Below are 71903 nucleotides of genomic sequence, written 5' to 3' on the forward strand. Positions count from 1 at the left end.
GGCCGTGGTGAGCAAGGGTGAATGACTTTCTCCCCACAGACCCCCAGGAACCAGGGGACCCCCTGCCCTCAGTGCCTGATGGCAGACGCAGCTCCTGCCCAGCCACCGGCCCCGGGGACCACCCCTCACGTGCTCCCCGCCTCACCTCTTGTCACTTCTTAAAGACGTATCTTTAAAGTGGGCATCCTTAATCCCACCCAAGATGCAAGAGTAAAGAAAACTGTGCATACGTAGCAGATGGCTGCTAAAATGCCCCCAGGGACTCGCCTCCCACCCTCATCCAGCGTTCACACCCTTGGGTGTGGCTCTCACCTCTGACTGGTTTCCAACCAGTACAATTTGGCAGAAAGGATGGGGTGTGACCCCCCTGGTTGTGTCACCTGACCTTGTACAGCCAGTAGAATGTGGCTGGGCGTCACTCCTCCGATTCTGTTACGTAGAACCGTAATGTCTGCCATGCTGAGACGTTCTCTTCTTTGCTGGTTTTGAGGAAGAAGCCACGACGGGGAGGCCCGCGGGGAAAGTTGCTGAAGGCAGCCTCTGGCCAAAACCAGCAAGAGTCTGGGCCCTCCAGGATCTGAGTTCTGCCCAAAGCTCCACGAGCTGCCAGGCGAGAGCCAGCCCTGGCGACCCTGGACACAGCCTGCGGGTGGCCCAGCCGAGCCGTGAGCAGCTGCCTGGGCAGTGACCCCGGGAGATCGGGCCGTGGCCCCGGGAAGCCCTCGGCAGACAGCAACACCCACGCACGATGGGCCGCCTGCAGGCCACGTGCTCACTCCAGAAACACTGTCTTCTCCCTTGGGTCGGCCTGGGCCGCCGCACATTCCTTAACTCACCCTCCCAGCCCCTGGCACCTAGTTCATTCTTCTTAACACCTTCAGGGACTGAGAACCAGAGTCACTGCTCTGTGAACGGACACCTGGGCCCTGGCGGGGTGAGAGGGTCCCTGCTTCCACGGCGGGTAACACAAGACAGGCTGCTCCTGGATGGGCCCTTGCAACGTGGAGACCAGGACCCGAGAACCAAATCTGACCTCAGGTACTGAAGAGGGAGCTTCTGAAGCCCCCGTGGCAGGGAGAGCCTTGCCGACTCTTCTGAATGTCTGACATTTCGCTCAGCTCCTGGGCACCTTGCTGCACAGAGAAGGGAGGTTCAAAAGTGTTTCGGTCATCGTTGGACCAAAGAAATGACTTTCCAAAAACAGTATTCTGAAAGATGCTCATTTGAACATCTAACTTTATAAATGCTTATTTAAGATAATCTCATTATTTTAGTCACTTCAGCTAAACAATGGCCTATTAGGTACCTATAACAGGCCTGGAATTGAGCCTCTGTTCAGGGTTAGAGGAGGCGTAAGATGAGCTGCATTCCCTTTAGGAGCGTGTGTTCTAGGGCAGAGGTGTGCGGGGGCGTGGGGGTGTGTGTGAGTGTGTGTACGTGAGTGTGAGCCTGTGAATGTGAGTGTGAGCGGGTGAAGGCGGGACCAGGTGGGATTGGCTCTGGGGAGTGCGTGTTGAGTGGCCGGCGTAGCTGTGTCAGGTGTGGTTCTGTCGGGCTGCGGGGAGAGGTTCACGTAGACAGAAATGGGCACTAGAAGTAACTAGCAGAAAATAGTGTCTGGAGGTCGGTGACAGCAAAGGGCTGAGTGACCTGTGGTCTCCTCACCAGATGCCAGATGACAGCTGCTGTAGGGTATGCGGAGCAGGACCAGACGTGGGGAGCCTGGCAGGGCGTCAGGTCCCAGGTGAGCATCTCAGAGTTCAGGCTGGACTCAGGCTTTGCCTCAAGTCTCAGGTGCGTGGCCGGACAAATGACACCCACAGGCTGGGGCTCTAAGGCATGCCCAGCTCAGATGCTGCGGGAGCACAAGCCTTATCCCCGACACCTCACACTGGGAAATTAGACACCAGATCCAGACCCCTCCCTCCATTCCGAGAGGGCGCTTCCACATGGGGGCCTGGCGTCTAGAGGGCCCAGTGGTGACTCCTGCCAGAGGGCTAGGAACACAGAACCAGCAGCTACGACCCAGGGGCTGGAATAAGAGACACCTGGGTTTGCATCCCAGCTCTGCTATGGGGTGCTTTTCTCCCTTCTTTCTTGCAGGTAAAATTAAGACCTACCTCAGAGGAGTGGGGAGTTTGGTGCGTAACATGCACAGCCCCGTTAACACAGAGCCAGGCTCGCTCTCTGCTCTGAGGGTGGCTGTCACCAGCACTCTCCCTGCACGCCTTGCCAGAGCGCCGGTGCCATGCAGGCATTGCCACATCAGGCCAGTTCACGCTCTGATCCTCGGTGGCGGGTGTGAGCCAGGGAGGGGCACAGCTCACAGGGGCCACTAAGAGGCAAGGGGGGTGCTCCGGGGAGCTCAGGCCCTGAGAATCCTTCCAACATGGGACAGCTGCATGGGACGGGAGGCCAGGTGGAGCGTTTGTGGGTGTTCAGGTCAGACCAGGCTATCTTCTGATATCAGCTCCCTCACCTCAGCAGGGTGACCCAGGCTGGCAAGGTGCCTGACCTCCTGTGATTCCGTTCTTCAGACCACAAGATGTTGCAGCAGCACTTTGGGAGAGACTGTATCACACAGGGCAGCTTCACTTCAATTCCACTGCTCACCTGCTACGTGTCCTTGTGCGTTGGCCTATCTGAACTCAAGTTTCACCTCTGAAATGGAAACTGTAGATAAGATCTTTGCCATAGGGTTACAGGAGGATTCGATGAGATAGTCCATGCAATGTGTTTAACATAGAACCTAATGTAAATGCTCAAAATGTTGATGATGGTGATGATGGTGGTGATGATGGTGGTGGTGATGGTGGTGGTGATGGTTATGATGATGATGATGATGGTGGTGATGGTGGTGGTGATGGTGATGATGGTGATGATGGTGATGGTGGTGGTGATGGTGGTGGTGATGGTGGTGATGGTGGTGGTGATAGTGATGATGGTGGTGGTGATGGTGGTGATGATGGTGGTGGTGATGGTTATGATGATGGTGATGGTGATGGTGATGATGATGATGATGGTGGTGATGGTGGTGGTGGTGGTGATGGTGATGATGGTGGTGATGGTGGTGGTGATGGTGGTGATGGTGATGGTGATGATGGTGGTGATGATGATGGTAGTGATGGTGATGGTGATGATGGTGATGGTGATGATGATGATGGTGGTGGTGATGGTGGTGGTGATGGTGATGGTGGTGATGGTGGTGATGATGAAGACAACATACAGGTCTTTAATTGCTGTCCTGTAGCCAGCTCCTTTCATACGTGTTCTCTCCTATTCCTCTGTGATGCCCAGCACCCCTTGCTGGTGGCCCTCTGGGACCTCACCTGTTGTGGACGTCCCTCTAGTGTCCTGTGTGCCCCTCCCCCAGTAGAGTTGTGCTCACCGAGAGTCATGTGTGCTTGTTCGTCCCAAGCCAGTCTATGCCTGTGGTCATTATGTGAGTTAACCATTACGTGTCAGACACTTAGGAGGCACTAAATATTTTTTGAATTAACAAATTACACAAAACATTGCTTTACATATGAGCGTAAAAAGAGAAGAGAATTGTTTCTGTGAAAGCTAATAGGAATGACCTTTTAAAAGTGAGCGTGTAAAAAAAATTGTCAAATCAGATGTGGATGAGGCGCCATAAGCCAGGGGCTTCCCAGCTCTGGTTGCTCCTAGAGGGCCCCGCGTCCTCCATCCCCCTCAGTGAAAGTGAGTCCCGTCAGCCACGGCTGCAGTGCTTTGTACACAGAAGACATGTGGGGCTCCAATAACACAAGTGCTGACTCACCCTTGAAAGATTTGAAAAGCAGCATTTTGTTTTCAGAAAAATTAAAACATTATGTGATGTGTGTCAGAGTTTCCATAACCTTAAACAGACTTTTTCATCCAACAGGACAACCCCCTGCCCCATGTTGGACAAACCACCCTCCCCCATATCAACCGACTAGAATCAGATCCCAGCAGAAAAGGCAGCTGCTGCAGGTGGCACGACGTGGCCAGGGGCTGCTCCTGGGGTGCTGCGGGCAGGCCAGTGACACGGCCACTGGAGCAGAACCGCCACGGGAAGAGTCATTTCCTGACCCCTGACCGCGGGGCGGACGGCATGTCCTGGGAGCACCTCCAGCCGCGTGTCGGTGGCTCTTCCTCTTCGCTGAATCTCTGGAAAGTGCCTTCTTCCTCCTTCCCAGGCACCGTCCTGGGAACAGCCCGCGGGAGAGGAGCCGCCGCCTGGCCAGTGACCCCTGGTGACAGATTAAACAGACTTGGAGAAACTAGCGGGAAAGTAAACTTCCTGGGCCCGGTCTCAGCCTCCCACGCCTTCCCCTTCCTCTCCCCCCACCCCCGTCCCCAGTGCCCAGCAGCGCCGGGTGAGGACCCTACGGCCGCTGTTTCCCAGCAAGGCCAGGGCTCCACAGCCGCCCTCAGACCTGCCTCGCCCACCCCCCCAAGCGGGACGCGCTCCCAGGCTGAACTGTCCCAGCCTCGGTTTCCGCATCTACACACGGGGCTGTGGTCCCTCCCCTGAGGCCTGCCCATCGGAGATGACACACAGGCCGTGAGCTGGTGAGCGCAACTCCCTCGGGCCACAGCTCTGCAACTCTGTCCGCACCATCACTGGCTTGGAAAACCACGAAGGCCGCTTTCCTCTGTGAAAACCGCCACGAGCCTCTCACTTCCTATAAATTCCCTGTCTTAACTCTCATACGCGGCCTCAGAGAGACACGGGCTCAGCGTCGCTGGACCAAAGACAAGGGCGACGGGTCTGGGGTTTGAACCCAGCTCTAGCTTTAGGCATTTCCGTAACCGTCCCCAGCTGAAGTAGGAATTGAGGAGGACCTTTTGCTTTTATTTATTTATTTTCAATTGAGGCATAATTGATACACAGCATAGTTTCAAGTGCACAATGTAATGATTCGACGCTTGTGTATATTGTGAAATGATCACCGCTATCCGTCTCCTTGACGTGACCCTCTCATCTTGGCGCTCGATGGATTTCCATCAAGCTGTCGCACTGGCACACGGCAGCCCTGGCGTCCTCATGGGTCCAGCCCAGACTCCCGGGGACTGAGTCAGGCGGGAGCTCTAGCTCATCCGAAAAGCCACCCCACGGGGGGTGGGACGTCCGCCTATCCTGGCCACCCTGCCCCCCCGAAGCCTTTCCGGCCATGAGGGGTCGTCTGTCCCCCTTTTCTCTGATGCTGAGGGAGCGTTCCCAGGAGGGGGAGTCGTCCATGTGGCTATAAATTTGACGTTGCAGCAGAAGGTCGGAGTTGGAAGCCGTGACCCGTGAAATTAGACGCTCTCAGATGAGAGCCCTGCGCCCTGACTCAGGTGGGACTGCTCTTCCCAGGGCCTGAGGGAACGCAGGCTGTGGACACCAGGCTTTTCCTTTTGGTCCCCTCCCTGGCCCCACCGGTAACTGATGGAATCAGGCCCCTCGCCTTGTCTCTGAGGTGCGCAGGCCCACCGTAGGTCAGCTGCACACACACGCTCTGGACGCGTGTCCGTGAAACCCTAGAATCCACGGGAGACAGTAGGGCCCCCATGACAGGAGCGGTTCTTCGCTCTCCAGTACGGTGACCCCAAACACACATTCATTCACGACTAATTTATGCAACACCACCTCCACCCACCCGCCCTGGGGGAGGTGCACAGTTGGCGACACTCACACGCAGACCGCAAAGGCGTGGTCCCTGCCCGCAGCCCTACGGATCCGAGACTGCCCAGTGTCCACTTTCCCGCCGCGTGCAGTTCACAACCCTGCATTGATTCTCGGGTTTTTTTTAATTGCCTTTTTATTAGCAATTTGTATTTTTGCTTGTGTCATTTACCTGTACACATAATTTGCCTATTTTTCTAAAATTGAAGTATAGTTGATTTACCATATTGTGTTAGTTTCAGGTGTACAGCAAAGTGATTGAGATATATATAGATACACACATATATATGCTTTTCCAGTTTCTTTTCCATTATAGGTTATTACAAGTTATTGAATACAGTTCCCCATACTATACAGTAAATCCTTGTTGCTTATCTATTTTATGTATAGTAGTTTGTATATGTTAATCCCAAATTCCTAATTTATCCCTCCCAGCCCCACCCCCTTTGGTAAACATAAGTTTGTTTTCTGTGTCTGTGAGTCTGTTTCTGTCCTATAAGTTCGTATGTATCATTTTTTTTAGATTCCACATATAAGTGATATCATGTGATATTTGTCTTTGTCTGACTTACTTCACTTAGTATGACAGCCTCTAGGTCCATCCATGTTGCTGCAAATGGCACGATTCCATTCTTTTTTTATGGCTGAGTAGTATTCAGCCATATATATGTACCACCTCTTTTTTATCCATTCACCTGTTGATGGACACTTAGGCTACTTCCATGTCTTGGCTATTGAATTGATTCAATCTATTTTATGTACAGTAGTGTGTATATGTTAATCCCAAATTAACCAGGCATGACAGACCTCAATGCAGAGGTCTGTCATAAAATACTGGACAGAGCTGCCTACCAAAAAAGCATGCAAAAGTCAGCTGATTCAAAGACACGAGAGAGCAAAACTTTGCAGATAACATTTGCTTTCATGATTTATGTACATGAACATCAAAGTGACTGGTGGAGTTTTCAGTGTTCATCCATATATGTGTCCTTCTCTGGACCAGGACAAAGGTTTTTAATGACAGCTACCAACTCTGATAACAAAAGCTAGAAAACTAGAGGGGAAAGAAAATAGAAATTTTATTCAGCCCATGCTAGGTTATTTCAAGAAGGATCTAATTTCAGGTCTTCCGACATACTGTGACATTCTTGCTTGACCTTATGGCAAAATAGTTCCTTTTCTGGATCTGTGTATGAATAAAAATGTCAATGATCTTTTAAAGTATTTTGTTGGCAGTGTTCTCATCCTGGTAGTTGGGGAATTCCAGCAAAAAGAACAAAATGTTTGCCTTGTGTTCAATGTTTAATTACCAAAGCCAAACTTACAATTTTAAAATTCCAAGTTCATTCTCTTCTTAAACCAGGAAATGATGTAATTTAGTTTAAACCAAGAAATACTGAGTTTGTGCCCAGTCTTCTGGCACTGTTGCTGTAGCATAAAGTGGTTAAGAAATGAGGTCTTAAGATGATGGGCCTAGAATTTAATGGGAGAATGGAAATAGGACACATACATTCAAAGACACCACCACACCTGGCAAGTCGTGACCAACCACGAGGAAACAGCCCTTTAGAGGCTGCACACTTTAGAGATGGAATCAGCTGATTCTGTGCCTCTGGACCTTCCAAAGGCAGAATCAATGAGACAACAGGCACTGAGGAAAATATGGAGGAGTATACTACTTTGAGAGCACTCCAGACGGGAGTGCATAGCCCTTGAATGTGTACGTCATACAAACACACATTCAACAGCCCTGATGCCCCAAGCACCAAACAGCAGAAACAAAAGTGTCTTTCAGTGGTTTGCTTCTAAACTGGATCAATGTTTCTAATTGCAGAAGAGATTTCCTTACAGCACATAGATCTACATGCACACGTGCACACATGCACACATGCCTCACTGGCGGCCACGGGGGTTCCTCCCCTGCTCCTGGTCTTCACATGCACACACACTTTGGTGTCTAGAAACTCCTCCATGCCCAACATTTCCCTGGCGTTAACTCCATTTTCCTGCAGACCTCAGGGGCTCTGACCCCGACAGCTCGCGGTGGATGTGAGGTCCCCACGTGGCTGTGATCGCACCAGCGTCTCTGTCCCTCCAGCAGCCAGCCCGGGACAGAGGCTGGGGTTTCATGCAAGCCCACAGCGCCCGGCTCAGCGCTTTTTCCAATTAAATGTCCAGTGAACGCACGTGAGCGGCTGGGCTGTCGCTCTGCCACTCGCTGGCCAAGTGACAAAACATTAGTGACCATCAAGGGTGAGACTCTGGCCACAGCATCTTCCGGAATCTGCCCGCAGCCTGGCCAGGTAGATCTCACCTCCCAGCCCAGAGAGGTATCCACTTGTCACACGGAGGCCACACCTGAATTGGCTTCCCTCCGTCTCCCCCAAACGACTGAGCCTCACAAAGTCGCATCTGCCTCATTGTGACGAGAAGATAACACACGTACGCGACATTTCCTTATAAAGTGCAAACTGTAGACAAGTGTCAGCTGATTGGCTGTTCCCAGGCACAGAGCGTCGACTCTGCGGAACGATCGCTCACGTGTCTGCGTAAGCGTCATGCCCTTATGACACCAGCCTGCGCCGGGGCTCGGCACGGCTGGGGAGCCCCAGGGTTTGTCTGTCCCGGGACGTGGTGGGGACATGGTGAGCAGTGCCATCCACCCTGCCCTGGTCCCCAAGCAGGACCACCCCTGCTGGCGTGTGCCGAGAGGTCGGAATGCAATCCATCCCTCAGGCGTGCAGGCACACGCGTGCACACACGTGCCCACGCGGCTGCATCCTCTCTTGCTCCGTACTGCCCTGTTATCTCATCTCAGCGGGTACTCAGTGTTTTCACCAGGATTTGGAGTTTCAAATACCATGGACTGGCTTGTTAAGACTTGGAGAGCATCTTATGTTGAGGGGCCCCCTGAGGACCAGCCATGAAACGTGGGCTATGCCACAGAGATGGTATTCCATCGCTGTTTCTGTCTAGTGAGACGTAGTTTAAGTCCTGGGTTTTATGCTTTTTGTTTGTTTTCTGAAAATCTTTTCTTTCCTGTTCATTCGGAGGAGTAGAGAAAAGGGGGTGACTTTCAGGGGTTAAGAATTGGTTCCCATTATAATTTCAAGTGGTCCGCACCCTGGGCTCCAGAAGGCGACAATGAGCAGGGAGCAGCCGCCGGTTCCTGGGCTCCCTCCAGCTGCCCAGGGTCTTGCTGCGATTCGCAGGCCCCCCGCGTCAGGCAACGCTATTCTCCCAGATCGCTATCATCTCCAGCCCTCGCTGTGGACCAGGCAGAGACTTTATCTCAACCCACAGGGACTGACCTGGCTGACTCCTCCTGGAACAAACTGTGGTTACTTTCCAAACTCAGCAAATATACTCACATGGAAGGCAAGCAAGGGACACGCGGCCATGCCAGGATCTCACGACAGTCTGGGCCGCCCACGTCTGCTCCGACAGCACCAGGTCGACAGGCAAGCTCTTGGTGTGGACACACATCCGACGATACGGAACCCGCTGGGCCTCACTTTTGAGACAGGGCCGCTGACGGCTTATTCAGGCTGACATCTGGGAGACAAGATTTGATTGCAGGGGCTTCCCTGGTGGCGCAGTGGTTGAGAATCTGCCTGCCAGTGCAGGGGACACGGGTTCGAGCCCTGGTCTGAGAAGATCCCACATGCCGCGGAGCAACTGGGCCCGTGAGCCACAATTACTGAGCCTGCGCGTCTGGAGCCTGTGCTCCGCAGCGGGAGAGGCCGCGATAGTGAGAGGCCTGCGCACCGCGATGAAGAGTGGCCCCCACTTGCCACAACTAGAGAAAGCCCTCGCACGGAAGCAAAGACCCAACACAGCCATAAATATAAATAAATAAATAAATAAATAAAATTAAAAAAAAAAAAAAGATTTGATTGCAATTAACATTCAACCACAGAAGGAAGAAATGAAAAGACCAGAAAGAAAGGTAAGGCTTCTGACTGAATTCCAGAATATACACTTTCCATACTGTCCACAGTCATAGATCGAGATGAGCTCAAACCAAAGCTTTTTCATTAATTAAATGAGAAGCGTCTATTTTTGTGGAGACAACACCGGATGTTTACTTAAAAGGGTTTATACTGGTCCGGCTCTGCTTCTTATTAGCTGTGCATCCTTAGATGTGTCATTTAATCTCCCTGGACCAGTTTGCTTGTGTGTAAACAGAGCACAGACGTACCTCACCTGCTTAACTAGCGGGCCGTTGAGGGCACCAGATGGGCTCACGCGCGGATAGGCAGGTCCTCACCACGTGCTCATTTGGGAAACTGACCAGTGACATCCTGCACGCTATTGATAACAACATCAGCAATAAACCGTCAGGCTTAGAAATAAATATCAAGTCGTAACACCTCCCAGAGGTTAATATTCCTTATTCCGTTGAGCCCACTGGAAATAAAAGGAATAAAACTGGCATTCTTACTTATCATCTGGGTTCAAGAATCCTCAATTTTGTTAAGTGTTCAGTGGTGGTTTTCAATACTAAGTTAATAATATACAGAAAATGGAATTTTAAAAATTTACGACACCCAGAAAGACCTAATAGAACACAGTAGCAGCTTCCCTTTGTGCACAAGAAACATTAGCGTGAGTGTGCTGAATGGCCCTGTAAGTCAGCGATTGGAAGGTCCCCCAGTAGTTCCTGAGGGGCAGGAAGACATGCTCTGCCCAAAGGCCACTTTTCTCAAGGTTCAAGAAGACAGGAAAGCCCACCATGCTCTGCCCCTTCCTCAGCCAGGTGGGTGAGAGGCCAGAGGAACAGGGCGTGTCCGCACAGGAAGCGTGGACCTGGGTTTGTCCTGTGTCATGTTTGCTCTGAGATGACTCACTGAGGAACGTCCTGAAATGTTTCAGTCTTGTCCCCACTGTCAGCAAGCCGTGCGGACACGCACCCCCCGCCCACAAAGCTGGGCCCTTTTTGTGCCACGGCCCCCCATCCAGGTCCCACCACGAGGTGTGTCAGGGGCAGGCTGAGCTGGCACCTTGCCAACCTCATCTCGCTGTATGTTTCTCTTTCTTCCCACAGTAAAATAGCCTTATTGCTCTTTTCCTAATAAGTAATATTAAAAATATTTTCGTGTAAAAATTCGAACAAAACTTTAAGGTATTAAAAAGAAAGGAAATCATCAGAAACCCTTAATCCTGTGGTAACCATCATTTATGCATCTGTGCACAGACACACACACTGTCATGTAAATAAGATAGTATCACATGTGAAGTTTCTGTCATGGCAGAAGTTTTTTTTTCAAAAAGCCTGTTTTTGGCTTCTTGTCTTTCTCCTGCAACCTTCCCACCCCCATGCCAGACCGTCAATATAAGCCATGGGGGTGTGTCTTCCAGATTTTCCCCTTGTTCCAATGAACCACATGCAATTACACGTGCCCATGTACACATATGCAATTGCAAGTATATCATTGTTGAAAAGATTGAATAACATTATGTAATTTTACCTCGTCTTTGTTTTTCTCACTTAAGAATATGTTCCAAGTCAGCTGGTACCAATCTCATCATTTTCACAACAGCTACAAAATAGTCCACGATATGAACGTACCACAACCAATGAGCTTCAATTCTGTTTCCTTTGCAGGGAGAGGGCATTGCAAAGAGGGCAGTAAGCTTCCTTGTAGGCCTGCTTTCTGCACGCGTGTTCTCCCATGTGGAACGCAGAACGTGAATTCCTGGGTGGGGGGAGATTTTCTTCTTCAGGAGGTGGTACCAGATTCCTTTCCCCAAAGGCTGTAACTGTTCGCATTTCTACCACCTCCTCCGCAGCAGTGACTATCACTCTTTTTAATTGATGTCTGTGGATTGATATCTCCCAGTTCCTTTAATTAGCGTTTTCTGAATCTCATTAGTGTTCCTCTAGATTTGTCTTTCCGTTAATCACTGTTCATATCCTCTGTCCATTTTTCTTTCTATTGGGTTATCTTTAGCTTATCAATTTGTTAAATCTCTCCACAGATTATACCTTATTACAGGTTAGCCCTTTTTCTCTCGTAACTTCGCAGTTATCTTCTCATGTTTGCCGGTTGACTTTGATTAAGGTATCTTCATCTCTTTGCTGTAAGAAGTTACCATCTAACACGGAAACTCTCCCAACCCCTAGGTTGTACAGAAGGGCTTCTAAGTATTCTTCTAAAAGGTTTGTTGCATTTTTACAGTTGTCTTTACTCCGTGGCGTTTATTAAATTATCCTTTCACCACTGCATTGAAAGTGTAGCTTTGCCTTGCATTAAATGTCCCTCTCTCTTGGGATCTGTTTCTGGGCTCTTTGTTTTGTCTCACAGGCCTGTGTGTCCACGTGTCCTGGTGTAGCTTGGGACGTGGAGACCCCGGGGAGGTTTCCCTCCACCCCCAGGTGTACCAGGGGTGCTCAGATTCAGTAGCCTGTACGTGGCTCCCAGACCCGCAGCCCCAGCTGGGACAGTCTAACTTCTCGTTTGATTTTCGAAACAAAACCATGAAGTCGATTTGGATACCCCGTTTCAGAGACGACAGAACTAAGACTCTGGGAGTTAGAAGCGGCCCAGGCCTCCTGGGCACCCTTGTTTTCGACCCCACCTCCCCCCTCTGGGTTGTGTGCCTGTGTGTGTCTCACTGAGTCCTGACTCTCAGGTCAAGCTGAAGAGAAGGGTGATCTCCCGCCCAGACCCGGAGACCCTCTTCGCGGCCCCTGCTCCCTTCCGCATGTCCCACAGCACAGGACAAAGTCTCCAGCCTGCTCCTCCCAGTGAGACGCACGGCTCTGCAGGGCTGCATTGGCAAGGGACCTGGGACAGTCACCTTGGAGCAGGCCTGGAGAGATGCAGTGGGGTCTCTCTGGGGTGCGCTGGGGTCCCCGATGGACCGGGCCCCCCATCCTGGCCCTGAGAATGTTCCAAAGAACTGCCAGCTCCTGGCTTTGGGCTGGGAGGCCACTTGCTCTTGTCTGCAGACTTTTCCCGAGAAAAGCTCTTAACACAGACCCGCCCTGGACCCCACATGCCTCCTGCTGGCGGGTGGCGCTGAGCGCACGGGACGACTGTTGCAGGGTCAGCGGACCCCCTGCACAGGCGCGGGCAAACCCGCTTCTCACGCAGAGAACTTGCCACTAGGTGGTTTGTGAAATAAAAGGTGCCCTAAACCTGCAGACGGGGTCCTGATGCGCTCGACGCACCCCCGACCCCCCGGCTCTTCTCTCAAAACCTGTTACCTCGTCTTTAAGTCACTGACAAATGACACATAACCTGGCCGGTGACTTCCTTTGTTAGGGAGTCGCTTTCCGCCACCTGGTTTCCGATCTGCTCCCTGCACCGCAGGTGGAATCATCCTAGTTTCTTCGGGACCCCACTCCAGCGCGGCCACTACTGTTTTTGAAGTTGTAGGCAAGTCACCTCTTCTGGGGTCTCTTTCTCTTTGTTAAATGGGACAAATACCAATTACGAATATCTTAATGTGTGCCGTGTTCCCAAACGGCTCATGGGAGCCCATCTGTGCCTTTCCTGACAGTAACTTAAATTCAACAATTACTCTGTGTACATTGGTTCATGTCTGTCTCTCCCACTGCACTTTAGCTCCAGGAAGGAAGCGGCTGTCTGTCCGACCACTACCTTTCCAACACCTGGGAAAGTCCAGGCACCTGGAAAGGCCCTAGTCTCTGAATCAGCCGCTGAATCCAGGAAGGCAGGACGCAGGGAGACCTGGGCGTGGTGAGTGAGGCCCCCCCGGCAGCCCTGCCCTCTCTGTGCTTCTGAGCTTGGCTTCCAAAGGGAGTGGGTTCCATGGGATGTGGTGGGAAAGAAGCCTTCTCTCCCATTAAATTGCCCCAGACCTAACTGTCCCAGGAGGGCAGCGCTGCACACCTGGGGCCAAGGAGGGCCACACAGGGCGGAGGCACGGATGCAGCATGGGCCTCCCCGCAGGTCCCGAGCTCCCTCCACAAGGCTTTGGGCTCAGGCTGTTTAGTCTTAGTAGAAAAAACATAACATCCTGCCACCAAAGAAAAAAGTCGATCAGAGGAGTTTCAGGACTTGCTCAGGGCAGAGGGACCAGAGCCACATGGGTCAAGTCTCCTGAAACCACAGGTGACAAGGGAGGCATGAGGGTGGCCACCCAAGAAGCTCCCGCCTCATGTCCAAGGGTCCCTCTGGCTCACCTGAGAGTTCTCGAGGCCCCGCCCGCCACCCACAGTGTGAGCTTCCGGACGCGAGGGGCAGGTGACTTCCTGATGAGTGACCAGCATGGACGTCCCCTGACGGGCTGCCCCGGACGCTGGGCCCGGCAGGGCTGTGACCACCACCGCAGCTGCAGACACACAGTTTCCACAGACAAAGTTTCAAGGCCTGTTTTGTTTCCCTGCACAGGCGCCATCATGCAGAAGGCCTGAGTCATATGCTGATTACATCAAAGAGTGTTTGTCTTGGTTTGCAGCCTGTTTGGGTTAAAACCAAGATAAATTGCAAATTGGCTAAAGAAGCTCACAAACACGCCAGTTTCAGTCACTTCTGCTGGGGAATGTGCGGTGGTTCAGGCCCGGCGCACCTCCCCATCCTGTCCTTACTCAGCAAATTGCTGATGGAAAAAGCAAGCCGTGGGGTGCTGGGCGCTGGCCTCCACGTGCTCTCCCGGCGGGAGGGCGTCCCCGCGCCTGTGCGCTCACCGCAGCCACGGTGCCGCCTGCTTCCCTCCCACCCCCGGGAGCCGGGCGCGTGGCCGGGAGGGGGGCACATGGCAGCTCCCCGACTCCCACCCCCAGGCGGCTGTGGGACCAGCAAGTCCCCGGGAAGTTAGCCCTGAGCGCGTGAAGCCTGTGCGCGGCGAGGGCTGACTCAGTGCTGGGAGTGTGCGGCCTGGGGGGTGCGAGCGGTGGGCTCGTGTGTAAGGCCCGCACGCACGAGGGGTCAGGAGGTGATCCTGCAAGAGTGAGCTTGACCGGTGGCCAGCCCCAGCTGGGGATTCTCTGAGTGTCTGAAGATCAGAGCTCTGAGAAATGGCTCTAACAGGGTGAGGAGGACGCAGGGGTCCATCACATCCAGAGACGCTGCCCACGCCCCCATCTGCAAAGTGAGCCCCCGCCCACCTCCGTCCCAGCCCAGCACTGCCACCTCCCCTTCCACACGAGGGAAGGACACACGCTCATCCTTAGAGGACGTTTCCAAGGTCACATGGGCCATCCCTCCAAATTCTCCACTCTTCCTACCCCACAGTCCTGGTTGAAAACTCTCCCTGAAGAAGCTCTTTCCATTTCTGGAGACTCTGATAGCTAGAAAGTTCTTGTGGTTTCTGTCTGCAGGTCTTGGTTATACCTCTTGGGATGATACAAAAGAAATGTAACTCCTCTCTCACACGGGAGCCTTTAAAATTTGAGAATCACTAGTATTGAACATCACAGATAAACAAACATCCATGGAGAATCTGATTTGTGCAAATGCTGGAGGGATCAGAAAGAGTAAGGCATCATCCCTTCAATTCCAAGACTCTTGGAGAAGAGCCCATGACTTTTAGATACACTGATGACTGATAATAATAATAAGAGTGATGATGGATAGGTAGGTAGTTGATAGATGAATAAATAGATGCATGGTAGATAGATACACAAATAGGTAAGTAGTTTATAAATGATAGATAGATGATAGATAGATAGATAGATATAGATGATATATAGGTAGATATAGATGATTGATAGATAGATATAGATGATAGGTAGATAGATAGATAGATATAGATGATATATAGGTAGATATAGATGATTGATAGATATAGATGATAGGTAGATAGATAGATATAGATGATATATAGGTAGATATAGATGATTGATAGATATAGATGATAGGTAGATAGATAGATATAGATAGATAGATATAGATGATAGATAGGTAGATATAGATGATAGATAGATACATTGATAGAGAGGTGATAGATGCATCCACAGATGATGGATGGATAGATGATGAAGGTGGATAGATAGGTACATAGGCAGATGATAGATGACAATGGATAAATGGATGATAGATAAATAGAAAATTGAGAATTATGATTGATAGATGATAGATGGATATAGAATGATGATTGATAGACGATAGGTAGATAAATAAATGGATAATAGACACAGATGGGTTTTGTTTCAAAACAATGCTGAAGGGTTAAAGGAGGTCGTGTCAGGTTTATAGGAGCCCATCTGTGCTACTGGCAGCAGTGTCGGGGGGTTCTCCTGGGCTCCTGCCAGAGCATCAGCCCTGAGGGTGGGCTCCTGGGGTGGGTCCCTGGCCCTGGGGGACCCCCCAAGGGCAGCAAGCCTCCCTGTAGCTGCCCACCTCTGGGTCACATGGCCTTCCTCACTGGCTCCCGGCCCTCCTAAGACTCTGGCAAGTAATTCCCCACTTAAGGAATTCTCTTCAAATATCCACGTTTACTTTTGTTTCTCTGGTTTTCACAGCAAAGGGAGAGAGTATTTGAAAGAGGGTGTTGACAGCAAGGTCAGATGCTGCTGAGGGTTAAGAGCCACTGGATTTGGCACCAGGAGGCGTCTGCGACTTTAGCCAGAGTGGTTTCAGTGGTGGCGGGTGGTATAGACGGAGGTGCTGCTGTGGGTCGGAGGGAAGAAGAGCCTGGTGGGGGCGGGACAGGCCACCCCTTCAGACGTGTTTTACGTTGTCTTCTGTGAAGTGGAGGAAAGAGGTGGGGATGTGATCAGAGGAAAGTTTTTGTCCCGTGTTGTCTTGTGTTGTTTTTAGACAGCGGCTTTGGAGCCGGAGTCCGCGGGGCGTCGGGGGAGGGCAGGGGCCTGAGGAGGATGCAGGCGGAGACGGCTTTGCCCGGGGGCCCTGCGGCCGCCGTGGGAGGTTTGCGGGGGGAGAGGGCGCTGCCTGCTGCCAGCCTGTGCACCGGCCGGGGCCTGGCGTTGAGGCCACTGCAGGGACACCCGAGGGGCGCCGTCCACACGTCAGGCGGAGGGACCAGGGCCGCTCGCTCCAGGTCAGCAGGCGGCCTGGGTGGGGTCACTGCCCACCTCACGGCTCAGGCGGCCCAGCTGACCCCCCGGCCTCCGGGCACGAGCTCCCGGCCCAGTCAGAGCAGGACAGGCCTGGAGCTGGGCCCCAAGGCAGCGTCCAGAGCCCCCTGGGCCGCAGCCACCTCCGTCGGGGCTCCCAGTCGGGCTCCGGGCAGAAGTCTGGGCTAGACCCCCTTCCCTGCAAGCACCCCCCGCCCACACAAGCGTCTCCGAGAGGCAGCTGAGCAGCCCCGACGGGACGACCTCAGAGCCCCCGGACGCCCTCTGCCCCTGCCCGCGCTCAAGGGCCGCCCCACTCAGGACGCAGGTCCCCGGGCTGGTCCCTCAACCCCTGAGCAGGGAGGCCCTGGCCTGCAGCCCGCAGCCCTGGAGCCTCGCGGGCTCGTGTCGTGAGACCAGTTCCGCGCTCTGCACTGACACGGGGAGGGGGGCTCGCGGCCTGGTCGCTCCTTCCTCTGCCCGGCTGTGCGGCCCCGTGGCCCCGCATACCTGGAGGAGAGGGGGGGGCCTCTCCCGCCTTCGCTTTAAAGCCACTGGAGCGTTTATAAGCCGCACAGAACGTGTCAGGGCCTGAGAGTCCCACGCGGGCCGCTCCCGGCCGCTCAGGACCCCTGGAGGGCTGTGAGCTGAAGCACAGCCCCAGGGTCTCCGGGGAGGGCCCGCGGCCCAAGGTCCGGATCACAACGTGAGCTCTGCCCCCCATGCCCCCGGCGGGGCCCAGCCCTGCCGGGGGCCTGGGGTCACAGGGACCCTCGGCCCACGCGGGAGTCAGAAGTCCTCACTGGGGAAGGTCCTTCCTCAGAGTGAAGGGGCATTGGCCAGCATGCTAGAGCCACTTGGGGTCCCGGCTTAACTCCTGGGACCTCACGGAATGAGTCTGCTCCCTTTCCGTACAAGCTGACCATCTTCAACTTACAAATAGCTATGACATGCTTAGGACGGCTAGTTTACATGTCCACTTGGCCGGGTCAAACACCCACCTAGATGTTGCTGGGAAGGTATTTTTAGATGAGATTAACCTTCAGATCAGTCGGCTTTGTGTACAGCAGACGACCCTCCATAACCAGGGTGGGCCGCATCCAAGCAGTTGAAGATGCTGAGAGAAACGACTGAGGTTCCCGAGGATGAAGAGGTTCTGCCACGAGGCGGCCTCTGGACTCGAGCTGCGGCACATGCTCGTCCTGGTCTCCGCCTGCTGCCCCCCCCCTTCAGATCCACCAGACCCCAAGGTCCTGTGAGCCAATCTTTAGATAAATGTCTCCCTCTGCACATGCTCCTATGTTCACTCAGTGAGTCATTGTTAATCTTTTATCCATGATTGTGTCTCAGGACCTGTAACATTGCCCAGCATATAGCAGACCATCAAAACCTTGTCTGGGATGTATTTCATCAACAAAAGAGTGAATTAATGCGTATGTCTTTGCCAGCACTATGCGACGTGTGGGAGACATTTCCCTGTGCAGGGAAAACATAGTCCCATCTGTGAGAAACGGAGAGCATCCTCTAGGTGCAGCGGCCACAGCTGAGCACACACCCCAGGAGTTGCCTAGCAGGAAGCAGAAGGGACCCATCACCTCCCTCCCTCAGGACCCTATGCATTTGTTAACATGGCCAAAGACTACACTGGCTTCCCCAAGTTTGGAGCCTGGTGCAGACTGAACCCACTGCTACTCCAGGGCTCGCTTGCAGCCGGACTTGGGGGAGGGGCGGTTAGGATGCCCTGGATCTGCAGGAGGGCATGTGGTGGCGGGAGCGGCTGTGCCGGCCTCTCAGCTCCCACGGGCACGTTCTCCCTACGGCCCTGCGTACGTGGTTTTCTGTCCTGCAAAGATCTTCGCCTCTTCCCCTCTCTGGGCATGGTTTTCAGTCTTGACTCTCAGAGGGTTTGGGAAGAGCCGGGGTTTGGTGGGAGGTGACCCTCTGGAGTGACAGCCCGGGCAGGCGGGGCTGGGGGCCGTCTGGGGAGAGACTTCGGTTCAAATCAGTGTCTCCTTAACCCCTCCATGCTCGGGAGGGCCAGGTGGAGCCCCAGACCTGGGAGAACAGGGACAAAGCAGCCGCGGCCTGGGGCGCCCAAGAGAAAACTAAACTGACCGGGGACTGAGTCTGCACCGAGGGCCACACCCACCGGCTGGCTCGTCCCTAAAGCCAACGTGTGGGCTCCCAGGGGGGCAGACACAGCCCTGGGCGTCCGCAGAGGTGCCTCCCGTCCCCCAAGCCTCCTTCGTCCTCTGAAGCTTCAGCAGCTAGAGGTTACTATGGAGCAAAGAAGAAATCAAGACATTGAAGAGAAATCCTGCGTCTTTTCTGCTGAGATATGCGCTCCCTACACAACGAAGAGCAGAAGTGGAACCTCTGAGGCCTCCACACACCTTCGGGCGGAGCGGGCCCAGGGCCAGTGTCACCCACGGAGGCCTGAGCATCTCCAGTCTCCTGCCCAGGACCCAGGCCGCCCGTGCTCTGACCTTGCTCACTCCGCGCTCCCCTCGGAAAGCCCTCGGTCCACCGAGCGCCCAGCGCCCTTGCCCATCTTTCCAGAGAACCCAGTTCAAACCCCCCCCATAGCCAGCCACCCCACCCCTGCCCTCCCCGTGATGACCTGCCCTCTGTGCCCTGCCCCTCAGAGGCCCCTGTGACCCCCCCAGGCCGTGCTGCTGTAATCGGGTCACTTCTTCGAGCCCACAGGAAGGAGGCCCCTTACGGACAGAGGGTGTCTCGTCCGGGGCGCTTGTCCTGCCAACACCAGGCCCAGCGCACGTCGGGGGCCAGGGGGTCCTAGTCCCTCCGCACACTCGGCCTTCTCCTCCCCCCACGGGCCAACCCGTCCACCCCGCGCTCCCATCCCACAGCCGCCCTGACGGGACAAACAGAACAGTGGCTGGAGAGGGTGGGGAGGCCGTGGTGCCTTTTGCTTTCAGGTTCACAAAGGTCTGGCCGCTCGAGGACGAGCGTCTTTGTGGAGGTGGACACCGGGGTCACCAGGTGTCCCCAAGCATGGGCTATGGCGTCTGAAGACCAAATGCCCAGCAGCTGGGAGGCCAGCGGGCCGTGAGGTCATCCTTTCAGATGAAAGGGAAAGGCGAGGCTGGACCCCTCCAGAGGCTCAGCCCGGGCTCCCCCTTGGCCACACTCCCTCAGAAGACATGGGGGATCCACGTGTGTCGCCCTCACCCTTCCTGGCACAGCATCTGAGAACTCGTTCCAGCAGGAGCACGGGGCTACACCCGCTTGAAACACCAGCCCCGTGCAGGGGCGCCTGAGGGGACCCTGGCCGTGCTCTGCACAGGGAGGGGTCTCTGTGACCTGAGTTCCCAGGCCTCGCAGCCCAGGACAGCAGGGTGGGGTCACGGAGGGGCCTTGCCACCTGTGCTCTCGCTCGGCGGCACAGAGAAGCTGTTATGCCTTTGCTGTCCCCGGGGGCCGGCCACGGGGGATGCTGCTTCTGGGAACTGCTTTTCAGAAATCCAGTCCGGCATACGCTGGGAGACCAGCCGTCCACGTTCCCAGGCCTGAGACGGTCCCCCTACCCTCAGGCTGGGTGGCTGCACGACCCCATCCACCTCACTCACCCCTTCCGTCAGGCTGTGGCTTCTAACGGTGGCAGAGCTGAGCCACAGCTAAGGAGGGAGGAGGTCCAGGAAACCCCAAAGGACACCCCAGGGGCACTGGAGGGGAGCCCTGCACCCAGACCCCCGGCCCTGCTGGTGGGACGAGGCGGCCTCCCCACTCCCCTTCCCTGCGTGCACCTGCCTCTCGCCTCAGCAAATCCCCCCACAAGCACGCACACCCATTGCTCTACACACACACTCCCACACTTGACACAGACGCACCTGCCTCTCCCCTCCCCATCATCTCCCCTCCTGCATCTCCCCTCCTGCATCTCTCCTCCTTCATCTCCCCTCCTGCAGCTCCCCTCCTGCATCCCCCCATCATCTCCCCTCCTGCATCTCCCCTCTTGCATCTCTTCTCCTGCATCTCTCCTCCTGCATCTCTCCTCCTGCATCTCTCCTCCTTCATCTCCCCTCCTGCATCTCTCCTCCTGCATCTCTCCTCCTGCATCTCTCCTCCTGCACCTCTCCTCCTGCACCTCTCCTCCTGCATCTCTCCTCCTGCATCTCTCCTCCTTCATCTCCCTTCCTGCATCTCCCCTCCTGCATCCCCCCATCATCTCCCCTCCTCTATCTCCCCTCTTGCATCTCTCCTCCTGCATCTCTCCTCCTGCACCTCTCCTCCTGCATCTCTCCTCCTGCATCTCCCCTCCTGCATCTCTCCTCCTGCATCTCCCCTCCTGCATCTCTCCTCCTTCATCTCCCCTCCTGCATCTCTCCTCCTGCATCTCCCCTCCTGCATCTCTCCTCCTTCATCTCCCTTCCTGCATCTCCCCTCCTGCATCTCTCCTCCTTCATCTCTCCTCCTTCATCTCCCCTCCTGCATCTCTCCTCCTGCACCTCTCCTCCTGCATCTCTCCTCCTGCATCTCTCCTCCTTCATCTCCCCTCCTGCATCTCTCCTCCTGCATCTCCCCTCCTGCATCTCTCCTCCTTCATCTCCCTTCCTGCATCTCCCCTCCTGCATCTCTCCTCCTTCATCTCTCCTCCTTCATCTCCCTTCCTGCATCTCTCCTCCTGCACCTCTCCTCCTGCACCTCTCCTCCTGCATCTCTCCTTCTTCATCTCCCCTCCTGCATCTCCCCTCTTGCATCCCCCCATCATCTCTCCTCCTTCATCTCCCCTCCTGCATCTCTCCTCCTGCACCTCTCCTCCTGCATCTCTCCTTCTTCATCTCCCCTCCTGCATCTCCCCTCTTGCATCCCCCCATCATCTCTCCTCCTTCATCTCCCCTCCTGCATCTCTCCTCCTTCATCTCCCCTCCTGCATCTCCCCTCTTGCATCTCCCCTCCTGCATCTCTCCACCTGCATGGTGAGTGAGGGTACATCTCCAGGTCACAGGTGCTCATCTCTTCCCCAGGCTCGGCCAACCCAGCAGAAGGAACCTCTGGCCTATGAATGGGCCTATTTGGGGTTGGGGTGAGATAAAGAGGAACAGAGGGAAATTTCAGCTCTGAGTATCCACTGCACACTCCTTTTCTGACCCCTGCCCTCACCTCTGAGTCTTGGGCTTCATGCCAGGCCACAAGCAGGGACCACTCGTACTGTCTCCTTCCTGTGGTCTTAATAGATTAGTGATAATAATGCAACCATGTGAGATACAGCTGAGCAGCCACTGGAGACCCCAGAAGGTCAAATGCTGAATATCAGCCTGGAGAAGAAAGGGCCCCAGGGTCCCAATACTTGCCGGGGACACAGAGTCCAGCCAGGAGTGCTAGCTATGCAGAGTCTTGCAACGTGTCACTGAGGGGAAGAAAAAGCACTTCCAAGAAGGCCGGCAGGACAGGGGACGGGTCAACAGAGCAAGGGACAGGCCAGCAGGACAGAGGATGGGCCAACAGGTTAGAGGACTGACCAGCAGGACAGGGGACGGGACAGCAGGACAGGGGACAGGCCAGCAGGACAAAGGATGGGCCAGCAGGACAGAGGATGGGCCAGAAGGTTAGAGGATGGGCCAGCAGGACATCTAAAGCCCGGCAGTGCCTCAAGAGGAGCTAGAAGAGAACAGGGCATCACTCAGCTTCCTCCCGGTCCCTTCTGCCCACCCATCCCCCTGGAAAGGTCATGATTGGCAGGTCCAGCTGGGGAGGCTGCTGCAGGTCTGGCCCTCCGTGCGGTCCTGACAGATGTTTTAATCTACTGTTTGAAGAACGACTTCTGCGCAGCTCTGCTGTTCAAACATCTGTTTCTGTTTAGAATGACGGAGGGTTTCAAATGGTGCTGGCTGTGCCGCCCGGGAAGTGTTTAAACGGCGACCTCGTTGCTTACTTTGCGTAACAGCCAGTGGAGGATTTACTGCGGGCAGGCTGGACATAATTTTAAGCTCTGTAAAATAGATCATTCATTTCAAAAAAAATATGCGAACAGTTTAGCTTCCTAAATACATCCTTTCTGAAAGGCATCCAGGGGGCATAAAGCTTTCAGAACTGTTCACGTTCTAACCCCTCACAGCCCTTGTAAAGGAGCCTCTCTGCCGTTACACCCACCCCGCCCCGGCTCACCCGCCACACCCAGAGCTCGGAGGGTCCCGCAGCATGACGACAGCACAGCACGGCTGCGTGAAGGCCGGGGGGCCCTTCTCCATCCCACAGATCTGACCGTCTTTCTTGCTGGGCTCAGAAGGTTGCCCACCTAAGTCTGTTCTTATTTGTCTGCACGTCCCCAGAGTTTAGCACCCATGAGATCTGAGACAGACATTGAAAGAATTAGGAATCTCTTTCCACATAACTTTGAATGTGGGAACACCAAGAGGTGTTTGTAGGTAATTTTGAGAGCATCAGGCAAGGGGATCCTTTTTCTCCATCTATAAACTGGGTGTTTAACCATGTTGGAAAGACAGGAGAAGAAGATATTTGCCGAATGCCTCGAAAGGCTCGGTGCTTCCCCGTCACCATAAAGAAACTGAAGACCTTGATACGGTGCTGGCCCAGCGCTGCACACGCCCCTCCTCGGGGCAGTCTCCCCGACGCCCTGGGCTGGGGCAACCATTCTGCGGAGGGAAACAAAAGGCCCCAGGAGCCAAGGAGCCAGCGGAGTCCCGCCGCTCACAAAGGTGCCTCAGACCCCCTCCCCACTCTCCAGGCCCCGGACCACACAGCGGAGGCTGTGGGATTCTAATTCAGGTCTGCTTGTCACCAAAGCCCACTCTATTTCTAGTAAAATCCACCAAAGCTTAGAACACGTAATAAAAAATTGTATATCTGGACAATGTCGTTTGGGGCCTGTTCTGAGAAGGAACACTTTTTAATTTTAAATTAGTAGACAATGGATCTTTATCTTTTCACAGTTTTCCCACGTATATGAAAAGCTGCAGAAGCAGAGACGCAGTGTCTCTGCTGTGAATGACGGCCTTTGCCGGGGCTGAGCTGCAGGAGGTGGGCTAGCGCCCCGAGGGGTGCCTGGCACGTGCGGCCGTGAGATGCTCACACCGAAATGTTCCGTCCTTCCTTTCCCTCCTCCTCTGCCCGCCCTCCTCGTCCCTCCCCCAGGGCAGCTGGACGGCGGTGCGGTGCCTGCCCCGCCGGCACCACCCAGTGGGCTCCTCACACCGGCTGCCGAGCGGGACGGAGCGCCCGTCCGTCCACCCCACGCTCCCTGGAGACCGTCCACTCTGCCCCGAGCCCTCCCTCTGGCCGGTGGTGGCCGACTCCGCAGAGCAAACTCGCCTCGTCCCCGCAGGCCCTGGGCCCGTCCTGCCTGGCACCTCGGTCCAGCCGGCGATGGGGAGGGTGCCCTTCCGCTCCCCGAAGGGCTCAGGTGGAAGTACTCAGTCTTCATAGAAAACGAGCGCAAGCGTCTGCACTGTGCCTGGGGAGACGGCGTCAGGCAGCGAGCTGCCCTTCCCGAGGAGACCCGTCGGGGAAGTGTCCTGGGGGACACAGGCTGCACCCCTGGGAAGAACGCTGCCCCCGTTAGTAAAGCGGCTCGAGTTGGGAGGGGCTCCTTCCTGCTTGACGAGCGCTGAGGGCCCAGGGACCTCAGGGGTCTCCCCGCGATCTGGGCCCCGTCCCCGAGGCAGCCGGGCCACGAACCAGCAGCGTCTCCGCAGGAGCCCCCCGGGGGCCCATGTGGGTCCAGCTCTACTTGTTAGAGATGCGCAGTGCCAAGGACTCCTGTGCACTCGGTTCACTTACGCAGAACACGAAGCTCTGTGACGAAGGGGCGCCGGGGGCAGTGAGGACGGTGACGCAACACCAGCAAACTCAGACGTGGGGTCTGGACGCAGCCTGGGTGAAGCAGGACACGGATTCTTTACCTTGGCCACTAAATGGACAATTCTAGATCACCAGCTGTGGAGTTTTATTTTTATAAAATACTTAGTACCCTGTAATTAAATTTTTTGATAATTAAAGATATAGCTTTATTTACATAATTAAATATTAACTATTAAATAATTGATATTAATTAATATGATTAACTAATTTGCATTTTTTCTATTTTTACTGTATAACTTTGAATATTTAGAAGAAATATATATTCTGAAGCAAAATAATTTTTAAAATATTTTGTTTCTTTATATTTAATTTTTTGATGTTTATGTATTTAGATTTGGACGTTATAAATACAATTACATTTTTAATCCTAATTTAGATCACCAATGTCAATAGAACATAAATAACATGAAAATCTTGATTTTTAGCAACATAGTTTTTGCAGAATATACAAAAATTTATGAATTTTATATGCCTTTAGTTTGTATAATCCAGGCATTAACAGCCCGTGGACAGAACATCTGAAAGTGCACAATAGTCACTGAATTCAGTTGTCTTTGCTACTTGGCCAGTTTTCATTATATATATTAAGTATAATAATTTTTTGTGTGCAGTTCTGGTTCTCCACGTGGAAAGAGAGAAACGCTTTATCTGACAGCTTGTTGACCCAGTGGATGACTTTCCAGTCCTTACACACGTGCCACTCGGCCTCCGCTCTACTCTGGGCCCACACCCAGGGAAGCCTGGACATTGGAATAAATCTACTTGAAACTTTACTTTTCCTTCCTGGTATCACTGAGCAGCTTAAGAGCCCAAGGCGCCTCTTCCTCTCCAGCTGGCGGAGCCTGGTCCTCCGGCCCTTGCCTGGGAAAGGGGGCCCTTGGTGCACAGGAAACTCTTTCTAAAGCCGGGAGGCGGAGGCCGGCTGGCAGCAGTGTTCACAGAGCTCCGCTCCTCTCAAGGTCTGCGGAAATGGGGAGTCTGGGTGGCCAGGCTGAGGCTCCCCCAGACCTGGAGGAAGAGGAGCCTGAGCAGGTGGCCGGCAGCTGCGGCTCCAGGCCCCGCGCTGCGGCCCCCGGTCCCCGGACAAGCCCCTGGGCCCTCACGGCCAGTGTGTGCGTGGCAAGGGCAACGCTGACTTGCAGTGTCATGGTTTAGTTAGGTAAGCCTCATTCCGATGGAGTCTGTACGTGGAAATACAGAGGCGTACGAACCTGAAGCTGAAGTCAGATGCTTTGAAAAGACCCCACAGAGAAAATTCCCCAACAATTCATATCAGCGCAGGCGGGGCTGAGACAGCTGCAGATACATGGAGAAGAGGAACCGTCACAAAGCTGAGTCGCCGGCATGGCGGCAGCTTTGGCTCTGCCCGGGTCCACTTGACCACATTCAAACGACTCCATCTCACCATAAAATGGTCGGATTAAACGGGTGGCTGGACACGGCAATGGCTCAGTGTGTGGGAGGACAGACGGTCGGACGCAGCGATGTGCTGGTAAATGTTTGCCAACCTGCTCTCTGAAGAGAAGGGAGCCCTGATCTACAGCATTTGCCGGTGTCCGTGGTGTCAGGGAACCCGTCGCGGCCAGCTTCGCGCCCGGGCATGAAGTCTCTGGGCGAAGAGTCGGAGGAGATGCACACGGTCCGCCTGGCGGGCGGGGCGGCCGCTGCAGCCCCCGCCAGTCAGACAAGTGACGGCCACAGACGTGGAGGCACGTTCGTGGGGAGACCCCTTCGTGGCTGCAGGGAAAGGCGGCGGGAGGCCGCTGAAGGGAACCGCGGCCTGGCCCCATCAGCGCCGCTGACTCGCCAGCGCCCTCCCGCCAGCGCCTCGTGTTCAGTGAGGACCCCAGGCCGTCCTGACCAGCACTTTATCCACTCACCCTCGGTCACTCACTAAAGTCCTCCCGTCACCAGGCACCGTTCCTCCAGAACCTCCTGTGTCACCCCTCCCTCCGGCCTGACTTTGAAATTAACAAAGACAGCGTCAGACCCGCCGCCAGAGTCTGAGAACCTGGAGGTGCCACGCAGCACAGACGAGGCCACTTTGTGAGCGGGGTTGAGACTTGGAAGCTGTTTGTTTCTGTTTTTTTCTCTTGGCTTACTGGGAGCTGTTCTTGATTCCCAGAGGTAAGTGGTATGGAAGTGAAACAGAGACTTCAGAAATGTCCAGATCTTTTCTGGGAAAAAAACCTGGGCTCTGTTTGCTTTCCTTTTATTCTTAAAGGAATTTGAAAGAGGAAGAAGGTACCGAACACACAGATCCGGCCGGGTGGGAGCCTCGAAGAGGAGCGTGAGTCTATCTCGGCCGCTCTTCTCCTTGCGAGGGTCTGGAAAGTCCGCGACGGGCGAGGGGAGCTGGCCAAGGGGTGCAGGCCTACGGGGTGCCTCGGGTCCCTCAGCAGCCCCGGCCTTTTGGTGTCAACGGCGCATACGAGGCTGAGCCACACAGGGAGGCCCTGGAGCCCGAAGTCTGTGCGTCTGTGGCCCCGAGATAAACGGAGCGGCGGGCCTGGCTTGGACTTGCAGTGGCCGAACGCGAGGCGTGTTGTATACAAGAGGCTCGATCTCGCAGCCCTGGCTCCAGACTCCCCCTCGCTGTGATCAATAACGTGTCATGTGTAACTAAGACAAACGCCGCATGATGGCCCCATGTTTATGAAGTCAATATATGGCTTGTAGGGAATTCCTTGGCGTTGTTTGTATGCCGTATAAATATTTTAAGATTGTGCCAGTAACAGGAGTTTCTGTGTATATTACACAGAGTTCTCTTTTATCCGGTTTGGAGAAGTCGGTCCAAGGAGCGGATGCATATTGTCCAAACAAACATTTGTTCCCTCCTCCAGCCGGCTGGGTGGACTGCCCTCCCCCCGCTCCCCGGGGAGCCGGGCGGCCCCAGCGTCTGTTCACCGGTGGGGAGCCACTGGGCCGGGATCCTGTGGCGTGTGTGGTGTGTGTGTGGTGTGTGTGTGGTGTGTGTGGTGTGTATCATGGTGCGTGGTACTCTCTGCTATGAATGCAACATCTGTGGATGGAATTTCAATTAACAATGAAAAACTTTAAACCTCCCTCGAGTCCAGCTCCCGGCGCCCGTGTGCTGATGAAGTTCTACGACCGTCTCACAAGGCACCACTTCATGCGCTAAAAGGGGAACATGAGGCTGCTGTCAAGCTTCCCAGATACAAGGAAGAGACGGCCCATGTGCCCGTGAGCCCCTCCTGGCCCTTCCTTCCCCAGGATCGCCATGCCAGGCGAGGCCTCACCGCGTGTTGGGCTCCCTGGGGCACGCTCCTTCCGGAAGTGCCGGGAAAGGCGGGCTGCTGGCTGCAAACCCAGACCTGTCACGCCGTTCAAGGGACTGGAGTCAGCTTCCAAAGGAAGCCCGGGTCTGGAGCAGGTGGAAGCAGCGCAGGAGGAAAAGCAGCCTGGAGGGTCTGTGGACGCCCTCCAGGGCCCTAATCTGAGTAGCAGGACCACCAGGGGGTCCAGTAGCCGCGAGGAGCTGCTCACACGCCGGGCGAGGGGCTGGGGGGAGGGGCTGGGGGCGGGGGGCTGGGGGGCGAGGGGCTGGGGGCCGGGGGCTGGGGGGCGAGGGGTTGGGGGCGGGGGGCTGGGGGGCGAGGGGCTGGGGGCGAGGGGCTGGGGGCCCGGGGCGGGGTCTGGCCCTCAGGGGAGGGAGGGGCGAAGAGGCCCCAGAGGAGGGAGAGGGCGGGTGGGCGCGTGGGGGACAGGGACGTGGAGTCCCTGGGAGAAGACTGCGGAGCACAGAGGCCGGGAGCAGCCCAGGCCCGTGAGAGGGACCCACATCCTGGGCTCTGGGGGCGCAGACCGCTCCTCGGCCAGTGTCCTCTTCGGAGGCCCTCGGGGGGCCTCGCTGCCCTGAGACGGAACATCTCCATTTCCAGGCGGCCCGAGAGGCGGCCAGTCTTCATCGTGTTAGAACAGACATGACTTAGGACGTAACCCAGAGCCACCTGGGACCAAACAAACGACAGAGCTGAGAGTCAGCGTCCGCAGTGCAAATGAGGGCGGCTGCAATTGCGCTCCTCAACCGGAGATTTGCAAAGAGCTCCCCAAAATCATGTGCCGAGCTCCGTCCCCTGGAACGAGCCCAGAGCCCTCTGCTCACACACACTGGATGCCCCCCCAAGTTCAGACGCGTTTCCTGAACTTCAGCCCCATTTCTTCCGTCTTATCCCAGACAACGCCTCTTCCTGCCCGCCAGCGCATTGACTGGACGGAAATGGGCTGAAAAGAGCAGGGCTGTCTGAGGCGGCTGAACCAGACAGCAGATGCTGGGCCCTTGCCCATCACCCGCCCGGGCCGCACCCCCGAGCCCCGTCCCCTCTCACAGGGGAACAGGAGGCAGAGCACACGAGTTACCCCGAAGGAGAAGCAGGTGAGACACGTCAGGCCAGGGACACTCCACCCCTCGCGTGGTGTGCCCTCGCAGGCGGGGGTCCCTCATCAGGCAGGCTTGGGGGTCCCTCGTGGGCAGGGCGCTGGCTTTCCTCTAGGACAGGGCCTGGCACCCGCTTGCACCATGAACAGGGCAGAGCACGTGCGTGTGGCCCGTCGGCCTGGCCTCAGAGTCGGGTGGCTGTGACAGAGGCTGTAGGCCCGCGAAGCCTGAAATATTGACCATCTGGACATTAGCGGGAAAGCCATGCACAGCTACTGTGTTCCTGTGGCTTAGAGAGGGGACCTCTAGTCCCTGGGACGCAGCCAGACCGGTGCCTGACCACATGGCCCCCGACCTTCTTCCTGAGCCCGCCCTGGTCCCACACTCAGCGGAGAAGGGCGTGTGCAGGCTGAGACCCCCTGGACGCAGGCCCTGGGCAGCCGCAGCTGCCTCCTGGTCGAGCGGGCTCTGTTCCGCCGGTGTCGTCCGTCTGCTCGAGCTTTCTCCACGGGGCAGGAGCACCTGCACGCATTTCCTGATGCTCAGCCATCCGGGCGATTAGCTCATCCGTCGCAACTTGGGCCCCGCTCACCCTCTGTGATCAGGGAGGGCGTCTGCTGCTCAGACGGCGGACGGGAGCTGGAGAAGCAGAAAGGTTCTGAGAGGCGGTGGATCCCTCTGTCCGCTTGCACACAGTAGGCACTTAATAAATGCCTGGTGCTCAAAAGAACCCCTGCTCCAGCCCCTGCGGCGGGCAGAGTGCCCTCTGGCAGGTGGCAAATCCTAGCTCGCGCCCTGAGGCTCAGCCAGGAGGCACCGGGCTGGAAGGCACAGGCGCAGAAGCACCTGCTCAGGTTGCGGCTTCTCAGCGGAAAACCAGGTGAGCACAGGTGTGACTACACGCAGGCGTCTGGGCCCCTCCTGACTCAGCGAAACCACGGCCCTCCTTCCCTCCCCTGGCGCGGCCCCCATCCGCTCCCAGGTGCTCCCCTGGTGCCGTCACCCCACCTCCACCCGGAAAGGCCACCATGGACCCTGGGGACCCTTCATGCCAGAGAGCTTCTCTATGCCAGGCCTCCGCCCACCCTCCTGCTCACTGATTAAACCTCAAAGTCCAGCCGTCGTGAGAGACCTGGGCCCTGCCAGGGGGGCCTGTTACCCTGGCAGTTTCTGCACTAGGGCTGCCTCTCCCTGGCTGTGGGAGGGTGCGGGGAAAGCAGAGCCATGGCGGCTGTGAGACCTTAACTCTACGGGTTCCCTGTGAAGCCAGGTGCCACGGGGCACTGGACACGGGGGTACCTGCCTCGCCGCTCCACGTAAGCCTGGGCGCGTGTGCCTGTGCGTGCACGTGTGTCAGTGCATTGTGTGTGTGAATGCACGTGTGAGTGTGTGTGCATTGTGTGGTGTTTGTGCCTTGCCTGTGCACACACGGTGCACGTATGTTTGCGTGTTGGTGCACATGCGCATGCGTATGTACTTGTGTCAATGCCGCCTGTACAGATGGAACCACAGTGCTCCTGGAGCCAATGTAGAGAAAAGAAAGGGAGGCCAGGTGAGGGGAAGGGCTGCAGCCTGCTGGGCGGCTACTTACAGACCCGAACACCCCGGCAGCCTTTGGATCCAGCCCAGGGACGCCCTGGGCCTCGGGGGAGCGAGGGCTGTGCTGAAGTGTCGGAGGCCCTGGGGCGGCCGGGCAGGAGGACGGCCCTGCTCTGCCTGCTCACAGCACGTGGTGTGCAGGGGCCCCTCCCAGCAGCCCACCTCAGGGCCTCCCGGTGCAGACACGGGAAGCGCCGACACTCGCTCACGTGTGGCGCCGAGGCCAGGGCACCGGCGGGGACAGCTGGGTGTGTCTTCAGACCACAGGGCCTCTTGGCTCCGTGTCCTTGGGCAATGCTGGCAGTTGGGATGTGCAGCCTGTCTGGGGTCTCTGCAAGGACGAGATGAGACGCCCAGCAAGTTGCAACGCCCACGTGCAGGGCCAGCAGGACCAGCCCCCGAGCCGCCTCTGTTCCTCCCGGGGCCCCGCCTCCCACCGGCCACGCAGATGCGAACTCACACCCGCACACATCTTCACGCTCGCGCACTGTCGGTCACACCCACCGAAGACAGGCCACCCAGCGTCCGGTAGGAAGGCAGACCGTGTGAGTCCTGCGGCCACACTGGCCTGGAGCCCAGGCACCACAGCCTTTTCTCGGGTCCCTGAGCTGCAGGGGCGAAGCCAGCAGGTGCAGATGTGGGCCCAGACCCAGGGCCGCTGGACACTTCGATGGTCCTTCCAGCATCTGGAACCATCCACTGTGTCTCCCTTCAGATCTGCCGGATTGGCTGGAGTCGGAGCTGCCCCTGCTTGAGGTTCTTAGTAACAAAATGCAAACCGGGGTGATGCAGACACGGAACTCCCTGAGGACCGTCAGCCGAGGGGAGAACCAAATGTAAGACATGTGCATCTCAGGAAGATTCTTAAACATTTAATGTCATAGAGCCTTCTGAGATGGTGATAAAAAACTGTAGACCCCATCCTTGGAAACTTGGAATTATTCCTCTACCAAATATTAATTTATATTTTTATGTTAAACATTAATTTATATTTTTAAATACTTCAATTATTATTATTAATGTAATTATGTATGTCCTGATGCACAATATCAATTTTAATATGCAATTTTAGGCATCAATGCAATTTAGAGGAAAACCAAGTTCACAGACTGGATGTTTAGATCACGGGGGAGGTGAGTGGTTTTTTTTAACAAACTCTGGGGTTATTCTCCAAGTCATCCAGAAAAGTAGGCTCCTGAAGGATTAGACTTAGGAAAAATCTACTCAGGGCTGCGCAGCAGAGTGAACGATTGTGTTGGAAAAATCTATCCATAGCGGTTTTAACAGGTGGGTGGTGGAGCCAGCTGTGCTCTCGCCTCCCCGTCACCCCTGCAAGAATCTCTGCGACGGGAGCCCCGTGGGGAGGGGGCTCGTGGGTGATTCTCACAGGAGGGGATGCAGCCCCGCGTCTCTTCTGAGGCATCGTTAGGCGGTGAGCAGCTATGGGCCCCACCCTCCCAGTCTCCCCAGCTCAGCACGGCACCTGGACGGAGCATCTTATGCTCCAGGCTCTTACCCGGCAGCTCCCTCGCTCCACGGCAGGGAGGGAGATGACCCCGATCTGGACGTGCCCCCAGGCAGGCGTAGTGACAGCACAGACAGGCGCGAGGACAGCACTGCGGCCACGGCCGTTTGCCCTCGCGTCAGGCCCCGCACGTGCAGCGACCAGCCCTCACGCAGGCCTCGCCCGAGCTGCACGTCCACTCCACTGTCTCCGTGCACGTCGGGGGCAAATGGGGCGCCACTCCCTGCTACCTGCTCCCAGAGGAGACAAGGGTCTGAGTTTTGTTGTGATTTATGTGGAGCTGTCCTCCTGGTGGAGGCCAAGATAACCACTTCTGAAGACGCTGCCTCTGACGGTGACACCTGCACACAGAGGTGGCCACAGGCCGGCCTCCACCCAGCCTGGCCAGTATCTGGGCCACGTGGGTCTTAAATTAACACCGATTCTCCACATCGCAGCCTATTCCCACGGTGAGGACAGAGAGTAGACACACCTAGTGATCCTACAGCAATGCCACCCGATCACAAGGGGCTGTGTTCAGTGCCTTCGCTCATTTGCTTCAAAGCAGGTGTGAGTCCGGCCCAACTTGACGATGAGGATGGTCCCTGAGTACAGCCCACCCGCCCACACCGAGCAAGGCTCAGACCCTAGAGCCACGGTGCGTGCGCTTAAACAGCCCCGCACGCCTGCAATTATCTGCTTACGTACCCGGGGCTCCCTGGGGAAGCGGCCTGCCGTGCCATGGTGAGTGTCAGGACACGCCATCTGGGAGGCGACAGGAGCAGACTTCCAAGGGACCTGGACGTGGGGACCCGGGTGAGCCCTGCTGGAAGAAGTGCCAAGTGGGTCAGACAAGAGCCGTGGTGGCAGGAGGTCTGGGGAGCTCTGTGAACCGCCCCGAGCCCCCCGTGAAATGTGCGTGTGCACACACGTGCCCACATACCTGCACATATGCACATGTGTACCCTGTGCCCACGCGCGCACACACACACACCTGTGCGAGGAGCCTGGGCCAAGTGGAAACCGGTCGCCTCAGGGACCCATTATTACTTAAGACGTGCAGAGTCATGGAGACCTTCTCCGTTCCATCCAGTAACCGCGGCAGGTTGAATAACAGCCCCTGGCCCACACAGGTCCATGTCTTAATCCCCAGAACCTACGTCACCTTACATGGCAAAGAGGACTTTGCACGTGGGATCAAGGGACGGATCTGGAGACAGGAGATTATCCTGGCTTAGCTGTTGGGCCCTTAGAGAGGGACGCAGGAGGGGCCCAGCCGGCGAGCACCGGAGGCCCCTGAAAGCTGGGGCAGCAAGACCATCACTCTCACCTCCAGAAGCAGCCCTGCCACCGCCTGGACGTTAGCCCAGTGAGGCCGATTTCGGGCGTCCAGGACTGTAAGAGTACATTTGTGCTGTTTTAAGCCACTACGTTGGTGATTTTCTATCACAGCATCAACAAGGAACTAATACAAACACCTTAGTGCTTTATTTTAATGAACAGGAAAAAAATTTTTTTTGAAAATCTGTAATAACTTTCATAGGTTCACACTCAGCTTTAGACCTCTAACCCTACTTTTTCCATAAGATTTTATGTCTTTCAACTACAAATTTCCTATCATGAAGGTTCACGGAAACTTGACTCCTAGACTCAGGGAAGAATTTCTTTGTTAACCATCTTCAGTCTCTTGTCTTTTATCCAAGAGGTAAATCTGTTTTCAGGGGGTCCCACTTCTTCCTCATGAAGGGGGCTGGTGTTGGTAAGACAAAGCCTCAGCAGTATTGTTGGGCAAACAGATGGCTTGATTTGTTTACACTCTACATGTGGCAAACTCGGGGCCCAAAAGCCCTGGAGCAGAATTCTGCACGCGCTTCCCATCTTGGCCCCCAGTATGATCTCCTCTGCACGACAGAGGCAGAGGTGGGATTCAGGTCTGCTGTATGCTTTTCCATCCTGACCTACTCCGTTACCCTGCACCCGGGGCAGAGATGGAGCCGGAATACTTACAAACGGCCCAAATGATGAGCTGCCAGTTGAGCACCCCAGTTACCCTCTCCCGAGCCAACCTGCCCACCACCTTCCAGGGGCACGTATCCTGGAGGACAGGCCACACGGTCAGGCTTCCATGTATTGGTCACTCCACTTACGATGTCTGCCGATGGCTGCAAGGCCGGCTGTGGCGGAAACACCAATGCATGCTCACGCGAGGTGGGATTGGCTTAGGCTTGCAGGGGAAGAGGGTGGGTTCAGAACTGGACACTTTAAGTTTGCAACGCCTTGTGGTATCTAAGTAGAGATATCCAGTACTCTTAAATAATCCAGATCTCAAGAGAGATCGGGGGCAAAAATGTAGACTTTGGGCCATCAGAATATGGTTCTCCATTACAACTACAGGAACGAGTGGGAGAAGGTGCAGTTATAAGGGAAGGTGGTCGGTGATGGAACAGGGGGATCCCAACATTAGGGCACATGCAGGGAAGAGCATCAGAACAACAGAGAGGGTGGCGTCTGGGGAAACAGAAAAGGAGAGACTCTTGGGAGAGAGAAGGGGGATGGAGACCCAGGGGCCCCCGCTGGATTCGGCAACGAGGGTGCGTCGTAGCAGCCTGGGTAGAGCGACGGTGGTGTACTAGCCAGATGGAGGAGGGCTCAGGGGAGAGCACAGAATGGAGGCGACTTCGGCCGTCCCTATGACAAGGGGGAAAGACAGCGGGTGAGGAGGAAGGGTCGCTCTTCCCGTGACTTAAAGGGAGGGGAGAAGAGATGGGTTTTAATGCCTCTGTTTGCAGATAGAAGGACACAAGCAACATGCCATTTGCAGCAACATGGGTGGACCTAGAGATTTTCATACTCAGTGAAGTAAGCCTGACAGAGAAAGACAAATATCATATGATATCACTTATACGTAGAATCTAAAAAATGATATAAAAGAACTTATTTACAAAACAGAAACAGACTCACAGACACAGAAAACAAACTTATGGTTACCAAAGGGGATGGGTGGGAGGGATAAATTAGGAGCTTGGGATTAACAGATACACACTACTGTATATAAAGTAGATAATCAACAAGGACCTACTGTACAGCACAGGGAACTCTACTCAATATCTTGTAATAACCTATAATGGAAGAGAATATAAAAAAAGATTATATATTTTTACATATATGTATAACTGAATCACTTTGCTGTACACCTGAAACTAATACATTTTAAATCAACTATATTTTCAATAAAAAAAATCTTTTTAACGCGCCCACCAAAACCTTTGCGGGGAACACAGCTGAAGCAAGCAGAGGAGAGCGCTGCAGAGCTCACCAACTTCTCACTTTACTGTGAGGTCTGAACATTTTAAAGAAAAAGGTTTGAAAAGAAATGGGCTTATTGTCGCCCTACACCCTCGGTGTGTGGTTTTTAATCCCCCAGCGTCCCCTGCCCACCACTCAGATGACCCCACTTCCCCACGTGCCCAGACCCGGCCCTGAGCATGGTCACGTGACACGACCGGCGCTACAGGAAGGAAATCCCAGCAGGCAGACCACCCCCAACGCGGCGAGGCTGCAGACCTGGGCGGGGAGAGAGGGCACTCTGCCTTAACCTGGAACCCAGGCCTTCCTGATCCTACGACTTACAGGAACTGTGCTGCGTTTGAGTTTGCATTTGCGGAGGTTTGCAAATGAAAAGGAGCGTAGAAGGGGTCGTGACAGTGGGGAGAAGAGGAGGAGGAGTGACACTAAGGGCAGAAAGGTCAGCATGGAGACTGCACTCCACGACGGATGTGTACCAAGCTCAGCTTGGTGCCTTTTTATGCCCGAGCTCAATAGGCCGCAGTGCGCACGGCCATTGCCGAGCAAGGGTGACAGCTGCTGATGCGGAGGCCCGAGCGAGCCCGTGGGTCTGGGGGTGCGGCTGGCTGCTGGTAGATGTGTTACCCTTGACAAAGTGACATCGCAGGGCCCTCGGGGCAGGAGAGTGGGCTTTCCTCCAGGCAAAGGCCTGTGGGGCTTAGCGCGCAGCCGGGCAGCTCTGTTCTCAGACCGGCTGAAAGCGGCGGTGCTCAGAACAGCTTAACCCTCCCCAAGCTCAGACAGCAGAGGGAGATGCTGCAGGGAGATGTCAAACGGTCAGTTCTGCAAAGACCGGCGCTCAGGCCAAGCTCCTTCGTCAAAGATGGAATTCTCTGTACAACGTGAGTCAAGGCAACTTACACCCATTAACGACGACCTGCTGAGTATATGTCTCCCCGTTCGTCCTTCAACAAGACACACGAAGACGGTCTCGTCTTGCAGGAACTAGGAAGAGAACTGACACGGCTTCTCCAGTCTCCAGGTGGTCTGTGCTCCACGCCAACCCTCCCTCTGTCAGCTCCGCTTCTGAGATTAGGGGCCCGTCAGGGTCAGGATGACAGGGCACAGCCCCACCGTATGCCAAGGGCAATGCCAAGGGGGTAGCCATTCAGAAGTGGAACTCATAATGCTAATCCTTTGATTTTCACTCTCCACCAGAACTTCCTCTGATTATGGAAATGTTCTACAGTCTGCCCTGTCCAATCAGGTGGCATACGGCTACTGAGACTGAGGAGCTGAATTTTAAATTTTATTTCATTTTAATTAACTTTAAATGGCCACATGTGACTCATGCTACCACATGGGACAGCAGAGGCAGTCCCTGGAACTCTTGTTTTATTTACAGACTTTCAGGTCCGAAATACATTTGATAGAGTCTGAAGGTGACAGGGAAAAATGCATTAACCTAGCTAGAAACTTTATCTGGAAGAGACTAACAAAGACAAAATGCAGTTGTAAGCCCTTGTATTATTAACTTTGTATTTTAAACTGTGCTCTATTTGGACAATACTCCTTAAAATTTCAATCTTTTGTTTGGTTGCCTCCAGAATTCTGAAAACTGAGAATTCCTAAGACGTGCCATGAAGTGCTGGCACCCAGAGAAATAAATGTCTCCTAATTACTCCTAAAGAACAGCTGCTGGAAGTGAAGCCTGGTCCAGCTGTCTGTGTTCATCACAGACATTTTGCAGGTGATGGGCAAAGGGTCAGGCTCCAGAGGGGAAACCACACCAAGGGGGTCTGCCCCAGACGATGGATCAGGGGCTGGAAGGGACCCGGCAAGGTCATTAGGTCGTTAGCTTCCAGCTGATCAAGACCGTGTACCAGTTATCTGTTGCCGCGTAACAAATTCCCCCAAATGTAGCAGCTCATACCACAAATACTTACTATCCCACACGATTAATGGAAGTCTGGGAGTGGTTCTGTCAGGCGGGTCTGGTTCTCGTGAGGCTGCAGTCACCCAAAGGCTTGACAGGACCCAGGACCCAGGACCCACTTCCGAGATGGCACACAGCCATGGCCAGTGGCAGGAGGTCACAGCCCTGACCATGTGGCCTCTCCCCAGGGTGACAGGGCATCCTCACAAAGTGGCAGGAGACGTCCCTGGGAGCAAGAGATGCAGGTGAGAGCAAGCGGGAGGCCAGGTCGGCCTCTGTGACACAGCTGGGAAGTCATGCAGCATCACTTCTGCGTGTTCTACTGGCCACACAGACCAACACGGTACAACACGGAGGGTGTGAGCACAGGGGACAGGGTCACTGGTGTGATCTCGATAACACTTCACCCTAACTTCTCATATCCATCCTGGTTGCTGATTTCAACTTCTCTTCGTTTTAAACTCCATCCAAGTTCAGGTAACACATCATCTCCTTTCAAAATAAGAGACGGAGTTCCCGTCCATGAAGAAAGCCCTCGTGGCCTCCCAAGCCTCACCCTGCTCGGTCATCACCCCATATCCTCAGGAGCCACCCCTCCCGCTGTCCATCTGCCGCCCACGGGCCGTGGACACACCCGCTCCTTGAGGAGACGGGGCGCGAGGGGTAAGGTGGCGCCAGCGACGCAGAGGAAGAGACCAAACCGCGGTGCTGTGTGCACCAAGGGTTTGCTTATTCAGCACTTATTCACTGAGCCCTACCCTGTTCCGGGTGGTATGTGGTGCCCCAGGATTCAGAGTGAGTAGGGGTGCTTCAAAGAACCCAGCCTCGCCCCAGCTGGCTTCCGCAGTGTCCACGACGTGTGGACACCGTGCTGGCCGTCTTGGAGCGCACAGACCTGCTCACGGGACCTAGGGTCCTGCTGTTCAAACAGCGCCTATGACCCGGCATCACCAGGAATTTATGGGTAAAAGCAGAACCTGTCCCACTTCATGCACATTGAGTCCGTCTTATTTTGACAAGATTCCCAGGTGACTCGTTGCCCATTAGAGTTGAGAGATGCTGCTCTAGGGAAGAGCTCACACACGTTAACACAAAGGAACGTGTGGTCGAGGCCTTGGCTGGAGATACCACAGGGGATGGTGAGGCGGACAGTCACTGAACTCTCGTTGTGCTGATTTTGTACAGATACCGTCTTACCTGACCTTTTCTAGACCCTCATCAGGAGATGATGTGACTTACGGATGAGACTGAGGCCTTGCGAGCTGGGTGTGTGTGGAGTCGACTCAGCTGGTCCGTGCGCAGCGCAGATTAGACCCAGGTTTGCCTGAACCGGAGCCCGCGAGCGTCTGCCCTCACAGACGCCCTGCCCCCTTCTCAGCTCCTGAGCCGGCTTACGGGTTGGGGCCGCCGCAGACCTCCATCTAAGGCATTGGCCGAATTTTCTCCTGACCAGCTGGCCAGTCTCTACTCATTTTCTCCCAGAAATGTCCACCCAGACCCTCTGGTCCCCAAGGCCCTGGAGGTTACTTGAGCCACAGCGATGTGTGTGCTTTCACGTGTTCAGCCAAGCAACCCCAGAAAAGGTGGGATCAGGGGGGCCGACAAGCCGGAGAAGAGGGAAGAAACGCAGAGGAGACGTTCAAGCAGCCTTCCAACTTCCACAGAGAGCTACTGGGTATACTGTACATATTAGCGTGTGCTCCCTCTTTGCAAATTCACTGCATTTGTGTTTTAAGAATGTCCCACCCAGGAATGCCAGTGTATATTTTGAATAAAGAATAGAATTAGCTCAAGTCAAGCCATGCGGTCTTCTCTCTATTATTTATGTAAACACTGAATCTCAAGCGATATCTCACTTTTACTTTCATTGAACTTAAAAGTCTTATATTAACAGGAATTAACAACCGACTAGGCGTCCCAATGGGTCATCTTCTTAAACCTTAACTATGTTAACTATCCCTTCACTACCTTAATTTCAACACCGAGGAGAAAAAAAAATGCAAAGGAGACGTTCAAACAGCCTTCCGACTTCAGCAGAAATTCAGACACTGACCCGTGTCCTTCTGATGACCCTGCTGGTGCCAGGCTGGGAGCTACGGTCCCTCCGAGCTGTTGGCCGGAGCAGCTGTCTGCCTGCTCGGGTGGCAGAGCGGGGGCAGCCCCCAAACACACAAAACTGCTTGGGGGGTCGAGTGAGAGAGGGGCCTGCCCCGGCCCGCTCAGCAGGGTCCCATTCCTGGGTGGGCAGGTGCCGCTGGAGAAGAGCCTGGTTCAGGGACAAAATGAACGCGCCACGCCCCCCGGGGACCGCGCCACGCCCCCCGGGGACCGCGCCACGCCCCCGGGGGACCGCGCCACGCCCCCCGGGGACCGCGCCACGCCCCCCGGGGAGGAGCCTCTGCGCCAGGACAGCTCCTCCCCCACAGGCCCTGCAGCCCCGCGTCCTTGTGGCGCCGCTGCACAGACAGCGCGGTGCGGAGAGCGAGGCCTGCGTGGCTGAAACGCCCCGGGTACCGGCGACGCGGCTCGGCTGCACGGCTGCCAGGACCCATCAATCTGCACAAGCAGGAGTTACTGTTCATTTCGCCGTCACCACACCCTAAATCTGTGGGCTCTTTAATGCATGTGCAAATATTTTCCAGAAAACTAGTTTTTATTTGCATATTAAAAATTTCCCTTTGTGCTTTGTCTCCAATAAGTTCCAAAACGTATATTTGCATGACGTGATATTTCTTGCTTTTTCTCTTTGACTTACACCTAGTCAACCCTCCACCTAGTTAGTACCACAAACACGTGATTCGAGTATTGTCTCCTCTTGCTTTTGTTGTTCTGTTTCAGCTGATTTGTTCATGGTGATAAATACAAATGTCATTTTACTCCTGCTTGATATAAACTTTAAAGGGTAAAACTTTCATTTCTCTTGGTGGAAAACATCAGCCCAAAGTGGAAGCCAAGCCACAAATGTTTCCCTTTTCACAACAGTGGGTTTCTCTTGTGGCAGCTACAGCAGGACAGTGTGAATGAACGTGGACCCGGGCCAGGAAAGAGCCCTGAGGCCACGGCCATGGGGAGGACACAGGAGTGGGCCCAGAGCAAAGCTCCTCCGACCACAAAGTTCTCTCGAAAAGTCAGCTTTCCGGTGCCTTTTAAACAATTCCGTTTGCAGTAACCCAATTATACTCAATTTTAGCTATACATCGGCTAAGTAAAGTGAGGGGCATGTCTGGTAACTCTTCTCATAAGAAGAACCATTGTAGTTACACACCCTCATCATCTGGTCACACCAACCCACACCTATCCTTAACACGTGAAGCCAGGATGCTGTGTACAATGGTAAAGGCATGGCTATAGACTCCTGGTTGTTCAGCTAGAATTAAACCTCTCACTAACTGATGTCCACTCTCGGTCCTAGGACATAGTTTCTGTTCTCATATTTGTTGATTGCCCACTACATGTGAGGCAATTCATGGGCTAAAAGCTAAGCTTCCTTCACAACTAGCCTTCTTCTTGGAAAAAAGTCTCAAAAGTCAGAAACTGAGTAGTCACTACTGTTAATTTATACCCATTGGATAATAGCTATAATAACAAACAATAATGTAACCATTCAAGGGAAAGGACAGTCACCCTGGGCTCACAAGGTCACCAACAGTTCCACAAGGAGACAGACCTGGGCAGAGGGTCTGGGTGCAGCTCTGGAGGTCGGTGAGCAGGGTCCACGTGTGGAAGGAGTGGTAGCCACAAGGGTGCAGCCAGAAGGGTCCACATCCCAGGGAGGTGTGTGGAGACCGGCCGGCCCAGAGCAGGTGGAAGTAAAACCCTTTCCCACAAACGCATGTCTTGTTTACCAGAGTCCAGCGTAATCACCCTTGGGTTTTGTTTTTTTTTTGTTTTTGTTTTTTAAAGGATTATTTGTTTATTTATTTATTTTTGGCTGTGTTGGGTCTTCGTTTCTGTGCGAGGGCTTTCTCTAGTTGCGGCAAGTGGGGGCCACTCTTCATCGCGGTGCGCGGGCCTCTCACTATCGCGGCCTCTCTTGTTGCGGAGCACAGGCTCCAGACGCGCAGGCTCAGTAATTGTGGCTCACGGGCCCAGTTGCTCCGCGGCATGTGGGATCTTCCCAGACCAGGGCTCGAACCTGCGTCCCCTGCATTGACAGGCAGACTCTCAACCACTGCGCCACCAGGGAAGCCCACCCTTGGGTTTTAGTTCAGGACAATTCAATGATCAGCTATTGAGTAATATGGCCGATTGTCTCCATTGCATTGATTAATCTCTAATGAAACAGAATAGGTGGTGGGACGTGTCCAGGTATTCCAAGCCTGACAACTGTGGCTTCTAAGCAGTAGTAGCTCAGGAAAACAGTCAAGGATATGGGGAAAAGCCTTGTCCTCAAGACAGCCAGTCCTTCCGGGGGGGTCTCACTGGGCCTCCTGAGGGCAGGGCAGGGTTCTCACCAGTGATCGCCTGCTACTCATATTTGAAGGCCCAATAAATCAGCTGATCGATTGATTCCACTCGAAACACACCACCTTGCCTAACGCTCTGTAAACACCCAGGACCCCTTCAGCAGCACTCGCTGAGGAACCCCTTCCTTCCAAATTTCCAAAAGACTAAGGGATGCCTGAAGGAAAGACGGTCTCTTTAGAGACCAGCCTCTGAAGACCAAGGGGCTGTGATGGATTCAAGTCTGGATCCAGATTCTACGCTCTGTTCACTGGGCTGGACTCACTGAACCCCACGGGCATTACCCTCCTCTGAAGCCGCCGGGCTCTGTCCTCACAAGAGGGACCTCTGCTTAGTCCAGGTTTGGCCTCCTCATGTTCTTTACTGACTGCAGAAAAGGGAACAAATTCCGTAGCTTGAGGCTGTCTGAAGGTGACGAGTGGCAGGGAAAGAGCCTCACTGGGTGGATCGTCATGCTTACGTGCTGACGGCAGCGCAGCCACTTCCAGAAGGTTCAGCCCTGGTGTAGTGGGAAGCAGGTCCTCATGGAAGCGTCTTCTGTGAGTACAGAGTTGGCAGACTGATAAATTTAGGCTGAGCACTTAGAACAGAGACCCTGCAGCAAACTGAAATAGGCTGGCGGGTGGAGCCCAGGTCTGGCGCCCCACACGAGCACTCCCAGGCGACACGTGTGCATTGCCTGTCATCTGACCCACGAAACATAGCACAGGTAGCCCTGGGCTGTAGCTTAGGTGACGTTTCCTGTCCCGGACCAGACAAAAGAGCAGGTGTCCTGGCTCGTGGTGAGAGAAGACGCCCCAGGTCTCCAGGAAACAGGACACTCTAGAGTGCGCAGCCCTGCTCCGCCCCGGCTGTGCGTGTGTCACTCCCAGCACGTGTGCTTGTGCTCCTGCATGGCTCTCAGTGAGGGGGTGCATCCTCGTGGAGGGGCCGGACCGCCAGGCCACTTGCTTGTGCAGCCACATTTGCCACAAGCAGGGAACATTCCTGAGCCAGCGCCCGTGGTCGGGGGGCGTCCTGGGATGGAGGCAGGTCAGCCTCACCCATGCCCCGTGGATGACGTCCCAGACGGGCGTGTTCCCGGAGTGGAGTCAGAGTGACCAGGGAGGGAAGAACCTGGGCTCCTGCAGGAACACAGCCCAGGAACATCCGCCCTGAGTGCCCTGTCTCATCCAAGAAGGAAGAAGAATGTCGAAAGTTCAGGCAAAATTAGTGGCAGATACATTTTTTAGGAGACATTTTCTGTAGCTCCAAAATTGTGCCCAAATATAACACAGATCCTTAGACCCTAAAAAAATCGAATGATTTCCAGAGTTGTCCTGCATATTTCCCAGTCATGGGGGAAGAAGAGCAATATTCTGAACGGAGGGAGGGTGGTCGCTGTTTGAGTATCTTCCTATCAGAAACTCACATTTCAGACTCAGGGTTTCCCATGGAAGCGGAAAAAGCTGCAAAGAGTAAACTTCAGGGAACTGTCATTAGTGAAACTGTCATGCGTCAGACAGATTTCAGGGAAAGCAGATTATAGTGAAAACATATTTAAAATATGGAGATGATAAAATAGGCTGCATGCTTCCTTCAAGAGCCAGGAAGTCATCCAAGAAATGTTGTGTGTGTGATGCAGAGGGCTACTCCAGACTCACGAAATGGGAATGAGATCCAAAGCCCCAGTTAACCATGAAAGGCTGTAAAAGAACGAGCTAATCCACTTGGACAGGAGAGAGAAATGATACGTAGAACCTGGAACGAGGCGAAGAAGATGATTAGTATGTGCAGGTGACGTGATTTATGTGGAAAACCTTATGACGACAGGCGGGTGCAGGCACGGAGCGCCACGTAATTGATGAACAGAACCGACAGGTGACGTGGGCGGCCAGCGCTGGGATGTTGGAGAACCAGCCGAGGGGGCAGGAGGGGGTGGGGGGAGGAGGGCGCAGGGCAGGCAGCACCCCGCCTCAGGCCTGCTGCCCAGCATACAGGAACGCTGCCCCCTGTGGGGTTTCCAGCCAGGGCGGAGCCTGGACTGATTCCCACGTTTCAAGGGTCCTTTCGGGTCCAAACGGGCCGAAGGACCAGGGAAGGGTCCCAGCTGTCCCGTGGCTGCGATCGTGCTAGGAGGGGCGGGCAGCCCCTGCCCTGGGGTCGGTGGGGTGGAGGGCCACGGGGGAGCCCTGGGGAAGGAGGCGCCGCCCCTTCCTGCTCGGCTTCCCTCCTGGCCCAGCAGCTCCAGGCCCCTAGCCCCGTCCTGGAGCCTGGGCGCCGCTCTGCGGCACAGGCGGGGCTTGAAGGGGGGGTCTGAGGAACTCCCCGGGAGGCCTCCACCACCTTCTGTGCCCCACTTCCTCTTCCTGCCACTCCTCCCTTGCAAGCGTCCGGGTGCCCCATCCCGCCACGCCTGTCACAGCCGCCCCGTCGCCGAGGCAAGGCTGCTGCAAGAGCCCTGTCCGGGTCTCCTTTCCACGTCAGGGGGTTTAGACACGAAACTCCCCAGGTACTTATCTCAAGCCCCCCCCAAACCCGGGACCTTTCCAGGAAAAGGCGGCCCGTTTGGTGAGAGGGCTCGCGGCCGCCCACGGATTCCGAGAGGAGCCCGCACACGGTGAGCCCACAGGCCCCTCTGGCAGCCCTGGCGTTTGATCAACTAATCGCAGCGCGCTCACAGGAGCACGCAGAGCCTGGCACTCAGAGCGCACTTTTCCTTCCGATTCATTTATCATGAGCCCCCCAGGGGATGGGGCTGTAATTGTCCTTCCATCTGCCAGTGCGGCTCTGAACCCCATTCTGCGCCCACGGTCTGAGCACAGAGGAGGGCAGTAGGGGGTGGAGGAGGCCGAGGGCCCAGAGAGTGTCCCGGACACGACTGACACTCAGCAGCCGTGCGCTTCGCCCAGACGCACCGAGGGAGCCGTCGTCAGGCAGACGAGCTTGGTGACGACCTGGAAGCGCTCTCTCTCTCTCTCTCTCTCTCTCTGTCTCTCTCGCCCAGGCTCAGTCAACGTGCCCTAAAACACTGATGGAATGCTGGCCGCTGCGTTGCAGCCAACAGGCTGCTGAGGGGTCAGCATGGTCATGGCCCGTGGCCTGGCCCCAGAGAGGGCTGTGGGGTAACTGCCCTGGGCCATGCGTTTCTGCTCCCTGAGGGACGGGCCTGGAAAGCCCCAGGGTCTGCCTGGGGGTGGGGGGCACCTGTTCTCCAGGATCCCAGGACAGTGCCCCCCTGCAGTGGGGCAGAAACCTGCAGAAGCTTCAGTCTCTGGGCCCCAGCCCCAGGATTCTGACTCTGGAAGTCTGGACGGGGCTCTGAGCTTCCCGTCACACCCGAGGGACCGAAGCAGGTGGTCCAAGACTACACCTGGGGCAGTTGAGGCCTGCAAGACTGCAGATTAGCATCTTGCTATGACAATTAACACCACCTAGCAGCTTAAAACAACGCTAACTGCGCATCAAAGATTAGCAGGTGTAAAGCCCTAAATAGGTCGCACTAGGCTAGAAACACTGTGGGCAGCAGTGTTCCTTCTGGAATCTCCAGGACAGAATCTTTTTTCTTTTTTCCTCCTTTTCCAGCTTCTGACGGCCCAGTCCTTGTCCCCTCCTCCCCCTCCAAAGCCAGCAATGGCCAGTGAGTCCTCCCCACATCCCACCCCTCTGACCTCTTCTGCCGCCACCCCACACATTTAAGGGCCTTGCGATTACATCGGGCCCACTGCATAACCCAGGATCACCGCCCTATTTTAAGGTTAGCTGATCGGCAATATTCACACCATCTACCTAGTTCCCGTTTGCCATATAAACTAACATATTCTCAGGATCTGGGGATTACAGCATGAACATCTTGGGGGTCATTAGTCTTTCCAAGATGAGAGAGAATTTTAAGGTGAAATCTTTTTTAGTTGCAAAGGGGAAACTCCATCAGTGGCTGGGAAGAATGACTGAATCTCCCTGCATGACCGATCCAAGAAATCTGTGCCTCATATACAGACGTTTACTGTGCTGGAAAAATTACAATCATCCACGATGAGGGTTAGTACATGACTGATAATAAATCAGGACATATATTTATAGCTTTAAAAAAGTAAATTCTTCCCAATTTATGCGTGCTTTTAAAAAATTTATGTACAATAAAATAGACCCTTTTTTGGTGTAGAGTTTTATGAGTTTTACCACTTTTGCAGATTCAGGTGACCAGCCGCCACTACGACATTCCATCAACCTCGAGACACGTCTTCATGCAGCCCTGCAGTCGCGCCCTCCCCCTGCCCCGACCTGATATGTTCTCTGTCCTGACAATCTTGCCTCCTCTGGAAGGTCACCTAGATTGAATCAGACGGTGTAAGACGGGCTCCTTTTGTTCAGCGTGATGCCTGTGAGACCCGCCCATGGCACGGCTGTGTCCACAGCCACTGCTTTCCCCGCAGGGTCATACTTCTGTCGCATGGATGTACCGCATGAAGGACATTGGGCTTATTTCCTGTTTTTGAAGATTATGAATAAAGCTGCTATAAACATTGGTGTACAGGTTTTTATAGTTACATGAGCTTTTCATTCTCTACAGTTTATAGTGGAACTTTGGGGTGTTATAATAAGCAGCTGTTTAACTTTGTAAGGAACTATCAAACTGTTTCCTAGGGTAGCTGTACCATTTTGCATTGCATTGTCATCAAAAACGTATGGGAATATCTGTTACTCCACATCCTCATACAAGTACTGATGTGTGTTATTCCTTTGTCAGTATCACACTGTCTTAATTAATGTAGCCTTAGATTGAGTCTTAAAAGCAGATAGTGTGAGACCTCCAATTTTGTTCTTTTTCAAAATTATTTTAGCTATTCTAGTTTATTTGGCTTCCATGTAAATATCAGAATGAGCTTATTTATATGTGTAAAAAAATCCTACTGAGATTTTTTTGGAATTGTGTTAAATCTATAGTTCAATTTGGAGAGTACCAACATGGTAACTAAGTTCTCCCGATCCATGAACATGATATGTCTCTGCATTTGTTTGGATATTCTTTGATTTATTTCATTAGTGTTTTTCAGTTTCCATCAATTACTGATAAAGGGACATTAAAGTCTCCAACTATAATTATTGATTCATTGCTTCTTTCAGCTCTATGAGTTTATACTTCCTGTACTTTGAAGTTCTTCTATTAAGTGCATACTCATTTAGGATTGTTATGTCTCCTTGATGAATCGACCATTTTATCATTAGTCATCTCCTTTATCAATAATTTTCCTTCTTCTGGAGTCTACTTTGATTCAGTGTAACCACAGTAGCTACATAAAAAGATATTGATGTTTGAACGGTGCATTTTTTTACCTCTCTATGTCATTATTTTTATTTTTTTATTAAATTTATTTATTTATTTATTTATTTATTTTTGGCTGCATTGGGTCTTTGTTGCTGCGTGTGGGCTTTCTCTAGTTGTGGCCAGTGGGGTCTACTCTTCGTTGCAGTTGTGCGAGCTTCTCATCGCGGTGGCTTCTCTTGCTGCAGAGCACGGGCTCTAGGCACACGGGCTTCAGTACTTGTGGCTTGCAGGCTCTAGAGCACAGGCTCAGTAGTTGTGGTGCATGGGCTTACTTGCTCCACGGCATGTGGGATCTTCCTGGACCAGGGATCGAACCCGTGTCCCCTGCAATGGCAGGCGGATTCTTAACCACTGCGCCAACAGGGAAGTCCCATATGTCATTATTTTTAAAGTAGGTTTCCTGTAGACAGTACAGTGGGTCTTTTTTTTAATCCAATCTAATAATCTCTGTTTTTAATTGATATGTTTAAGCCGTTTATATTTAATGTAATTATTGATATGTTTGGATTTAAGTCTACTATTTTATTGTTTGTTTTTCTGTCTGTCCCTGTTGTTTTCATCCCTCTATTTCCCCTTTCCTATCTTTCTTAAAATTATTAGAATGTTTTTAATATTGCATGTTAATTTCTCTATGGGGTCTGGTCTATAGCTCTTCCTATAGCTTGGAGGTGTGTGGCTGCTGAAGTCACTACAACTTACAAGTTTAACTTTTCACAGTCTCAGAGTTAATATCTCACCACTGCATGTGGCATAAAGAAATTTTCCCTGCCCCTTTACATTGCATTACATCTACATAGATCGAAAACATGACGACAATGTTATAGACTCTGCTTTTATTCATCATACACATTTTAAAGAAATTAAGAGAAGAAAACAGCCTATTTTATTTACCCAGATATTTACCATTTCTGTACTCCTCCTTCATTCCTGAAGCTCCAGGTTCTCTCTGGTATCATTTCCACCAGAAGAGGTTCCTTCAGCATTTCTTCTAGCACAGGTCTGCTGGCCACAGATCATCTTAGCTGTTCTTTTCTGAACATTGCATGCCTGCATTTCACTTCATTGTTGAAAGGTATTTTTGGCTGGATATAAAATTTTAGGCTGACAGCTCTTTTCCTTTTTGACCTCCCTGGTTTCTGGTGATGAATCCACAGTCATCTGAATTGTTATTCCCTATATGTAGTATACTGTTTTCTCTGGTTGCTTGCAAGATTTTTTCTTTGTCTTTGGGTTTTAGCTGTTTGATTCTGATGTGGCCGTGTATGAATTTCTTTGACTTTATCATGTTTCAGATGGCTTTGTAAATTTCACAACCAAGTTACCCATAGCTTCTTAAATGGCTCTTAGTGATTTTTAATTGGCTAAAGGGAACTCTAGAGTCTCAAGGAGCTACTATTTTCCCCTAAAAGTAACTGATCAAAAAATAGACAGTATTTTACCATTCTTAGACACATGTAGGTTCATTAGAAATAAACAAGGAAGCAATAGCCAAGACATGGAAGCAACCTAAATACCCATCGATAGATGAATGGATAAAGAAGGTTGGTACATATACACAATGTTACTCAGCCATAAAAAAGAATGAAATAATGCCATTTGCAGCAACATGGATAGACTTAGAGATTATCATACTAAGTGAAGTAAGTCAGACAGAGAAAGACAAATAACATAAGATATCATTCGTACATGGAATCTTAAAAATGTACAAATGAACTTATTTACAAAACAGAAACAGACTCACAGACATAGAAAACAAACATATGGTTACCAGAGGGGAAAGGTGGGAAGAGATAAATTAGGAGTTTGGCATCAACACATGTGTTACTTTCTGGTGTACAGCAAAGTGATATATATTCCTTTTCAGATTCTTTTCCCTTATAGGTTATTACAAGATATTGAATATAGTTCCCTGTGCTATACAGTAGGTCCTTGCTGATTATCTATTCTATATATAGTAGTATGTATGTTGATGCCAAACTATCGATGTGGGGAAAGAAGAAAAAATGAAAAAGAAAAAGAAAACCATAGGGGAGCTGTTTCCTAGAAGAGCACAGAATCAGGGAACCAGCTCTGACTCCACGTTGGGTTTATAAGCATGATTAGATGTGTGAAAAAATAAGCAATGTCTACTCTTCTAAAGAGTGTCTTTTAAGAGAGATTGGTTTAAACCATGCCTCTTTTTTTCCCCCAATAAGAAGAAAAGCACACGCTGAAATAAGGACGTACAGCATCCAGGGGTAATCTATGGGTAAGTGAGATGATTTATTAACTCTGGCACAGAGATTCCTCGGGACGTAAAAGGACTCATATTAGCTTACAGTCCAATGAGAAAAACTGACACACGCAAACAGCAGTATTTATGGGGTCTTGTCCCAGGGCCATAGCAGACCCTGAAAATGTCTAGATTTCACATAGACAGTTCTGGTTTTCACCAATAGGTCTCAAGGTGCAGACAGTGTATAATTCACCTGGGTTAAAACCTGACCCCTGCACCTGTGTCTCGTCCTCTGGCCACCAGCATCCTTATCTCAGCACCTCCAGTGTCCATCATGTGTGCTTAAACTCCAGACAACTTGCAAGAAAACCCATGGCAGATGGAAGAAAATATTAACATTTTTATTTTACATGGGATAAGGTATCTCATGTAAAATTCTACATTTTTCTTTATAATGTAGATATGTTAGAACAGTTGTTTATGGATATCATTTATAAATAAATAGGCATATATTATCAGCACATGGTCAAAAATGTTTAGTTATTTAAAAAAAAAAAAACTCCCAACAAACAAAAGTTCAGGACCAGACAGCTTTACAGTTCTACCAAACATTTAATGACTATTCTTCTCAAACTATTCTAAAAAAGTGCAGAGGAAGAAACACTTCCAAACTAATTCTACGAGGCCAGCATCACCCTGATACCAAAGCCAGACAAAGACACCATAAAAAAAGAAAATTACAAGCCAATATCACTGATGAACATAGATGCAAAAATCCTTAACAGCATATTAGCAAACCAAATTCAATAATACATTAAAAGGATCATACAACATGACCAATTGGGATTTATCCCAGGGATGCAAGGTTTGTTCAATATCCACAAATCAATCAATGTGATACACCACATTAACAAACTGAAGAATGAAAATAATATGATTATCTCAATAGATGCAGAAAAAGCTTTTGATAAAATTCAACATCCATTTATGATAAAAAAAAAAAAACTCTCAACAAAGTGGGTGTAGAGGGAATGTACCTTAACATAATAAAGGCCATTTAGGACAAGCCCACAGCTAATATCGTACTCAGTGGTGAAAAGCTGAAAGCTTTCCCTCTAAGATCGGGAACAAGACAAGGATGCCCACTCTCGCCACTTTTATTCAACATAGTATTGGAAGTCCCAGCCACGGCAATCAGAGAAGAAAAGGAAATAAAATCCATCCAAATGGAAGAGGAAGAAGTAAAACTGTCACGACTTGCTGATGCCTTGATACTATATATAGAAAACCCCAAAGACTCCACCAAAAAACTATTAGAATAAATAAATTCAATAAAGTTGCAGGATACAAAATTGATAAACGGAAATCTGTTGTGTTTCTATATACTGATGAACTATCAGAAACAGAAATTAAGAAAACAATTCCATTTACAGCTGCATCAAAAAGAATAAATGGGGGCTTCCCTGGTGGCGCAGTGGTTGAGAATCTGCCTGCTAATGCAGGGGACACGGGTTCGAGCCCTGGTCTGGGAAGATCCCACATGCCACGGAGCGGCTGGGCCCGTGAGCCACAACTACTGAGCCTGCGCGTCTGGAGCCTGTGCCCCGCAACGGGAGGGGCCGCGATAGTGAAAGGCCCGCGCACCGCGATGAAGAGCGGTCCCCGCACCGCGATGAAGAGTGGCCCCCGCTTGCCGCAACTAGAGAAAGCCCTCGCACGAACCGAAGACCCAACACAGCCAAAAATAAATAAATAAATAAAGTAGCTATAAAAAAAAAAAAAAAAAAAAAAGAATAAATGGTCTAAGAATAAATATAACCAAGGAGGTAAAAGACCTGTTCTCAGAAAACTATAAGACATTGACAAAAGAACTGAAGACAACACAAACAAATGGAAAGATATTCTGTGCTCATGGATTGGAAGAATTAATATTTTTAAAATTATCATACTTTCCAAGGCAATCTATAGATTCAATGCAAACCAATCAAAATACCAATGGCATTTTTCACAGAACTAGAACAAATAATTCTAAAATTTGTATAGAACAACAAAAGAGCCCAAAGTGCCAAAACCATTTGTGAAAGAAAAACAAAAATAGAGGAATCATGCTCCCTGATTTCAAACTATACTACAAACTACAGTAACCAAAACAGTAAGGTACTGGCACAAAAATGGACACATAGATCAATGGAACAGAATAGGAGCCCAAAAATAAACCCATGCACCCACAGTCAATTAATCTGCAACAAAGGAGACAAGAATATACAGTGGGGGAAAGACAGTTTCTTCAACAAATGCTGTTGGGAAAATTGAACAGCTACATGCAAAAGAATAAAAATGGACCACCTTCTCACACCATAGACAAAGATAAACTCAAAATGGACTAAAGATTTAAATGTAAGACTTGAAATCATAAAAATCCTAGAAGAAAACACAGGCAGTATGCTCTTTGACATGGGTCTTAGCAATATTTTTTTGGCTATGTCTCCTCAGGCAAGGGAAAAAAATCAAAATATTTAAAATGGGACTACATCAAACTAAAAAGCTTTTGCAGAGCAAAGGAAACTATCAACAAAACCAAAAGGCAGCCTACTGAATGGGAGAAGATATTTGCAAATGATACATCCAATAATGGGTTAATATCCAAAATATACAAGGAGCTCATACAACTCATCGAAGAAACAAAGAGTCCAATTAAAAATTGGGCAGAAGACCTGAATAGACATTTTTCCAAAGAAGACAAAGAGATGGCCAACAGGCACATGAAAAGCTGCTCAACATGACTAGTCATCAGGGAAGTGGGGATCAAAACCACAAGGAGATTCCACTTCACATCATCAGGAAGGTTACAGCCTGAAAGACAACAAATAACAAGTGTTGCTGAGGAAGCGGAGGAAAGGGAGCCCTCGTGCACTGTTGGTGGGAATGTAAACTGGTGCAGTCGCTGTGGAAAACAGTATGGAGGTTCCTCAAAAAACTGAAACTAGAACTACCATATTACGCAGCAATTCCACTTCTGGGCATTTTTACAAAGAAAACAAAAACACTCTTTTGAAAAGATATAAGTACCCCTACAGTCATTGCAGCATTATTTACAATAGCCAAGATACAGAAGCAGCCTAAGTGACCATCACAGATGAATGGAGAAAGATGTGGTACATACATGCAATGGATTATTACTCAGCCATAAAAGGAAAATGAAATCTTGTCATTTGTGACAACATGGATGAATCTAGAGGGTATTATGCTAAGTGAAATAAGTCAGGCATTGAAAGACAAACACTGTATGATCTCACTTATATGTGGAATCTTTAAAAAAAAAAAAAGAACAAACATAAAACAGAAACAGAGTCATAGATACAGAGAACAAACAGGTGGTTGCCAGAAGGGAGGGGAGTGGTGGGATGAGAGAAATAGGTGAGGGAGGTTAAGAGGGACAAACTTCCAGTTATAAAATAAAAAAGTCCCGGGGATGAAATGTACAGTGTGGGGAATATAGCCGATAATATTGTTATAACTTTATGTGGTGACAGATGGTAACTAGACTTTGTGGTGATCATTTTGAAATGTGTAAGAATATCAAACTACGTTATACACATAAAATAATGTAATATTGTAAGTCAATTATACTTCAATAAAATAATGTTTACGTGTTTAATGTTAGGGTAAACAATCAAAAATTTGGGAGACCAAACAATACCTCCGAGTAAGTCCCAGAGGGCAGTAAACTGGGGGGTTGGTCAAAGCCTCGGGGCACATCCTTGGCAAACCTCAAAGACGTGTAGTTAACAAATAGGTGTGTTTCTAAAATAATCCCAACATCTGAACAATATTCAGCACAGACACCCACAGACGCACAAATAAGCAGACACCATGCCAGCTCTTGCCGGGAATGAAGGCAGGATTTCCACATCTGGAGGACAGAATATTCTAGGTGGAACTGCTCAAGGGAACAAAGATATGGGGGTGCCTGGGGGACTGGGGGACTTTACAGGCCTTGTTGCTGCCAGGACTTAACTCTGGTCTCATGAAGCTCCCCTGGGCACCTGGGGGTGGGGGGATTATGTTTGTCTTAACACAATCACTCCACCAGCGGAGCTCTGGCCACAGGGAGGTGGCAGCTCCAGCCAAGGGGCCAACTAGCAGTTCCAGAACTAATTGCCCCCTGACTATATACGCTTCTGCTCAGACACCAGCAAAGCAGGCACATCGAAAACTCAACAACAACAAAAGATTTGCACAAACTTACCAAGAATTTTGCAATCGGAAAATCTAGGGGAATTTTTTAAAATTTCATCATAAAGTTTGTTTTGTTCCAAAAAACTTTTTGCATTTGAATTACACGTGGGAGGGAGCCATACGGTCTTTTCAGTGTTAGGGCCCTAAATGTTGACATCAGGGCCTGCCCACGACGAAACCCAGCCAGGAAACAGAGGGAGGTGAGAACCTCGCAGAGCCCGTGGTCACTTCTCCGCGGCATCCACCTCCAGCCTCTGCAGGACGCCTTGCTCCCGGCCCCCGGAAAAAATGCCCCTCCATCTCGTGGGCTGCATGCGCTCGCCCCTCGCTGGCTTCCCCCCACCCCCTACCCACCCCCAAGTCCCGTGACATCACAGGTGCTCGTCCACAGCCCTGACCTCGCCCCCAGGCATCCGGCTGTGCCTGTGGATAGACCGTGCAGGCGAGGGCGGCAGGGTGGTCCCCACGCCTCTTGCTGCCCTCGCTTCCTCCGTTTGCCTTACCCCACCCCAGATTCCACCACTGTTCCAGTAGCTTTAACCTCAAAATGCACTGCACGCCTTCCTCTCCCTGTGTCCCTTGACCGGATCCCGAGCCACTGCAGGGCCGGCCTCTGTTCTCAGGGGAGCGAGCTCTTCAAATACCATCAGCGTCGGCTGTTCCTCCCCTCAGGGTCCCCCTGCAGCAGCCCCTCCTCCCCCCAGCTGTCACACAGCCTCCCTTCTCGTCCCCAGAAAGGCCACTCACTCCCCCTCAGGACCTCTGCACTCGCTGCCCCTCTCGCTCAGATTTTAACCCGAGGATCCTCTCCAGAGGGACGCCCTCCTACATGTTACCATGTCTGGCCAGCGCCCGCCCTGTCAGACCCCCTGTCTCTCCTGCTCACAGGTCTTACAGCCTGCAGGGGTTCCGCCTGTCATCCATAAGTTCCGGGGAGCAGAGACTTTTGCCACCGCCTTCCCAGCTTTATTCCAAGAGCCAAGACCAGTGTGTGGTTTATAGTAAGTGATAAGTAAGTGGTGTTGATTTCACAAAAAGGACAGAGGAGGGGTAAGGGCAAGTTGCAAACTTGGGCCAATGACCCTTAACTGGCCTGCAGATGTGCCTTATTTGGCCTCTAATTGTTTCTTTTAAAAAATGTTCCTGTTTAAAATCAGGAGATTCTGAGGCAAAACCCAGATTTCCAGATGTCCTGGCAGCCGTGCCCTCTGCGTGGGCGCCCTGGGTTTTCGAGCCCCTCCTGGCCTCCCCGCGTCCCCCCGCCTCCGAGACGTGGGCCCGGTTGACGTGGACGGGGCGCAGTCAGAGGCTCCTTCCCTTCCTTTAAGGCTGGAGCCTGACCAGGGAAGGGCATCCGCGCTGCTAGGGCTGCGGGCGGGGGGCGACCCCAGGGCCACGGCAGGTCCGGGCGAACCTCCTCCTCAGCCAGGACCCCAGGCAGGGGTCAGGCGGCCCCCACAGCTCCCCCCGCAGGACTCGGGGCTCAGCCGGGAAGAGCCAGACGCCTCTGCAGCCCCAAGAACCGGGCCGGGGTCCCCAGACCCCGGAGTCACAACCCGGGCCTCCCCTCAGGGTCACTGGTGAGCTTTCAAAAATCACTGATGTCAAAACAAAACCAGCAGCAGCAGTGTCAGGGCCTCCGGTGAGGGCAGATCAGGTCACGGTTTCTGGCTGTCGGGGTTTGTGAGACGCCCGGTGATTCTGGTTCACGCCCAGGATTGAAAATCTGGGCTGCGATGTCAGGCCAGGGTGCGTGAGAAGAGCCCCGCAGGCAGAGCACGAGGAGAGGCTGGTGAGGACGGGCAGAGCCAGACGGAGCAGAGGTGAGAGTGAGAATCCGCACAAGCTCCGGGAGGACGGGCAGCCCCTCAGCCCCGCAGGAGGCTCCCCACCTCCTCCCTCTCCACCCGCAGTGCCCCCGAGCCTCAGTCTCAGGAGGGAAGACGTGGGCCAGGGGCCGCCCGCCCCAATGCCCCCCCCCAGCCCGGCCTCTGCCATCACCCACCTTTAATTATGAAACACGGCGGGCGAGGTGGGCTCAGCCCAAGGACCCCCAGAGGTCCCGGGGACTCCAGCGCCAGGCTCTGGTCACCCCCGGAGGGCCCCTGGGGCACGTGCCCCATGGGAGAGACACTCCTCTTCCCTCTCACAGCTGTCTGTGTCCTTTGTATGAGTGGCCTCGGAAGGTCACTGCCAACCGGAGTTTACAGGACATGCTGCCCCTGGTCCCCTCCCCCCTGCTCCCCTTCCCCACCCACCCCACTGGGTCTCTCCATCTCTCTCCATCTCTATCCCTGTCTCTGTCTCCCCCTTTCCCCTCCCACTCTCCCTCCATTTCAGGGCATCTCTCCCATTCTGAATCACATGTGGGAGCCTGGCCTGCACACGGGGAGACTTGCTGAGCTGTCCCTGGGTGAGCAGACTTCTTCTCCTTGAATTCAGTCCAGATCAAGAAAAACACACTCTCCTTGCTGGAAACACAGGGGAGGGTCTTCCTTCTTGGGGAGCATCTTCCTTCTTGTGGAGCAAGAGTTTTCGGGGTTACATGCTGGCCCTCTAACCCAAACCGACCTCACTGTGCTGACTTCTAATCGAAGAAGCATCTCTGCCTGTTAGAGTTTGTAGTAAAGGGGCCTCTGATAACAAAACTCCGGCCCAGCCGGCCGAGCACCTACACCCACACCTTGAGAGAAGCACGGCCCCTGCATGAGCAGCTGCAAATCCAAGGCTCTTCCCCCAACTTGGAGCCAAAAACGTCGGTCTTCTTTCCATTTGCAGGATGGAACCAGGGAAATTTCTTTATGTCATCATGGCAGATACATAAGACCAAGTGTCCTCCGGTGTTGGAGTCCCGACAGGCGACCTGCTGTCCTGGACGACCCAGCACCTCAGTGCCTTGTCCTGATGGGTGCGAATTGCTCCTGCCATGGCCTGGTGTGGGTGAGGCCAGGGCTCTGCCCTCTGAGGTTGTCCAGGGGCCCTGCACACACCTGGCAGCAGAGGCGAGCAAGCTGGTGGTGGTGTCGTCGCCCGTGTCCCCGGGACCCACTCGGCAACGCAGAAGTCCAGCAGTGGACCAAGAGGAAAACCAAATGGGGTTCAGCCAACATGGCACATGGTCTTCGCCCTCAGTGTAGGAAGGGGCGGTGGATGGAGAGTGAGTCGTCCCTGCTCTGGGCTCACTTGGCCTCTTTCTGATGTGGCGATCGTCCTACCACTGGGACCGCGGCCACCAGCTCCTGGTGGGCTGGTGGGGGGCACTTTCCCTGCGGAGACACAAAGTGGAGATGGGAGTTTGCCCCAGAAGGGAGACCATTCGGGCGAGTTCTGGGACCGCACGGTTGGCACGGAGCTGCGGGGTGGCGGGACCCGCCTGAGCGCCTCGGGCTCCAACGCGCACGCGCCTGGCTGACGGGTCAAAGCCAGGGGGCCGCTCGCAGCGCTCAGCCAGGAGCCAGGAACGCGGGGGGCTGAGCATCGACCTCACAGGATACATGTTCTCAAGTTAAATGGCGACGAGACAGAAAGAACGAGACAATCCTGACCCTGGTGGCTGGCTCCTCGCGCTTTTCTCCCGTATTAATTGTGACCATTAACGAGCCAACAAGCGCCAAGTAAACAGTGTTTCAGAATTTAATGGATAATTTAAGATTTAAACCTTCACTGTTGTCATTTAGGCCACATTTAGACAAAAATAAAGGCTTATCTCAGAAGATGGAAATCTCTCAAAGAACGTGCACTCACACGGTTCGACGCAGATGACACACAGATGACGTCTCAGGCGCGGGGGCCTGGCAGGAGGGGAGGGGGCGTGGTGGCCGCGGAGCACGGCACGGCATGAGGGGGACTGAGGGACACGGAGAGCCCCTCCCTGGGTGAGGAGCCGCAGGTCCACGGTGTAATGGGCACATCACAGCAAAGGTCATGGACGAAAGGCAGGACACCCCGTGTCCCTCCTCAGCAGTGGGTCCACTGGCCCATCAAAGGTGATGACAGCCTATTTGTTCCTTGAAAGTTCTGACCTGAAGACCCATAACCTCCTTAGTAGATATAAATCCCATATCATTAACGTGCTCGACGGGGACTCGAACACCCCAAAACACGACGAGCAGCTCTGAATCCCCCCCAATAACCAGCGCACAGAGGCGACCTGCTCTGTGCCCCACGGCAGGGGGTGAGGGGGAGGCTCTCGGGGCATCAGCGCCCCCAAACCATCTGAGGACAGTGGGAGAAGGTGCAGAAGTAGTGACAGAAGGAGCAGAGAAGCGTCAACTTTTGCTGAACAAACCTGACCTCATTTTCTTCTGCTCTTGGCAAAATAACAATGACAATAAATTGTTTAATTCCAAAAAAAATGAGTCAAATTCCTTAGGTGTCTGCACAGAGCTGTGGTTGGTACAAAATGTAGGTTGATGGCTCCTGGGATGAGCTCGGAATCTAAGAAATTAGTAGAATTTCTTAGAAAATAAGTTTTCAATTTAGTGATAATCAGTAGATTCAAGGGAAAACAAGTTCTCATAATTTCATCCTAACAGCAATTATTTGGTGATTTGTAAGATACCTCTCTTTCAAAAAGATTAAAACATTTTGAGCCTATGTACGTTGTTTTCACAATAGAGAAACCAAGAGGGGCACCTTTATCCTCTTTCTGATAAACATGAACCGTGGCAACCCTGGCTCAAAACCTACCACTCCCACCAGAAATTAATACAGAAATCCCAGTAAAGACGGCCTTGGCATTTCCAGAATAACGAGGTGGCCTGATTCTGGCTGTGTGTTTGCCCTGCCTTCGGGAGCAGAAATATGGCCTGGGAGATGCCCGACATCATCTAAAATTGGCGCAGATTCAAGGAGAACCTAGATCTTTAACCTAATAGTCTGTCAGCTGACCCAAGTAAACAATGTACAATTTTAATCTATGGCGAGGCCGGCCATAAAATTAGTTAATAAATTTTCAGTGGAAAAACCATCCGTGACGACGGTGTCTCCAATCTCCCACTTAAGCTTTTCATCTGGCATCTGTCCCCTGACTCTCGGACCTTCTGGAGTCGATAGGATCTTATTGTGTGACCTTGTCACTGAAGGTAAAGCACATCCCATGTGACTTGTGTTCTGTATAAAGGGCCTTGTGAACGGCTGCAACACCAGTTTACAGCCTCCGTAGCAGGTGCAAAAGCCGCTGGGCTCTGAGTGACCAAGCGTGCTGGCAGTCGCACCCCCAGACCCGGCTGGCATCCCTGACAGCCAGGTGCTTTGATGAACTCCTAACGGCTGTATTAGGTCTGAGTAATATGTGGCGCTGCATGACTCAGATTCTCCTAAGGAGGAGCTCCAGTATTCACATCCCTCCCCTGAGAAAAAGGCTGAAAAGTCCGCATGTTCCCCCCGTGCAGAGTAACTGGATCGAGGCCACGTGCCCACCCCACGCCCTCCAGCCCGCAGGGACACGCCCTCGTCCGCCAGCCCCTCCAAACGTCCCCACGCTCCTGGCAGGCCTGGAGCTGCCTCGGTGCCTGTGAGGACGAGAGGCCCCTGACGATCATTTCAAGACCCAAACCCCAGATGGAACCCACAGTGAAAAGAACAACCCCGTGGTCAAGTCGGGGACGATGTGATAAAAGCCGAGGGGCGGGGTCCGCGTCTCCTGCTCTGCTCGGCGGCTCGGGCCCGATTAGCAAAGGCTCATCCCTGGGGACAAGCCGTCTGTGAAATAAGATCAGCCGAGAGATGAAAAACCCAGACCCACCCGCATCGTTTTCAGGAGTGACTGTGGGCCTCACCATCCCGCGTTGCCTGGCAACGTTCGCCTCCGGGCCGCCAGGGGCTGTGCGCGAGGCCCGAGCTCCCAGACACGGGCCCGAGCACCCGCTTCCCGGGAGAGACGAGGCGGCGCTCGTGAAGACGGGCACCGGGAACCGGGGTCGGCAGAGGCCGCGGCCTGGGCACGGTGCCAGCCCGGCTGTGCCGGCAGAGCGTGGGGCAGGCCCTCCCCCCGGGGCCAGCTCCGAGCAGGAAGGCCCCGCGGCCCGCGCCGGGGGCGCTGTGAGTGGCCGACGAGGGCGCCCCACGGCCGAGCTGCTGCGGGAGGGCCGGCGGCCTCGCCGCGCACCCACTGTGGCTCTGGGCCTCCCGCTCGCCCGTGGCCCCAGATCCCCACATGCACAGAATCCTCCCGAAGTCCCCAGAAGGCGCTGAGCGCCAGCCTTTCCCACCTCCGACGCCCTCTTCTCAGCTCCAGGTTCAGACATCCCCTGGGGTCAGCCGTCCGGCATCCGCGACAGAGACCGGCGTTTCCGAGGGTCACCGGGAGCCACCGCCACCGGCCGCCACCCCACACGCGGTCACAAATAAAATTCAGAAAAATGTCTCAAAGCTCATTTTTGTGAAGACGCTTCCCAAATCCGTGAGTGAAAAATAGAGCAGCGCTCCTGGAACTGCTGAATTTCTACTTAAAACGTCGGTTTCACAAGCTGTCAGACGTCACTAGACCGATGGAGCTACATATTCGGTCAGAACGTCCTGCGCCCTGGGTAGAAAATGGGAGATAAAAGACGAATCACCCGTGAGACGCTGAGTCCGGAGGCACAGCCCAGGCGTCAGGAGGGGCCAAGAGCAGAACAAGGCCTCCCACACAGCAGGAGGTGAGGCGCCGGCCTCACAGCCCAGGGGGAGGGGAGGGGAGGGGAGGGGGAGGGGAGGGGGAGGGGAGGGGAGGGGAAGGGGAGGGGGAGGGGAGGGGAAGGGGAGGGGGAGGGGAGGGGAGGGGAGGGGAGGGGAGGGGAGGGGGAGGGGGAGGGGAGGGGAGGGGAGGGGAGGGGAGGGGAGGGGAGGGGAGGAGGAGGGGAGGGGAGGGGAGGGGGAGGGGAGGGGAGGGGAGGGGAGGGGAGGGGGAGGGGAGGGGAGGGGAGGGGGAGGGGAGGGGAGGGGAGGGGAGGGGGAGGGGAGGGGAGGGGGAGGGGAGGGGAGGGGAGGGGGAGCGGAGGGGGGAGGGAGGCCACATGAGAAAAGAACCCACTAGCGCCCACTTAGAACGCGGCAGGAGAGCCCCGCGAACACCACACACGTCACAACATCCAAAATGACGATGTTTCTAATCAACTGCCGGTCACTCCTCTAAGTGTTCCTCCTCCTCCATTTTCTCGGCTTCCTGTCTTTGCATCGTCACGTGAGAACAGTTTTCACATATTTTCCATAAAGAGAGAATTCAGCCTTTCCTTTCCAATGTTGTATACAGAGTTGTTTTTACTATGAACGGCTCAGAACAGTCTTGCAGCTTCATATCTTGTCACTGGTCTAAACTCTTAGAGGAGCACCTCGTCCTGGAAGGCCTTCCGGCCCCGGGCAGCGGCGCAAAGCAGCTGGACCCCCTGATGCCTGCGGCCTGGCCGCCCCCAGAGGGGTGGAGGAGGGGAGGTGCAGGAAGGCGAGCCCACCCGGCAGCCGCTGGGCCAGCAGGGTTAGGGGCCGAGGAGCAGGCAGAAGGGCCTGGGAAGGTGGGTGCAGGGGTGCTTATGGAGGGAAGTCGGGAGAAGCCACTTGTCTACACGGCACACAGAGGCCCCGGCGGGGCTGGGGGCTGGGATTCAGCAGAGGAGTCTGGACAGAGGACGGCCCCCAGGGACACTGGTGGGGAGGAGGGAGGGAGGGGAGAGCTGGGAGGAGGGGTGACGGGCACCCCGGAAGCAGGGCCCAGCAGAGCAGCGTTTCCTGGGGGAGGGAAGGAGGGCGACAGGAGGGACAGGCAGGGCCCCGCCTCGCCCCGCAGACTCTCCGCAGAGACAACTCAGTGACCCGAGCGCCCTTGCAGGGAAAGGCCAGTGGGCACCCACGGCCCCCGCCAATCCCGGCCCCCATGCGGGCTCCCTGCTGGCTGCGGGGGACACTCACAGGGCCTCATGCCTGCCTGCTGGGGGCCCCGCTTTGCAGAGGGGCTTTGGGGCCCGCAGGCCACGTGGAGGTGGAAGCCCGTCGCGGCAGGGCTGCGTCTGCAGCGTGTGCAGGCAGAAGAAAGGCAATTTCGATCCGATGAGGTTACCCTCCGGGGGGGACTCTGATGGGCGGGGGACGGGGACGGGGGTCTCTCCCGGTCCCTGGAGCATGAGCTCCACCTCCGTTTCCCTACAGGACCCCCGGAGCAGGTTGCTCCCATCCCCTCGGAGCCCAAGAGTTCGCTTATTTGGCTCTTGACAAACCCCACTGTCCCACTGAGTCAGCTGGCAAAGCCCCGTGAGCCGCCCCCGAGCTGGTAAAGGGTCGTGTCCAGAGGCTCAAAGCCGGCCTCACCCCCAGGGCCGCGTGCCAGGGACAGCCCCAGACAATGCCACCAGCCTCTCCGTCCCCAGACCCTAACTACAGGCTCTGCTGTAAGATTAAGACACTAATCCACGTTCATCTCCGGTCCTTTGAGGCCATTTTTAAAGGTAATTCGGGGCCAGGGGAACTGAGACACAAAACCTTGGGCAGGAATGACCTCTGACCCCCTCTGGAGGCCACACTAAGGCGTCAACAGGTGAAGCGTTTCTATCCCATCCTGACAATGCTGATTGATAACATGGAGCTAATCTCCCGCCTTTGTTCCCAGGGGGCAAAGGTTTGCGCTGGGCCTTTGAGTCCGGGCCTTTCAACTCTGCGGTGAGTAGCTCATAGCAGGACCTGCGGCCCCAGGATTAACTCCCTGCGGGGACGCTGTCCTGGCCCCTGACAACCGCGGCCTCCCCTTGGCTGCACACGCCTCTCCCACACCTTGGAAACAGGGAAACCCTGCGTCTCGTGGCCGCTGCACCGCGAAGGGGGGATCAGGATGAGAGTTTAACGCTCTGCGGGGTCCCCGCAACTCATCTGAACAGAAGCCAGAGCCAGGAAACCAGAGTGCACGGCGTGGCAGACAGGGCTCAGACTCCGGACTGGGTGCCGGGCTGGCGGGTGCTCGGCCGGCCTGGAGGACGGACCACCGGCTCCAGAGACGAAATCGGCCACAGGTGAAATGCACCCTCCCCAGAGCCGCGCCCCTCCCTCCCCTCACGCGCCGTGGACCCAGCACCGTCATGCACCTTCTGTCCAGGGGTGGCCTCCTGATCTGCTCCAGGCCGGCTGCCCTAGGAGAGCCCCGCGCTACAGACCAGCACCATCAACAGAGATGCTATGAGAGCCACACCAAAACATAACAAGGAACAGAGAGATCAGTCTCCACAATATATTTCATTAAACCAATGTATTCAAAAAGACACATGCACCCCAATGTTCACAGCAGCCCTGTTCACAATAGCCAAGACATGGACGCCACCTAAGTGTCCATCCATGGATGAATGGATAAAAAGGATGTGATATATACATAATGGAATATTATATTATGTATATATACAGAAATGTTATTCAGTCATTAAAAAAAATCTTGCCATTTGTGGCAACATGGATGAACCTGGAGGGTATTATTCTAAGTGAAATAAGTCAGACAGAGAAAGATATGGTATAATCTCACTGGTATGTGGAATCTGAGGAACAAACCACCAAACAAAAAATCCAAGTCCGTGGGTGTAAAGAACGGATTGGTTGTTATCAGAGGAGAAGGGGGTTGGGGGAGGGATGACTTGGGTGAAGGGGGTCCACCATCTGGTGATGGACGGTGACCAGACTTGGGGGGGGGGTCACCCTGCAGTGTACACAGATGTCATAGTACAATGCTGTACTTGAAACTTATATTTTAAAAAATCAATAACTAATTTCATGTTTAAATGTAGGTGGTTAAAAATGCTAAAATCCTTTTCCTGTTTGGAGGGGTAGAAATACTGAACAATTTTGGGTCTGTTAAAAATAAAAATACAGTAAGATATAGGTATTAAAATCTTAGGGTAATTTTAAAAAGAGAAATTAAAAATAAAAAAGAGGAAAAGAGGAGGAAGTTATTTAGATCTATTTACCAAAACCAGTAGCACTCATATACCCAAAAATTATGAATTAGAAAATATAATAGGAAAGAAGACATCATAAACAACAGCATGAAAGCTATTTTTAAAACATCGCTACAGATATTTGTCTAAAAAGGACATCCACAATCTTTGGTGGGGAAATATTAAAATATTGAGGAACATAAAAAGATTTGAACACATGGAAAATATACTGTGTTGAGGGATGTTAAGACTAATATTGTGAATATGGTGACCCTCCCCCTTAAAAGCTGTGAGTTAGATGCCATTTCAATCAGAATTCCTGCTATATTTATCGTGGAACTTAGTAAGCTGATGGTAAAGTTTATTAAAGCAAAGAGCTAACAATAGCAAAGAACATTTCAAAGGAGGAGGAGGAGACGGTGGTACCTGCCCTGCTGGGTCTCAAGACTGACTCTAAGGCTGTAATGAGGCAGTGGTGTCAGGAGAAGCAGAGGCCACGGAACAGGACAGAGAACCCAGAAACAGATACACATGTTTCGAGAATTTTGACATATGACAGAGGTAGCAGTAAGAATGAGTAAGGAAAGAATGCACTATTAAAATGTAAAAATATGACACCAAAAGCACAGGCAACAAAAGGAAAAATAGATGAATCAGACTACATCAAAATTAATAATTCTGTGCATAAAGAACAGTATCAAGAAAGCAAAAAGACAACCTACAGAATGGGAGAAAATATTTGCAAATCCTCTATCTGATAAGGGATTAATATCCAGAATATATAAAGAACTCCTACAGCTAAACAAAAAAAAAAATTAAAAATGGGCAAATGACTTGAACTGTCATTTCTCCAAAGATGATATGCAAATGGCCAACAAGCAAATGAAGAGATGTTCCACATCCTTAGTCAGTGGGTGAGACAAGCCAAAAACCACAGCTGAGATGTCACCTCACACCTAATCGGACGGCTGTAATCATTGTTGAAAAATGCAAAACAACGTATGCTGGTGAAGATGTGGAGAGCCTGGAGCCTCACGCACGCATGGCGGGTGAGAACGTCCAGTGGAGAACAGCTCAGTGCTATGTGGCCCAGCAATTCCCTCCTGGGTATATACGCGAAAGAACTGAAAGCAAGAACTCGAACAAGTATTTGCACAGTCATGTACACGGCAGCCAAACAGTGGAAACAACACCAGTGTCCACCAGCACATGAAGGATAAAGATGATGTCACACACACACACACACGCACGCACGCACGCACACACACAATATTATTCAGTGGTTAAAAAGGAAGGAAAAGTTGATACATGCTACATCATAGACAGACCTTGAAAACATTATGCTTAGTAAAATAAACCAGACACAGAAGGGCAACCATTGCACGATACCAGTTATAGGACGTACCAGAATTAGCAAATTCAGAGACAGAAAGTCAAAGCGAGTTACCAGGGTGGGGTGGGGTGAGGAGTTACTGATGCGTGGGCACAGAGCTGATGTCGGGGATGAGGAAGAAGCTTTAGGTAAAGAGAGTGGTGATGGTTACACAATACTGTGAATGTGTTTAACGCCTCTGAATGGTGCATTTATACAAATGGTTAAATGATCAATAGCATGGTATGTACATTTCACAGCAAGCGTCCTCAGAAGCGAGCGAGAGGATTGTGATTGACTCCAAGTCTGTGCTGCCACCAGACATGCCCTGGTTTTTCAGCATTAGAAGAAAATAGGCAGAATCCATGTTGCTGGACACGAGAATCTGCCCACAGAGAAGGTGTGACTCGCCCAGGGTCCTGCAGCTTGTGAGCAGCCTTGAACTCAGACTCGGCGGAGAAAGCGCAGACCTGAGGCCGGACAGGCTGGGTTCCAGCACGACCTCCGCTGGCTGCAGGACCCGGGAGCCCGCACAACCTCACCTGTACACTAAGGACAGAAGCCGGGGGCAGCGTCAGCGGGCCGTCAGCCCAGCCGCACGCGCCCCCGCCGTGGGCAGCGTCGCCCTGGGGGAGCCCGGCCTCCGTCCCCTGCCACTGGCACCGGGGTCGGCGGGGAGAGGACCTGCCACCTCCGGGCAGGGAGAGCACGCCGGCCCTCCCCACCCTCCCGTCCCCACCCCGTGCTGGCCAAGCAGGGTCAGCAGCCGGCAGCCCCGCCATCCACTTCTCCGCTGCAGGCGGACGGGGAGCTGGGCCGAGACTGCCCCACCCCCGCCCCGGCTGATCTGGCCCCTGCCCCACAGGAGGGTGGAGCCGTGAGACGGAAGAAGCCCGGGTCCCTGGACGTCCGCGGGCATGGGAGCCACAGCGCCTGGGGTGGGAGGGGGATGAGCCCCTGGGAGTGGCCGTCCCACCCTGCGGGCACACCTACTCTGGGCAACACGGGCGCCACGGTGAGCGTGCACCCCTCGAGGGGTCCGCCCGGCACCACCAGGGCTGGCGTGGGCTCAGCTCCTCCACTGAGCTGCACCCTTCGCTCCCCTGACGGTCACCTCCGGGGCCGCCACGCCGTGTCTGGCTGACGGCGGACCCAGGGCTGCAGCGCCAGCATGGTAACGTCACACACGCCGGCGGCGGGGCGGCCAGCGGGCGGAGGGCGGCTGTGACGGGCAACGCTCGCCTGGGAAGCACGAGGGCGGGAGCGGGGCCTGGCAGCTCCAGCTCCAGGGGGCGCCGGGTCAGCGTTCCCTCCTGGCCACGCCGCTGACGACAGCAAACCAGCCCGGGCGTGACCCAGGGGACGGGTCTGCTGGGTTCCTTGGGCGAGCGGCTGGAGCGTAACTGAAGGTCGTGACCTTAAGGTGACCACGGATGGCGCAGAATTTAGAATCCTGCTGACAGAAATGCCAGCCTCCAAGCGCATCTTAAAGCTCCTGCAGCCCAGCCCGTGTTTCCGGGGCCGCCGCTCCAGTGCAGGGTCCCCGGGCGGTGGGCTCCACCCGGGCCGTTGGCCAGAGGCCGGTGTCCCTCCTTCCAGGCAGCTGACCAGGAAGCCAGGGTCCCAAGCGGGACAGCGGGTTGTCGCTGGGAAGCTACTCAGGAAGCTTAATGGCTTTACAGCCGAGGCCGTGCGGGGGCCCCGTCCCAGCCTTCGAGAGAAAGTAGACAAATAGTCCGTTTGGAGTGGCTCCGGCCAACGGCTTGAGGTCATTTGTAGGAAACGGTGAAATAACCCAGAGTCTCCCCGAACCAGTACGATGCCCCCCACTGGGGCCGCGACAACGGCTTTTCCGTCTGAGGACTTAATGCCACGGTCAGCGGGCCAGGGCCAGGCTGCCAGCCCCACGGACGCCGGCCTGTGTGCAGACAGACGTGCAGACAACCTGCGCCCCGGGAACCCGGCCCGTGGTGCTTCGTGGAAAGACTCTCCCAGGAGCGCCCCAACCGGCCCCATCCCAGGACCTGGGACCCAGCCCCTCTCGCCGTTGTCCCGGCCACTGGGCTGCTCCTCACCGCCCCAGCGTCCTGCCCCTCGATGCCCAGCGTGGCCTCCTGTTCACACCGTTTGCTGCCTCCTGAGCCCCGCAGGGCTGGCTTTTGTTTCTCTGTTGGTCTCACCAGGACTGAGACAAAGAGATGCCGCCGGGTAACCAGCGGTGCGGCCCCAAATGCAGAGCAGGGGCCACAGGAAGAGCCCCCCGTCCGTTCGGGATGCACGGGAACCACTCTCCTGGCACCGGGGCAGCTGTGAATGTGAACACGGACGTTCCGGGCACCAGCTGGGCTTACGTCCCACTGTCGGAGCCGCTGCCAGCCCGGCCTGGCAGGAGCCACTGTTGCCGTGAGCTGGAGGGAAAAGTGGATTAAGTGCCGCCGAGCACACCAAGCCCAAGTCAGATGGAGACCCAGGCATCAGCGGAGGAGCGAGGGGCGGGGGGCCGGTTTCAGGGCCGTCAGGACAGATTGTGTTTTGGCAGCCGAGGTAACGCCTGGCGGGGAGGTGGGAGACCCTCTGCGCAGCACAGCCGGATGAGGTGTGTGATTAGAAGCCGCCTGGCTGCGGCCCCAGGTGAAAGAAGGGACCCCCGGGCAGTGGGGAGGCCATCCGCACAGAGCACGCCCGGGGCCCCGCCAGCGGGAGCCGTGTGCACAGCAGGCGAGCGGGAGAAACATTAACCAAATCGCCGGAGTCGGATCATTTGTCTGATTGCTGCTTCGGGAGTAGTTTACCTTTCAAACAGGCCCACCTGTGCTCCTCCTAACACTTTACTTGGGCTTTTGGGGGCGTGTTATCTTGTTCAAACATTCCTTTGCCGAGCTGGGCAGTGGGGCGGGGGGAGGGGCTGTCGGAGGAGGAAGACCTGCCCCTACCGTCTGGCAACCTCGTGGGGCCCGGCTGACTCAGGACAGCAGGAACCCCTGGGCGGGCATCTCTGTCGGGAGCTTGGTTTTAATTCGCCACTAATGTTTTCAAACTCCTTCCTGATACATGAACGTGTCACCACCTCGTCTCAGCCTCTGCCAAACTGAATGGCAAGTGTGTGTACAGTGTGTTTTCTGTTCTCCGGGAAAGATAAATAAATAACACTCGCTTTGCATAATGGCTTGGCCCTCACCAGGGAGCTTGCTAGGAGGTACTTCTGACAAACACGGGTCTTCTCTCGGTGTAAATGCTCTAGTCGGGATTATCCCTAAAGAAATCCAGGCCAAGGAAGGATTTAACTTTTGACTGAGATATTATATTGTGCTCCCGGAAGCTGAGTCCGCAGGATGGACTTGGGTGATGGAATAAGCCTTCCTGCTTATCTGATGCCTGCTCACGTATGTAAAATGTCACATCACGCCAGCCCCTCCGTCCAGGGTGCGCTGTTCACCAGCGCTGCCTGGGGGCACGTGAGCCTCGGCTATTTTGTCCTGTGCGTGGATGACAGGTCCTCCTGATGGAACAGGAGGCTTTCCAGGCACAGGAGCCCTGGGGCAGAGCTGAGCACACAGACGGCCGTGTAACGCCAGTTAGTCAGCAGATACGCACGGGCTGTAGGCCGCCTTACAGCGGCTTCTTCGTTAAGCAACCTTTACAACGTTGAAGAAGCCGTTCTGCTCCTCTGCTCGGCCGCCCACCCCCGGATCACCCCTCCCGCAGTTTACCCGCCGCCCAAGGCCCCTCTGCACACGTGACCTCAGTGGGCCGAGATCCGGCTGGCTGGTGGGGCCTTTTGAGCGGGAGCCTGCCTGGTGCCTTCTCATTCGTTTCCAGTCTTTCGCTTCTGGTTAGTCTCTTGTGCGGCTTTTACCCCACGTGCAGGTGAGAGGCGGCGGCACGGACAGCACGCGGGGAAACCCTTGGTTCATCTCGCAGGGCTGCTGCTGTGGGGATGAGTTCTGTTATTTTCAGCCATGCTTTGCCTCTTTTGAAAAATGGCAGCGTCAAGGCTTTAAGGCTCGTGCCATCATCAGAAAGCGTTGATTGGTTTAAACAAACATGTTCCAGGAGCCTTGGATCGGACAGCACGCAGGTGCTGGGCTCCACCCGCAATGGCAGCCGCGTGAGATCCATCACCCAGCGTTACAGCCGTCGCAGAGGCGGATGCGGTCCCTGCCCAGCTGTTTAAGGAGGAGGTCATGCCAGCAGGTTAACAGCTCTCGACTTGATGAGGCTTTCCCAACACCCCTACCTCAAGGTGGTGTGTTTATTGCCACCTGCACTGCAGAGGCGACAAATAAATAACCCACAAGTCAGTGTCTGTAGCCCATTTACAGGCACCTCCACGACACACATAATATCAAAAACTGGGTCCTGCGTGTGATGCTGGAGGTTTACGCATCCAGACCCAGGGCTTGGGCTCCTTGCACCTGACCAAAGTCCCGGGGGATAAATATTTTGTAAAAAGCCTCAAGATCGCTCCCCTTTAGTGGTGAATGCCTGCTCCATCTTGGAGGTAGAAATCTTTTCTCCTCTTGGTTTCCAGCCACCACAAAATTGTAATGTGATTCTGTAAAATTGAAAGGCAACAAGCAAGCTTCCGAAATGAAGGTGTTCAGGGGATCGATGGGTTTACTGTGGCAGCGCCTCAGTCTCCGGTCCCTCACTCTGCTGTTGCCATGGACACCGGCGTGCAGGCAGGTCCGTCTGATAGCAGGCATCTGTGAACTTAGATTTCCTACTTATTTGCTTTCTAACTTATTTCTTATGTTATTTTTAAAAGGCAATTTAAAAGTGTGTATCCCGTCAATTTAAATTTATTGACAATGTTTATCGAATCCTTCTAGCTTCCTACGTACCTACTTCTGTGCACTCTTGCTTTAAGACGCTTGCTTTGTTTAAGACGAGCATACTGTATGTCACTTTCTTCATTAAAATATATGTATCTATTATTTTTCAAAGTCAGAGAACGAATGTCAGCTTTTAAATAATGGCATGACTGCACAGCTCTGTTTTTTTGCCGTAAGGCTTTGTTAAATGAATTCAAGATGCTGTTGAACTCCAGATGCTTGAGAAAATAGTACGTCCTTATGGAAAATTGGGTTTTCAATAATACATGCTATAGAGCTCAGCTAAACATACTTACATGTCAAAATAAAATTCAAAACTTTTAAAAAGCTGGTTGCAAAAGTGGTTATAGGTAATTTGTTTTATCTCTTAACAGATCTAAAGATTTAAAAAATAATAGGATCATCTTCAGAGAAGCTGAAAAAGTATTTGATAAAATTCAGCATTAAAAACCTCAATAAAATAGGATTAAATATTTCCTTAACATGGCAAAATACATCAACCTCAGCCCAAAGACAACACGAAGTGAAAACCTTCTACAAATAATAAGAAAATTTAGTAAGATATCAGGGTATAAAATTAAAATAGAGAAACCAATAGCTTTAAAAGATATAATGGAAGAAATTACCCCCATTTAATTATCCAAAAAACAAAGATAAAGTTTCTAGGAATAAACCTAAGAAATTAAGATCTATTTGAGAAACATTTTTAAATACCCTAAAAAATTCATATAAGAAAACTTGAACAAATGGAGAGGTTACCACGTTCTTCACCAGGAAGACTCAACATCACAGGACACAGTCTCCCCAACCTGTTTCATAAATTAACGTAACCACAACAAAAATAAGGATGGATTGAGGTTTTTCTGGATATTTGATTTTGAATTTTTTATTGTGAGAAGATGACTAGACAATTTGATTCGAAAGTTCAAATAGAAAAAGAAACAAGAATAGGTAGGAAAATCCAGTGTTAATCATTAGACCATTGCTGTGCTGGAAGTATGTGGTAAATTAGTATGTAGTAAAGGTGACATCTCAGATCAGTAGTGAAAAAGCAACCGTGGGATAAACAGCATTAGGACAACAGAGTAGCTACCAACAAAATAAATAAGAAAAGATAAAAGCTGCAACCATGTGTCACACTGTAAGTCAAAATGAGTTCCAAATGAGTCAAATATTTAAATGTTAAACATAAACTCAGAAAAGTACTAACAGAAATCATGGGCAAATTCCTTTATAACTTTGTAGTCAAGGAAAGACTCTTCTAATTAAAACTGAAAATCCAAAAGCAGTAAAAGAAGGATTTATAAATTTAACTAAACAAAAATAAAAACTTCTGCATAAAAAAAACTACCATCATCAAATTAAGAAATAAGGAAGACAATGAGAAAAATATATATATGTGTGTGTGTATATATATATATATATATTCACCTCCTATCACAAGCTATATCCTTAGTATATAAAGAGCTCCTAGAAATCAACAAGAAAGACAAAGATCTGCAACCCAATAGATAAATGGGCAAAACCTCTAGATATTCCAGGGGAAAAAAATACAAACAGATGCTCAAACTTATTATAATAGAAAACCTATTAGATTGGCAAAAGTCCTTTCCCAGAGCCAGCCAGAGAAGAGATCAGAGCTGTCAATCGAACCCAGTGGACTTGGGAACTTTGTGTTGGTCCCACAGAGGCTGAAGTTCCAAACCCTACAGGGGTGACGGGCCACAGCCCACAGCCTGGCCACGCTCGGTTCCTCCATCCTCAGGTGGACCCGCAGGCCTCACTCAGCATCCAGTCCAGGCCGCGCGCTCGGGTCCGACAGGAGCCTCCCGTCCGGCCACCTCGGCCACGGTGACCGTGCTGCTGCCTTTGTCCGCTGGGTCCCATTCCTGTCTCACACGCGCTCACCCCGCGTGGGGTCCCTCTGGCACCTGCAGCATCTTCTGCTGCTGTGAAGCATCTTCCTTCACTTTGGGGTCGTGCTCGGCCCACTCTCTGGGGTTGAAACACACCCGGCTCTGGCTGACCGCTGCCAGCCCTCTGCAGGGTGTCCCCGCCCCCCGCCCCTGCGGCTGCCCCGCCGGCTCCCCTCCTGCCCGCTGAGGCCTTGTGGGCGCGGTGCCCCCGCACTGAGGCAGCAGCAGGGCCTGACCTGTCCTCCACCCACTTCAGCGTCCACCTGGACCCGAGGACGCGGCGGCCCCACGGGTGCTCGCAGGGTGAGCAAGGAGTCTGGGGAGACGCTGCCTCAGCGAGCGGCTGATTGGTCCGAAAGTTGGTGTGAAAACTGCCCCCCCACCACATCCTCAGCAATCAGACCTCCTGTCGCGAATGCTCCAGAAAAGACGGGACGGTGGGGGGTAAGTTGGCCGCTT

This window comes from Balaenoptera borealis (assembly GCF_965194805.1).
Source record: "Balaenoptera borealis genome assembly, chromosome: 9".
In the NCBI taxonomy this organism is placed as follows: domain Eukaryota; kingdom Metazoa; phylum Chordata; class Mammalia; order Artiodactyla; family Balaenopteridae; genus Balaenoptera; species Balaenoptera borealis.